The following is a 72089-nucleotide window of genomic DNA, read 5'->3' on the forward strand; positions in this document are numbered from 1 at the left end:
AGCCAACACCTGAATGAATCCCTATGAGTTACCCCACTGAGCAGGGACAACCTAACTAAGCTCTATCAACTGCCAGTACTACTGGTAAGTGTTGGCATAATATATCATCCAGAAGATAATAGCAAGGACAAAAGACCAGGGAGATTTGTGAAAAGCTGTAGATGGTTAAAACATTCCTGTGCATCTTCACAAGTCAAGTAGAAAAAAGGGCATTTGTCAGGCATGATGGTACAAAGCCTGTAATCTCAGTACTTGGGAGGCTGAGACAGGAGGAACACAGGTTCAAGGCCAGTCTCAGCCTCCCAAGTACTGAGATTACAGGCTTTGTACCATCATGCCTGACAAATGCCCTTTTTTCTACACTTAGTGAGACACTGTTTATAAATAAAAATAAAATGGGTCTGGGGATGTAACTCAGAGGTATAGCACCCTTGGGTACAATTCCCAAAGAGGGAAAAAGGAATTTGAGTTATGGAGAGGCAAAATCTAAAGGGTAAGCAGAGGCCAGGTTATGGGGACTTTTATATGTCATGCTATGGGGTTTTATCCTGAAACCAATAGATTTAGGGTAGTGAACCTTTGTACTGATAAACTTGTGACTACACACACATTATACTAGTGATTTGACAAATAAAATGCTAAGTGTTCTCATTTTATTTATATGCATCATTTTTAGTCTCTTGAAGTTCTGAAGAACTTATTGCTTAGATTAGCACACTTCACTTTACTGAAATCCAAACGACTCATCTTGGATAACCAGCCATATAACTACAGTCAGGGGTTATTTTCTAGTAAGTAGCTTTAATGACACTGGCTTTATTCAGAAAGAATTCAGAAGGAATTGTTAAAATGATTCATTTAAGTAATATGTGCATGGTTAACTTTTGTGATTATTAAAATTACTTTTGAGTCCTTAATTATAGGAACCCTGACTGGATTGTTAATATATTGCCAAGTTCAAACAGCTATGTAGCACTAAGGCCAAACATAAGACCCACCCTCTTTTTTCAATTAGTTGTTATTTACCGAATGCTTTCAACTAGTCAACAGTAGCCACATTGAAAAGAAATAAAGTGGCAAAGTTTTTAATGCTTACTTTATCTATGAATATACATCCATTTTGGACTTCTAAAGTAATGGAGGTTACATGAAAAATATGAGCAGACCTCCCCCCCGAGATGAAATTTTAAAAGCAGTATATTATAGGAAAAAGTCTATAAACACTTGAAATAAGAGCGTGTTAAATGGAACTCATACTATTGTCTCTAAATTTTAGCAGAAACTTCAAGACTAAGAAAAAATAGATGATTACACTCTATAGTCTAAAGAAAAATGCCAGACAAATACTTGTAGAACAAACTTAAGTCAACAAAAGTATTCTAGAAACTGTCCCCATATAACTTAATTATATAAAAGTAAGAATGTTCCATCAAGTTGGAGTATCAGTCTTTCTGATGTGTACCCTTCTCCCACTTCAAGACAATCTGGAAGACTTCCAGTAGAACTGGCATACATTATGAGTGTCTAAAAGAGGATACTAGCATCTAACTCCTCAGGTGACTATTTGGGAGAAACTGCCATGTGTTTTTAGGGCACTGACAAATACAGAAGCTGGTCCCTGTCTTTCCCCTGGAGAACACAGAAGACAAGAGGGTGGTTAAACTTACTGTAAAGGGCAAAACAAGTGGTGAGGAACGGTGTACTAAAGTCTTAGATTTTTCAAATTATTTTGTTTCTTTGCTGTGTGTGTGTTTGTGTGTATGTGTATGTATGTACAAGTATGCACATGAGTGTGTGGTGCTGGGGATTGAACTGAGAGCCATTCTACTTCCAAACTATACTTCCATTTCTACTTTATTTTTTATTTGAAAATAAGTTCTCATAAAGTTGCTGAGGCTAGATTTGAACATACCATCCTTTTGTATCAACCTCCCAAGTACAGGTTACCTCCTGATGAGGTTGGCTTTGAAACTGAGTTCTTCTGTCTCAACTCAGCCTCCCAAGATTGCAGGTGTGGCCATCATGCCTGGCTGTTTACTTCTCTAAACAAATTTGTATTGTCAAAAGCAGGCTGAGTTAAATTAATAGTGACATATAAATGACTATAAATTATTTAACATTCTCAGAATTTTTGAGGAAAAAACCAATTACATTTGAAAAATAAAGTACATCTGTTTACATAAACTATAATTTGTTGAGAGAATAAAAAAGTGATATTTGCAAGATTTAGGCATTGGTATTAATACAGTTTCCCTTCTTGAGGGAAACTATGTATTTTCAGCTATAAGCAATAATAAAAACAAACACCTTAATTTTCATAAAAGAAGTCTGTACAGATTAATACTTATTCCCAAATCACTGACAAAAGGAGAAAAAATTTTTAACAATCACTTTCATATTTTAATATTTTAATAAATGTTTGAAATAAAATTAAAATATTTAAAATTTTAATAACAAAATTAAATAAAAAATAAAAAATAAAAGAACGCTACCTCCTGCCCCCAATTGTCTATTCTCTTAAGCATTTGTATTGTATCTGTACACTAAGTTTCTATGCAGAGAGGAACAGCAGTAACATTGGTTTGTATGTGAAACAAGCATTTCTAATTCAGATTGTGATTTCAATATCTTGTTCAAAATGTATGTTTCATCTATGTTATTTTTAATTAAATTATATAATTTACAGCCATTTAAATGTTTCTAAGTTACTGGTATCAAAATAAATGAGAAAGAAAAATTTGAGAATAATCCTAGTGAATAAAATATCTACTTAATGTCCTGAGTTGGAGTAAGGTTGCCTGATATGATGGCCTACAAGACAGCAATTTGAATTCTAAAACTAGGTCTGTAGGTAAACCCTTGTCTCCGTTTAGTGAATTTACTTAATCAAAATAAATCTTTTCCTTTATGTGTATAATATGAAAGTTTATGCTCTACTCTGTGGTCCCACTTGTGCCAGTATTGAGAAGAGGCTTCAAAATGCATTAATGTACCAGTACTGGAAAAGATTTTTAATTTTTCAGATATATCTTCTGGAATAAAGAAGCCAGGAGCTTCAGAAAAAGAAGCTGCAGGATTTCAGGGACCAAGGGAGAATATCAAGACAACAGGGATAGTTTCAGGATCTTTTCCATTATAAAGATAAGATTTCCCAAGGAAGTGGAAGGATGCCATAAACCTTCAGGAGATTCCAGACTTCAATAATCATGGGAGGATGCCTGAAGCCTTCAAGAAAGACCAGAATCCGATGACCAGACAACACAGTTGGGGGGGGTCAGTGCTGAAAACAGGAAAGACTGGCAGGAAGGAATGCCCGCCACATCAAAAGGGTGGGATCTAGAGGGGACAGGTCTGGTTAAGGACTGACTATAAAATACTCTGTATCCAGGAATTATCGAAGCACCTCTCATGTTATCCCTGGGTAACATGAGGCTGTAACTATCTTCAATATTTCTCTCTTTTTAATAAACGCCTTTAAATCTTCAGCAAGAGTCTGGGCTATTGCATATCTATACTTAGCTCAGGACAAGAACCTGTGGTTTTATGGGAATAGTCTTGGAGAGCCTAAAAAAGGTCCCCAGGGACAGTTTTCCAAACCATAACAGTCCAGAATCTGTAACACCATTCATGCCTCCCCAGCCATCTCTTTAAGCTTCACTGAATACCCAACATTCTGAAGCTACCTACAAAACCTATTTTTGACAGTCTTTTCTGAATTTGTTTTCAACATCCCAGTTTAAAATTCTTAGTGAATTAGCAACAAAGTCCTGAAACTTTTTGCCTTCATATCTTATCTACCTGCTCATCTCATCTTGCCCCTTTGAGATGTGGCAATAACATATTTTATGAGTTATTTAGCAATACTGGTGTTTGCTATTATTTGCTAGTTCCTCCTCCTATTCCCCATACCATATATTCACAACAAGAAAATTCCAAAATATAGCCTTTTCCTGGTATTTAGTACAAGACACCTGGAATCTGTAAGGCAAGAGCCTCCTGATCTATCCAAGAAAGAACAGAGTGCGTTTTTTTAGCTCTAACAAGCTATATGAGTATTTTACCTTAATTTAAGCAACTCCAATATCCTTCATGTAATGGTGTGAAATAAAGTTACAAGTTCTTGTTCATAGCTAATTAAAAAAAAATAGCCAGAACTATTCTGCTGTTTCTTAGCTAATTAAAAAAAAATAGCCAGAACTATTTTGCTGTAAGCTTAAGCAATTTTTATTATTACAAAGGTAGAAAGAAGGGCCAGATAATTACAAAACACTACATCAGAGAAATGTAGTGGAGTGCTTTGAAAATAAGACACTAAGGTTTTTGGATATATAACAGTTTTTAGGAAGATTCATCATCTTTCATCTTGTTTAACCAATAGTTTTTCTAAACCTACTAGATGTGCGCCCACCCATTATCTCCAGTACAAGTCTTTTGATACGGTTATGAGGATTTACTATCTACCATCCTGTTTAATCTTTGCATTTGCTCCTGACCTAATGCAGGTGTGGGCCCACCCTCATCTCTGGTGCAAGCCCAAGCCTTTGTTACAACCAAGATGTGTTACTTGATTAACAAAATCCGGGGTCACATGGTATCTGCCTTCTTTGGTGAAGACCTGTACCATCATCTCATGGTTTGGGGAAGTTTTAGCTTATGTGCCAGAAGTTATGATGTAAACTTGTCTTTAAGATATGAAGGCCCTGTACTACCACTCTTTTTGTACTAAACTTTGCATGTAACAGCTGCTTCCCCTCTCTGTCTGAGTGGCTGCATAGCACCCAGACTCTGACTACTTTTTACACTTGAAATACCAAAGCTGTTTTCCAATACATTTTGAAATTAGTACCAAAGCCATTTTCCAATACTGGCATACTTCATTCTCTGAATTCAGCGCCTTGGGATAATTTTTTCTTTAATTCCAATATCTTTCATCCACTAAATTCAACACCTTGAAATAATGTTTTATAAAATAGCTAGAGTCAATAAATGTACTTTGTAATCAAGCATATTGAATTTTATTTTATAATCTGTTTGACATTATTTTCTCACTTTTATTACCCAAAGTGTCCATTTTTTAAAAGCAATCCAACTTTTTTCTGTCAGATTCATTTAGATTTCAGAGTCATAAGCCCAGTAAGTGGGGCTGCATCCCTGGTAATGGATGACATCACTCAGTGCAACAACATCTGAGAAGGCTAAAGACAACAAAAGCAATATTTTAGTCAGGCAATAGAGAAAGCATTGAAGAAATATATCAAAATGTGTTAACATTAATAAAACTTAGAACAAAAAATAGGATGCTATCTATGAAGCCAAGAAAGAGGCAACATCTCATGTGGGAAGGGTAAATAAATTGCATGTACACAAAACATAGTTCATTCCAGAAGACAATTTAAAGAAACCAGATATTATGATTTTAACAAATATTCAAAAACAGTTGCAAATGTCAGGTTGCAAAGGACTGCAGCACAAATGTTAGATATGTTGGTTTTCGCTATGTTTATGGGTAAATGGAAGGAGAGTTTACATTGCACTAGAAAGAAAAGACAAAGAGATTCAAAATGGCGACTGTGGGACACAGCACTTCTCAGTAGTTGAAATAAATAACATTCAACTACTGAGAAAGCAGTCTTAACCAACAAAATAAATACATTTCAGAAACCAGAACTGATCCAGGAGCCTTGGTGGAAGATATCCAGAAACCCTGAACTGCGGAAGAAAGAAAGAAAAAAAAAAAAGTTCGAGTATCAGACCAGCTGCAACCATAGCATGGCCACCAGCACTGGCACGGGCTGGGGTCCCAAACCTGAGTCTGGGGACCTGACTTATACCAAGAGGAAAATTCCCTCAGGGACCCAGGCTGCCAGCAGCCAAGCCACCTCTGTGCCGGACCTTCCTCCACCAGTAAGCCACCTCCGCACCAGACCGCCAGCCGCTGTTAAGTTGCCCCCGGGACCCATGAGGAGGCTTGGGCTCCGCTCACCCCGCGCACTTTCAGGCACCAGCCCCAAGCAAGCACTTTCTCAGCTTCTGCAGCTGAAATCCAGCACAGGCTACATCACAGACCCAGACAAAGTCCTAATCTGTCCAGGCCCATCGGGAGGATCCAAGGCCCAGCCACGAGAGGGTGCGGCCTAACCCAATTTACCTCCCAAAACGACTCAGACTACTGCAGAAGAGACCGAGGAATTCTGACCTGCAAGAGTCTCTGCAACATCCACAAAAGGTGCCATATCAAGCCGCTGACCCTAAAAGGGTTTTGGGGAACGGCAACACTGGCAGCCCTGTGAACTAAGAGTCTGAAAGTGTTCATAGAACTTTAACATCCCAATCTGCAAGAGTAGCTGAACCCCTGAGCGGCACAGTTGGTGCAACAGAAGAGGCACCCACAGAGACATTGGGAGACCTACAGGGTCCACGGACTTGTCATCCCCCCAGACAACCAGATATGGATGTACTGCCTGCCCGTCAGAGCTTCTGATTGGATGGCCAGGTAACAGCACACTCAGATGAGATACGGGATCCAGTGGGCATGCAGTGAGTGTCTCTAGACATGGCGACAACTGAGGGTGCCAGTGTCCACACTGGGTAACACGTTCAAACCCACTGACAGAGCAAGAGCACTTAAGGCAGTGATACTTGCACAGAGCCACACGGCATGTTAGTAAAATAGTAGGACTGTTTCCTTCTCTCTCTCTTTTTTTCTCTCTTATTTTAGTTTTTTCTTTTTTATATATTTTCTTCCTTTTGGTTGCCAATTTTTGTTTTATTGTTCTTGATTTTTTTTTCCTTCTTTGTTTGGAGTCTTTTTTTTTCCTTTTCTGGGGTTTATTTGGGGGGTTCCCATTTTTTTCCCTCTTTTTTTTTCTTTTTTTTTTCTTTCTTTTTTTATGATTATTTGGCTCAAGATGGCGCCTAGGCATGTTGCCAAGTCACAAGGCTCACAAGGCTGGCGGTGCCCTGAGCCTGCGCAGTGTGCCCTATCAGGTGCCCTATGGATGATCAGTGACGCAGCACCTCGTGCTACCACCAGCCCACCTATGAGAGGGTTAGAAATGTGCATGCCCTAGCTGTGGGAAGCTTGGAGTTGGTGGAGTGATGAGGGAGTGGTTATGATAATGATATATATTTGCTTGCTGTGCGCATTAAAGGAAGGAAGCATCATCAACAGACTCGGTGTTTTTGTGTTCTTTCTCAGGGCTCTGCAGGACGGAGCCCTAGGGACTCGACAAGTGGAGCCGAAACCAGGGAACGCCATGGGGTAAGTTCGCAGGTAAGCGATGAAGGGAGAGCGCTGTGTAGGTTCGCAGGATTTAGCGATGAAGTAGAAAGCTCGCGGATTGTGATGAAGCAAGACTTATCATGGGGTCTAAGGTTCCTACTATGAAAGTCAAAGAGGCTCTCTGTAAGATTCTTTTTAAGGGAGGAGTGAAAGTGAAAGCAGCCACCATCGAAAATTTTCTTAACACTGTTAAAACTGTAGCTCCATGGTTTCTAGAGGAAAGATATGTTAACATTCCTCAGTGGGAGCATCTAGGCCATGATCTCCATAAGGCTGATGCCGAAGAGCCTCTGCCCCCAAGGACGCTGGCCATCTGGAATTTAGTTAAATCCTGCCTGACCGATAAAACAGAGAGGTATCACCAAGTGCTGACCGAAGGCTCTAATGCATTAGAGCAAGTAAAAGAAGAGATTTCAGTGCATGGCCAACAGGCAGGCCCTCGAAGGGATGAGGAGTCCTCCGAAAGCGAGTTCTTTGAAAAGGAATGAGGGATATGGCCCGTCCCACCAGAAAGAGACGAGGAGGAAGAAGCCCTGATAGAACAGTGGCACAGGTTCCAAGTGTCACATAACAGAAAAGAGGAACCCCCTGGGCCTTCTGCTCCTACCCCTCCCTTGCCAGTTCAACCGCCATATCATGCTGAAAAGGGGAAGTGTGGTAGACAGAAGAGTCCCGAGACCAGCCTGTGGGCGAAAATCTTACCCACCCCAGGGGCATTTCCTGTGTTCCTTGACCAGAATCAGCAAAGGTATCATGAACCATTAGATTGGAAGATTATAGAAAGATTAAAAGAAGCTGTATCCACATATGGAATGCAGGCCTCGTTTACCTTGTCACTGGTAGAATCCTTTGAAAGGTACTTCATGACTCCAAATGATTGGATGAATTTGTGCAGGGCTGTACTGTCTGGTGGAGCCTATCTTAATTGGAAGTCAGCCTATATAGAATATTGCTCTGATCAAGCCTGTGTTAATGCTAAGACAGGGCAACCAGCTTGGAATTTAGATATGCTAATGGGACAGGGACCATTTGCAAATAATCAAAATGGGTACCCACAGCAAGTGTATGGGCAGATTAATCAAGCAGCATTAAGGGCATGGAAGATATTATCAGGGACAGGTAATTTAGGGGCCAGTTTGTCAAAAGTTACTCAAGGACCCAATGAGCCTTTTGCTGATTTTTTATCCCAGCTTGTGGAAACAGCTTCTCGGGTTTTCCCTGATGTGGACGCTGCCATGCCATTGATTAAACAGCTAGCTTATGAGCAAGCCAATAAGCCCTGTCAGGATGCAATACGTCCCTATAAAAATAAGGGCCTAGAAATATGGCTCAAGGTATTCAGAGACATTACTGACACTGTTATTCAGGGACAAGCTATTGCTGCTGCGATAGTAGCTGGACTCCAAGGGAGATCTTATGGGCAAAAAGTGAAAGGAATATCAGGGGCATGTTTTAAGTGCGGACAACAGGGTTACTTTAAAAGAGACTGCCCACAGAACACCCCTAATGCCTCTTCCCAGCCGCTGGCGAGGGCTTCAAAATTATGTCCGCGCTGTAGAAAGGGCAATCACTGGTCTGGGGAGTGCCGTTCCCGATGGGATGTAGATGGCAATCCCCTTCCCCCTATACAACCAGGTGCTAGGCCAAAAAATGGGCAGAGGGGCCCCATGCCTCAGGGACCTCAAATGTATGGGGCAGTGCAACAGGTCAGTCCGCCTCTAGGACCACAAATCAGACAAATTCCCAGGTTTCAACAGCCTCTGCTGCCATTCAGAAAGCCACCCCGGGAAGTGCAGGATTGGACGTCTGTTCCACCACTAGACTCATATTAATGCCTGAAATGGGAGTCCAGAAATTAGATTCAGATTTTCATGGACCCCTTCCTTCTGATACTATAGGACTGCTGCTAGGTCGAAGTTCCACCACCTTATCAGGACTAGTGGTACATCCAGGAGTTATTGACCAGGACTATACAGGCAATGTGAAAATATTAGTTTCTTCCCCTAGTGGGATTTCTATTATAAATGATGGGGATCGCATTGCTCAGATAATTCTGTTGCCTAGCAAGCATTCTCTTTTTCCTAGCCAAGGAAAGGCAAGAAAAGATAAGGGCTTTGGTTCTACAGGTCCTCCCGGAGCATGGCTTACTATGGATTTGGGGTCCCATCCCATGTGTCAACTTACTATACAGGGAGTCTACTTTTGGGGTCTCTTGGACTCAGGAGCAGACTGTAGTATCATTAAATTATCTGACTGGCCAAAGGACTGGGGATTACAACAGAATGATCAATTACTTAAGGAGCTAGGATATGCAAAAAGTCCAAGCTGTAGCACCATTCACCTTAATTGGGAAGATCAGGAAGGTCATTCAGGGACATTCCAACCTTTTGTTCGGAGCTTCCTATATCCTTGTGGGGGCGGGATGTGCTGCAGCAAATGGGAGTAAAATTGACCACTGAATCTGTATATAGCCCTCAAAGTCAACAACTAATGCATAATGCAGGCTATTCAGGGACAGGTGGGCTTGGCCGGTATGAACAAGGCCAGAAGTCCCCTATTCCCATGACAAGAAGAAACAATCCCAGATATAAAAGAGGATTGGGTTTTTCCATGGGGCCACTGAACAATTGAAGATTAAATGGAAAACAGATGTGCCAGTGTGGGTCTCTCAGTGGCCCCTTCCTAAATAAAAAGTTACAGCAGCCCACGAGCTGGTACAGGAGCAGTTATCGTCAGGACATTTACAGTCCTCCACATCTCCATGGAATACCCCTATTTTTGTCATTAAAAAGAAATCAGGTAAATGGATATTGTTACATGATCTCCGAGCAGTAAATAATAGTATGGAGATCATGGGACCAGTGCAATTGGGGCTACCAGTCATATCAGCCCTCCCTGCCAATTGGCCCACTATTGTGTTGGACATCAAAGACTGTTTCTTCTTTATCCCAGTGCATCCTGCAGATACCCCTCGATTTGGTTTTACAGTACCGTCCATTAACCATCAGCAGGTGGATCAAAGATATGAATGGACAGTGCTACCACAGGGTATGGCCAATACTCCCACGTTGTGCCAAATATATGTAGATAAAGCCCTACAATCTATTAGAAGAAAATTTGCCTCTTCCATGATTTGTCATTATATGGATGATATTTTATTATGTGCTAAGACCCCAGAAGTTTTGGAAGACATTTTTATAAAAACCGTAAAATATCTCAAATAATGGAACTTAATTATAGCTCCAGAAAAAATACAAAAGGAGAATGTTAAACAATACCTTGGCACCAAATTAGGAGATACCATTATTCGTCCTCTCAAGGTTAGCTTGTGGGTGGACAATTTACAAACTTTAAATGATTTCCAAAACTCTTAGGGGATATAAATTGGATTCAGCCATATTGCAGGCTTAGTAATGCTGACCTAAAACCTTTGTTTGATTTGCTATTTACTTTCTTCACGATCATTAACACCTGAGGCGCGAACATGTATTCAACTCATAGAGAAAAGATTATCTGAAGCACAAGTGGGTCATATAGATTATCAGAAAAAATTGCTATTATGTTTTTTTTTTACCACAGATCTTACACCAACTGGGGTATTATAGCAAGATGGGCCCATTATGTGGATACACCTCTCTCATTCTCCCAATAAAGTATTGCCATGGTATCCAGCCTATGTTGTGCAAATAATTATCAAGGCACTAAAGGCGGCTCTGACTGCATTTGGGGTGCAGCCTGATCTTATTATCACTCCATATACAAAGGAACAGCTTGCAACTCTAGCTGCCACCAATTCCGACTGGGCTATTGTCCATGTAATGGCTACAGGACAATTCGATAATCATTATTTGCAACATTCATGGCTCAGATTTGTTCTGGCTCATCCTATTATTTTTCCTAAAATCACTCGATCTGCACCGATTACTGGAGCGCCAAATATTTTTTACAGATGGATCCAAAGGAGGTATGGGGGTGATATTCAAAGAAGGCTCAGATCCACAAACTTTCCTTTTTCCCTATTCATCAGCACAGGCAGTAGAGATTTTGGTAGTGATTCAAGTATTTATGCTCTATGATTCCACTCCATTCAATTTAATTTCAGATAGCCTATATGTGGTACAGGCAATTAATAGCCTTGAATGTGTAGGACATATTACGGGACAATCTACTATTCTTCTATTATTGGCTAAATTACAACAATATATTTGGAAACGAAATTGTCCCTTCTATGCAACCCACATATGAGCTCATTCAGAACTTCCCGGACCACTTGTTGAAGGCAATGCTATTGCAGATTTTCATACCCGAACTGTGTTTGTTTTTTCAATTGAAGACAAGGTGTTGCAGGCTCAAAAATTTCATAATAAATTTCATGTAAATTCCCAAACATTGAGACTAAAATTCAAAATCACTAAAGAACAAGCTCGACGTATTGCATTGCAATGCAAAAATTGTTTGACATTTTTTTTTTTTTTTTTGTTGGTACTGGGGTTCCTGGAAGCCCTTCTTCCTCCGGGCTACACTCCCAGACCTATTTTATATTTTTGAAACAGGGTCTCTTACGCCAGCGCAGCTGGCTTCAAACCTGTGCGATCCTCCTGTCTCCACCTCCCAAGCGCGGGGATTACAAGCATGCGCCACCACGCCCGGCTTGTTTGACATTTTTGCCGCAGCCCACTAAAGGGGTAAATCCTCAGGATTTGCGACCTCTTCACCTATGGAAAATGAATGTCATGCATGTTCTTGTATTTGGCTCTCTTAAATATGTACATGTCTCTGTGGATACATGTTCCGGAGTTATCTTTGCCTCTCCTCATGCTGGGGAAAAGGCCCAACATGTAATTTCACATTGCCTGCAGGCTTTTGTGGCCTGGGACATCCCTCACCAAATTAAAACTGATAATGGTCCTGCTTATATTTCTCAAAGATTTTCTCATTTTTGCACCCAAATGGCTGTACAGTTAAGTCATGGCTTGCCGTATAATCTACGGGGCCAGGGCATAGTAGAACGAGCCCATGCCACTATAAAGTCTGCTTTAATAAAACAAAAGGGGGGAATAGGGGCCCAATGGAGAACACCAAAAGATAAACTAAACCTTATATTATTTATTCTAAATTTTTTAACGCTGGATGCCGATGGACGAACGGTGGCGGAAAGACATTATAGACCTCATGAGCGCTATGTAGGTCAAGCAATGTGGAAAAATATCCTTACAGGAGCATGGAATGGTCCGGATCCAGTGCTAATGTGGGCTCAAGGGTCGGTGTGTGTTTTCCCACAGGACAAAGACTCGCCGATTTGGATCCCTGAAAGATTGGTACGCCATGTAAAGGAGCCAGTGGAAGATGCCAAGCAGCAAATGGATACTGCTGAATCTACTGATAATGTTTCACATAGGGGTGGGTGAGAAGGATTTATGGGGAATTATTCCTGTATTCCCACTCCCCTTACCTGTGTCCACCTCTGCTACCATATATCCACAATTTTTTGAGGGGCAGTCTATGTTTGTATGCTGTTTCTTTCCAAGAAAATGCAAATGCTAGCCTTAGCACTGTGCCCTACATTCAATTATACAATCAGACCATGGGGAAATTTCAACCTTACAATAACTCTAGCCCTATAGGAAATGTAACCATTCTAGAGGGGCGAGCTCTTTTAGCCTTTTCAAAATATGGACACCCTGAAAATAAAACAGCTCCTCCTCAACCATGGTGGGCTCCAAAATGTTATAATCCACGCAGTTGGCCTTTGAAATGGACCGATTATCAGGATACAAGAGTAGTTTTGGGCATCTCCGAATTATGACATGAGCTTCTCTCCAGGCATCTCTACTATGCGAAATGACACCCGGGTAGGGTATAATTTCACCTATCAAAATCCCACCCAGTATAGACCACCTAATCCCTTTAATGTGTGGCTTTTCTATGGAGTAGAAGGTGGTTGTACAGACATTGTAGCAATGTCCATGATTTTAAGAGGAGCTGTAGAAAATTGTAGTTGTTACCAAAATTTGTCAGGCACATTTGAGTACAGCGTGAAAGTTAATTGTTCTAGAGGGCCTCAAATTTCCTTTAGCCCTACCCCTGTTTGCCTGGCTGCTCCATTCTTTTGGCTTGTTTCTAATGGCACGTTAATTAATGATACCTTACTTTGCTCTAATGATAACTGTTTTTTAACATTTTGCTGGAATGCTACTATTTTTCCTTAGGCAATAGTATTGCAGATGCCTATTGCTGTGCCTTGGCCTGTTAGGGTGGATGAGAATTCCCTCCCGGTCCTTTTGAAATGAGAAAAGAGGGACTTTGGGGTGAGTGCTCTTATTGCAATAATTATGGCCTCCATGGCTGCAGCAGCAACTGCTGCTGCGGCCTTAGCAACATCAATTAATACGGCTACTGCTATAAATACAATATCCTCAAGTACAGCTACTGCCATAGCATAACAAGCTCAAATAAATGGGCACCTTAAAACAGGCATAATGATGGTAAATCAAAGAGTGGACCTATTACAAGAACAGGTTGACATCTTGGGACAGATGGCCATGGTACCATGTATTCAAAAATTGTCTGGATTATGCATAACCTCTGTGCAGTATCAGATTTTTTCCCGTGCAGGCAATCTATCCCGACAGATAGGCAGAATGCTTCTGGGAAATTGGAGCCATAAATTTGAACAGACTATGACAGAACTTCAAGCGTCCATTGTCGCGATCAAATCTACCCGCGTCGAGATTGCCTCAGTACAACAATGGATGGACCTGATACAGGGGACAGTGGGCTTCTTAAGAGATTGGGGTGGCGTGGCATTCTGGGCATTTTTTGCTGGTTGTAGTATGCTGTGTCCTGGTTGGATATACCAGGTATATTCGACAACAAACTGTGCAACAACAGCACATGCTGGTGCAAGCTCTGGCTGCCCTTGAAGCTGGATCATCTCCTCACGTATGGCTCAATATGCTGGATTGGTAGTCAAAGACAGGTACAATCATCCCTGGGATCATATCAACCTAAGACAGCTGAGTAATCATTCCATTCCTTTCCCAATGACAGGTAAGAATGATCCTTGAGGTTCAACAACCTAAGACAGGCATGGTCCTGAACCTTAATTTTAATAAAAGAAAAAGGGGGAGATGTCGGGGCCCACTCGGCTAGACTGGGATGGGGCAGTGGCTCAAGATGGTGCCTAGGCATGTTGCCAAGTCACAAGGCTCACAAGGCTGGTGGTGCCTTGAGCTGGTGCAGTGTGCCCTATCAGGAGCCCTACGGATGATCAGTGATGCAGTGCCTCATGCTACCACTAGCCCGCCTATGAGAGGGTTAGAAATGTGCATGCCCTAGCTGTGGGAAGCTTGGTGTTGGTGGGGTGATGAGGGAGGGGTTATGATACTGATATATATTTGCTTTCTGTGTGCATTAAAGGAAGGAAGCATCATCAACAGACTTGGGATTTGTGTGTTCGTTCCCAGGGCTCTGCAGGACGGAGCCTTAGGGATGTGACACACTTGTCCCCTTACTGAACCTCTCTCTTTAACACATAGAGTTCCTCACATCTCCATACTTAAATATTTTAATAAATACAAGGGTCCTACTATCTAACCTTCTCACATTCTCAACCTGATTCAACCCCATTATTCTTAAAATCAATCCACAACCTACTTATATTCTCTACCTTACCCAACTCCTGCACCCATCACCCTAGCTACTCCACCATCACCCAGCCCTCAACACTCGAAAAAGTACTGCTTACCTGTTGACTCTTCTAAATTTCTGCTACTAAGACTAGACTATAAACAACAACCACAATCAATGGGAAGACAACAGAACAGTCCTGAGAACTCTGAAAATATGAGAACCAGGAATAGTGGAGAAACAACAGAAGTCACAAATACTGACCTACAAGAAATGCAAGAAGGGGAGTTCTGAATCTTGATTCAAAATATGACGAAAGGATTTAAAACAAGTCTAGAGGAGATAAAAGCTGTGTTAGAAACACTAAGAAAGAATCAGAAAGAGGTCTGGAAAGAAATGAAAGAGTCAATAAGTGAAATGAAGATGGCAATAGAAAGAAATTTTGGAAGATTTGATGAAATGGAAAACAGAATATCACTGTTGGAATACAGTACATCCAAGACCAAAAACACAGCAACATACAGAAATCTTTACAGCAACAAAACCTAAATATCCAGGATTTATGGGATAATATGAAGCATCCTAACTTATGGATAATAGGCACTGAAGAAGAGATAGAGGTACAGACCAAAGGCATTCATAATCTCTTCAAAGAAATAATTTCAGAGAATTTTCCAAACATGGAAAGAGACTTCCACCTTCATGTCCAGGAGGCATACAGAAGACCATTGAGACAGGACCAAGGAAGGATCTCCCCACGCCATATAATAGCCAAAATGACCAACATAGAAGCCAAGGAAGGAATCTTAAAAGCAGAGAGAACAAAAGGATGGGTGACAGATAGAGGCAAAACAATAAGAATCACCCCAGACTATACTACCCAGGTCATGAATGCTAGGAGAGACTGGTATGATTCAGACCCTGGAAGAAAATAACCTTGAACAAAAGCTTATTTATCCAGCAAAACTACTATTCAAGGTCAATGGAGAAACCAAAGTCTTTCCAGCATAACAGAATCTTAAAAATTTCATGAATTCAAAGCCAACACTAGAGAAAATTCTTAAGGAAATAAACCATAAGGAAGAAAAAAGAAACAGACTCCAGAACCAGAGAAGAGATGAAGTTAATAAGTATGCCATCTAAATAAAGAAGAAAGACCGAACCACCCAATAGTAGACAGAACACAAAATGGCAGAAAACAAAAATCATATTTCAATAATAACACTTAATATCAAAGGACTTAACTCACCAATCAAAAGACATAGACTGGCAATGTGGATTAAAAAACATAATCCAAATATATGCTGTCTGCAAGAAACTCACCTTACAGCCAAAGACATTCACAGACTAAAAGTGAAAGGATGGAAAAAGATATACCATGCTATTGGAGACCAAAAAAGAGCAGAGGTAGCAACCCTGATATCCAACAAAACAGACTTTAAACTAAAACATCATAAGAGACAAATCAGGGCACCTCCTTTTTATTAAAATGAACAATACACCAAGAAGATATAATGATACTAAATATTTATGCCCCAAACGCGGGTGCAACCACATTTGTAAAACAAACCCTTCTGGACATCAGATCCCAAATAGACCAAAACACAATAATTCTGGGAGACTTTAATACGCCTCTCATGCTACTGGATCAATCTTCAAGGCAAAAGATGAGTAAAGACTCTTTAGAACTAAGAAAACCATAAACCAAATGGACCTAATACACATTTACAGAATACTTCAGCCAAGAACTACAGAATACACATTCTTCACATCAGCCCATGGAACCTTCTCCAAAATAGACCACATCCTGGGACACAAAGAATTCAAAAAAATTCAAAAAAATTCAAAAAAATTCAAAAAAATGTAATTCCTTGCATCTTTTCAGACCATAATGGAATAAAATTAGAAATCAATAATAGGATACTGAAAAGAAATTATTCAAATACGTGGAGATTGAATGATACACTATTGAATGATGAATGGGTAAGAGCAGAAATTAGGGAAGAAATAAAGAAATTTATGGAAACAAATGAAAACAGAGACACAACCTACCAAAATCTATGGGACACTATGAAGACAGTACTAAGAGGAAAGTTTATTGCAATGAGTGACCACATAAGAAGGACAGAGAACCACCAAGTAAAAAACCTAATGGCACAACTCAAGGACTTAGAAAGACTACAACAGTCTATTCCCAAAGCCAGCAAAAGGCAAGGAATCATTAAAATTAGAGCATAAATAAATGAAATAGAGAACAAAAAATCAGTTCAAAGAATCAATAAAGCAAAAAGTTGGTTCTTTGAAAAGATTAATAGAATTGGTAAATCCCTAGCCAACCTAACCAAAAAAAAAAAGAGAATCGACTCAAATTTTCAAAATTAGAAATGAAAAAGAAGATATCACGACAGATAGTGAAGAAATTCAAAAGATTATCAGAAACCAGTTTAAAAATTTATACTCCAATAGGCTTGAAAACATGGAAGAAATTGAGAGATTTCTAAGCACAGTAACCTACCTAAACTCAACCAAGAGGACATAGCAACCAATAGCAACAAAATCAATAGCAGCCAAAGAAATAGAAATGGCAATGAAAATTCTTCCACCAAAAAAAAGCCCAAGCCCAGATGGGTTTCCAGCTGAATTCTACAAAACCTTCAGTGAACAACTAATACCAATACTTCATAACCTGTTCCAAGAAATTGAAAGAGATAGAACTCTCCCTAATTCCTTATACAAGGCCAGTATCACATTAATCCCCAAACCAAATGAAGATATCTCAAGAAAGGAAAACTACAGACCAATATCCTTAATGAACATAAAAGCAAAAATTCTAAACAAAATACTAGCCATACGTATTCAAAATTAAATCAAGAGAATAATACATCACCACCAAGTTGTTTTAATCCCAGAAAAACAAGACCAGTTCAACATATACAACCAATACATGTTATTCACCACATAAATAGAACCAAGAACAAAAACCACATTGTCATAGCAATAGATGTTGAAAAAGCATTCAACAAAATCCAACACTCATTTATGTTAAAAACACTGCAGAAAATTGGAACAGAAGGAACATACTTCAACATCATTAAGGCAATATATTGTAAACCAAAAGACAACATTATATTGAATGGGGAAAAAGTGCAAGAATTTCCTTTAAATCAGGAACAAGACAAGGATGCCCACTATCACCACTCCTTTTTAATATAGTCCTTGAGACTATTGCCACAGCAACAAGACAAGAGAAGGAAATAAAAGAAATTAACATAGGAAGAGAGGAATTAAAATTATCCTTATTTTCAGATGACATGATCCTTTATCTGGAAGACCCAGAGAACTCAACCAAAAAATTTCTGGAGCTGATTGACAAATTCAGTAAAGTCGCAGGATACAAAATCAATCTAAAGAAATCAGTGGCTTTTCTATATGCCAACAACGAATCCACAATGAAAGAAACAAAGAAAACAATTCCAAAATCTTGAGTCTATATTCCATATTAGGATATATTTTTTCTGAAAAATAAATAAATAAATGTATGATAATTTCACTTAAAAAAGAAAAAAATATTTTCTGGTAAGAAAGAAAGCAAAAAGAAACAAAAACTATAAAACATTAAAGAAGACCTTAGAAGATGGAAAGATCTCCCATGTTCATGGATAGGCAGAATAAATATCATCAAAATGGCCATCCTGCCAAAACTGATCTATAGATTCAATGCATTTCCCATTAAAATACCAGCCACATTCTTCAGAGACCTAGAAAAATCAATCATAAACTTTATATGGAGAAAGAAAAGACCCAGAATAGCCAAAGCAATTCTCAGCAATAAGAAACATGCAGGAGGCATTATAATCCCAGACTTCAAACTATACTATAGAGCAATAGTAGTAAAAACAGCATGATACTGGCACAATAACAGATATACTGACCAGTGGATTAGAATAGAAGATACAGAAACAAATCCACACATCTTCAGTCAATAAATCTTTGACAAAGGGGTCAAACTCATACGCTGAAGAAAAGACAGCCTTTTCAATAAATGGTGCTGGGGGAACTGGCTATCCATTTTTAGAAAGATGGAACTCAACCCCTACATCTCACAATGCACAGGAATCAACTTGAGATGGATCAAAGACATAGAAATTAGACTGGAGACTGTGAAGTTAGTAGAGGAGAGCATAGGTTCAGCACTACAACATATTGGCACATGCAGTAACTTTCTCAACAAAACTTCCAAAGCTCAGAAAATTAAAGCAAGAATTAACAAGTAGGATAGCATCAAACTAAAAAGTTTCCTCTCATCAAAGGAAACCATCAAAATCCTAAAGAGGAAGTCTACAGACTGGAAGAAAATTTTTACCACCCACACTCTGATAGGGGGCTAATATCCAGAATATACAAAGAGCTCAAAAGAATCTACACTAGCAAAACAAACAACCCAATCAAGAAATGGGCAAATGTGCTGAATAGACAGTTCACAAAAGAAGAGATACAAAGGGCCAATAGATACATGAAAAGATGTTCTACACCATTGGCTATCAGAGAGATGCAAATCAAAACTACACTGAGATTCCATCTAACACCAGTCAGAGTGGCAAACATAAAGAAATCAAACAACAACAAATGCTGGCGAGGATGTGGGGGAAAGAGGAACTCTTTTACACTGTTGGTGGGAGTGCAAACTAGTTCAACCACTATGGAGATCTGTGTGGAGATTCCTAAGAAAAATGGGAATAGACCCACCACATGACCCAGCTCTACCACTCCTGGGTATTTTTCCAAAGGGGTTGAATACAGAGAACTACAGCAGCACATAATAGCTAAAATATGGAAGCAAACCAGGCCTCCATCAACTGATGAATGGATTGCAAATCTTTGAGAAATACACACAATGGAATTCTTTGCAGCCATAAAGAAGAACAAAATCATATCATTTGCAAGAAGATGGAAAGTATTGGAGAGCATTATGTTAAGTGAGATTACCCAAGCACAGAAAGAAAAGATACATATGTAATATGCCCAAACTCGGGAACATAGAGGATACCAGTGGGACTCCAGATAATGGAGGGGAAATGCCAGCAAAGTTTGAATGGAAGGATAGGAGAGGAGGAATGCTGAACTTGTTTAATGAGGGTCTACATCCAAATATATGTAAAATTATGAATGTGGCATGGTTACCCTGGAAAATCATTGGTGGGAGGGGTGAAGGGAAAATGGGGGTGGGGGGAGAGGGCACCAAATATAGTTTAAATGTAAACCAAGGCTGGGCGTGGTGGCGCACGCTTGTAATCCCTGTGCTTGGGAGGCAGAGACAGGAGGATTGTGCAGGTTCGAAGCCAGCCACTCACGCTGGCTTAGGAGACCCTGTTTCCAAATAAAACTGTAAAAAAAGGTCTGGGAGCGTAGCCCAGAGGTAGAAGGGCTTCCAGGAACCCCAGTACCACCAAATAAATAAATAAATAAATAAATAAATAAATAAATAAATAAATAAATGTAAATCAAATATGTTCAATAAAAATTTGTAAAAAAAAGAAAATTAAAAAATGAAAATAAAAAACACTAAAAAGAAGTTATTTTTGAACTATAATGACTAATACTAATGCAAGAAGAAGCTAGAAGAGAGGAAAAGAAGATATAAGAAAGAGGACAATGAAAGCAACCTGCTAAACATGGCAGGTTGAATAAAATTTTAGATTTATTAAGTTTGGTTAAATTTAGTTCCTTAATAGAGCCTCTTTTTCCCAATAAAAGTTATAGTATTTTTCTTCTACCTTTCTATTGTTATGTTTATCATTGATCATTAATAAAATATAAAAAGACTCTGATTGGGGTTGGATGGAAACTCAGTGTAGTTTTGATTTGCATCTCCTTGATGGCTAGTGATGTTGAACATCTTTTCATTTATCTATTGGCCATTTGTATCTTTTCTTTTGTTAAATGTCTATTAATTTCAGTTGCCCATTTCTTGATTGGGTTGTTTGTTTTGCTAGTGTAGAGTATTTTGAGCTCTTTGTATATTCTAGATATTAGACTTCTATCAGAGTGGTGGCTGGTGAAGATCTTTTCCCATTCTGTGGGCTTCCTCTTTAGGTTATTGGTGGTTTCCTTTGATGAGAAGAAACTTTTTAGTTTGAAGAGATACCACTTATTATTCTTTCTTTAATTTCCTGTGCTTTGGAAGTTTTATTGAGAAAGTTATTCCCTCTGCCTATATGTTGGAGTTTAGATCCTATGCTTTTCCCTAAAATTTTCAGTCTCTGTTCTAATTTCTAAGTCTTTGATCCATCTCGAGTTGATTCCTGTGCATTGTGAAAAGTAAGGATTCCGACCCATCTTTCTACAAATGTATAACCAGTTCTCCTAGCACCATTTTTGAAAAGGCTGTCTTTTCTCCAGCATATGAGTTTGGCCCCTTTGTCAAAGATCAATGAGAGTGCCAAACATAAAGAAATTAAAAAAAAAAAAACAATTACTGGCCAGGATGTGGGGAAAGAGGAACTCTTTTACACTATTTGTGGGAGAGCAGAGTAGTTCAGCCACTATGGAGATCAGTATGAAGTTTCCTTAGAAAACTTGGGAATAGATCCACCATTTGATCCAGCTATACCACTCCAGGGTATCTTTCAAAAGGGGTTAAAATCAGAGAACTACATTAACATATGCATACTCATGTTCCTAGCAACAATTTGTAATAGCCAAAATATGGAACCAACCTAGATCTCCATCAACAGATGGATGGATTACAAAACTATTTGAAATACACACAATGAAATTCTATTCAGCTATAAAGAAGAATAAAATAATATCATTTGCAAGAAGATGGAAGGAACTGGAGAACATTATGTTAAGTGAGATTAGTCAAGCACAGAAATAGAAGGGACATATGTTTTCTCTAATATGCTCAAGCTAGGGAGTAGTGGTAATACCAGAGGGACTACAGATGAGGGAGGGGAAATTCCAGCAAAGCTTGAATGGAAAGATAGGAGAGGAAGAAAGCTGAGGTTTTTCAATAGAGGAGCCACATATGAATATGTGTAATAGTATAAATATAACATGGTTAACCTGGACACACTCTATTGGGAGGGGGAAAGGGAAATGGAGGGGGAAGGGCATTAAACACAACCTAAATGTACACCACTTTCAATATGTTTCACTTATAAAAAAATAAAAATAAAAATAAAAAGGGAAAATATAAAAAGACCTTCTATAAATGCTTAGAACCTCTATAAATTGGTAGACCTATTTAAACATTTTTTTCAGAACTGGGGATGGAACCCAGCATCATTCTACCTCTAAGCTATACCACAGCCATATTTTTATTCTTTATTTTGAAACAGGGCCTCAGTTGCAGAGGGCTTCACTAAATAGCTAAGGCTAGCCACAAACCTGTGATTCTCTTGTCTCAGCCTCCCAAATGCTGGCATCACAGGCATGCACCACCATAGCTGTCTTTATAAATGTTTGAATAGAAGTTAGATGAAGGAAAGGACATACTTTGAAATTTTTATTTCTCAGGGAAAGTGTCTGCTGAAGCTTTGAAAGCAAATTACTAAAGCTTTCTTGGTTAAATAATACCCTACTGACAAATGGCAAGAGGATAATATTCAGTGTTACTGAAGTTTACTTTATACCTAAAATATGCTTGAATCTAAGACAAATGTGTATAGGTACTGATCTTTTAACACAAAAATAGATTCTTTAAAACAGTTTTAAAGTTATTATATAAAAGTCAGAATTGAAAAAATAAAACTTGAAGTTATATTAGAATTTTAATTTTTGCCATTTTTTCTATCACTTATAATTTCAAGAACCATGGAGAATCAAAAGAAAACTTTAATAAGCAAAATGATAGAAATATAGAAAATATGTCAACATATAACAGAGCCAGTTTTCTCAACTTATATTTATAAACCTTTTCATTTTAATCTTAATTTTCCCACATTATAAAAATTACCTGCAAATATAGCTTCATGGCTGTATTTTATTTTACATAATGTATATCATAAATCATAGTTCAGATTTTGCAGAATAGAAAACTTAATATAGATTGCCATTTTCTTTTCTTTATCTCTGCCATAAGTAGAGGGGAAATTCCTCCAGATACTGCCATATAAAGTAAAGAATCTTTCAATTTCCATTTAACTGGCTATCCTATTTACCAAAAAATCTTCATTTGCTTTGTAAAACTTACTAAGCATATGAACACTCTGAACATATGAGAAATATAATTGTATGAACTAGAAAAATGTGTGTTTTGTATTGAAACTGAAGAAATTATGAGCATGCAGGAATGAAGTTTCTTTCAGAGTAGAGGACTCAGCTTCCCTAAGAGGGAGAAGAGCTCCACCCATCCATTACTTTTATTGGGTGAATTAAACAAAGAGTTTCAGGGTTTGAGAAGAGTAACGATCAACTCAGGCTGGGCCTAAAGAAATACAAGGTTAAACAGTTACTATATATAAACCCTAATGGAGACTAGTGGACCCACATGTTCAAATTCTTCTTGTATGCAAGGGGCATCTGGACTTGGTCTTTGCTTGTCCTCCATATTCTTAGAAGACTTCTTCCTTCCCCTCACCCACCATTTTTTTTTAAACAAGTACATGGAATCATGAGGCTAAACAGCCCCTCAGTGATTCTTAGTTGTTTGGCTGAGGTGTTTTTTTGTTTTGTTTTGTTTTGTTTTTTTTAGGCTGCACAAAGAATAAAAAGTAGTATTACAGCCAAATAACTAAATTAAGCAGCCTCACATATGAGCAGAAAAAAACTTAAAAGTTAAAAGCAAAGTACCATTAACCAGGCTTTCTCAGAATTTAGTGCCAGTGAAGGTTGGAGTTTAGAATTAACTTGGCTAGACTGAAATTTTAGTATATCTAATGAAACATTATAAAATAATCTAGTAAATTAACATGTAATATTTAGCAATACTATAATGACATTTATAAACATTGTGACCATTTTGAGTCCTGGAATTATCTTTCAGTCTAAATCACAGTCTTTTAACTGTTCAATTGCTTTTAAGGATTTTCTGGTTGATGTGAATGTAAATCTATTCAAGTTTTTGTATAGTTCTTTTAAGAGTCCTATAAATATTTGGCATTTGGAATTGAGTGATAGCAGTAGCACAGGAGGAGGGAGAGATTTTATTCTGGCCAGGGTCAAAATGTCTAGTCACAATGCCTCCATTCAGCCACCAGAGAAATCTCCTTTTTCTTCTTATATGTGATAACAGATTCCGCTGGATGGCTGCTAAGAACATCTCCTAACAGAGTTCTTTAAGTGTAACTGTTATTTATGCTGTAACAAATCTTATTGAAATCATAAATCATAGCATCAATAATATTATACCAAATGGTATTTAGGGGGAATTCTCACCCAGTTTTTCCCTATACAATAGGCTGTGAGCCTATTGTATATTGCCTTTTATGATGTTGAGGTATGTTTCTTCAATTTTGATTCTCTGCAGTGTTTTTAGCATAAATGGATGTTAGGTTTTGTCAAATGATTTTTTAGTATCTATTGAAATGGTCATGGTATTTTTGTCTTTGGTTTTGTTTATGTGATAAATTGCATGGATTGATATTTGTATGTGGAATCAGCCTTGCATCCCTGGGATGAAACCTAATTGGTCAAGGTGTATAATATTTTGAAATGGTTTTGAATGAGTGTTGCTAGTATTTTGTTTAGCAGTTTTGCATCTAAGTTCATCAACCATATATGCCTGAAGTTCTCTTGCCTTGAGCTGACTTTATTTGGTTTTGGTATTAATGTGATATTGGCTTCATAAAACACATATATGAGAGTTCTGTTTCTTTCTATTTCAGAAAATAAACTAAGGAGTATCAGGATTAGCTCTTCTATAAAGGTTTTATAAAATTAACTTGGGAAACCATCTGATTGTCAGCTTTTGTTTGATAGTAAGCTCTTTATTGCTGCTTCAATCCCTTTGATTGGTATTAGTTAATTTAAATTATTTATATCTTCTTTACTCAGTTTACGAAGGTTGTATTTATTTAGGAAGTTGTCAGATATCTTCCAGATTTTCTATTTTGTTGGAATATAGCTTTTCAAAATAGTTTGTGTTAATCCTTTGTATTTCTACACTGTCTGAGGTAATATCTCATTTTTCTTCTTTTATTTTAGTTTGGATTGATTCTCTGTTTCTTTTGGTTAGGTTGGATAGTGGTTTGTCTTTTTTTTTTAGAAACCAGCTTTTGGTTTTGTTGATTTTCTATATTATTTTTTCATTCTCTACTTCACTCATTTCTGCTATGATTTTAATAATTTCTTGTCTTCTACTGGCTTTGGGGTTGGACTTTATCTGTTTTACATTGGTTTTGAGGTGTGTCATTAGGTTATTTATTTGGTGATTTTTCTGTTCTTTTTATGTGGACACTCAACTCAGTGCTATGAATTTTTCTGTTAATGCTGCATTGATGATGTCCCAAAGGTTTTGATATGTTGTATCTCTATTTTTGTTTGCTTCTAGGAATTTCTTGATTTCACCCCTTACTTCTTCTATGACTCACTCTTCATTCAGAATTTTGGTGTTCAGTCTCCACATATTTATATATTTAATTCTTCTTATAGCTGATTTCTAGTTTCATTCCATTGTGGTCTGAAAAGACACAGGGTAGTATGACACATTTTTTTAATTTGTTAGTGTTCACTTTGTGGCCCAGGATGTGATCTATTTGGAGAAGGTTTCATAAGCATCTGAGAAATATGTGAACTCTGCTGTAGCTGGGTGGAACACTATCAATGTGTCTAGTAGGTCCGTTTGGTGTATGGTGTTCTTTAGGTCTAAGGTTGAAGAATTTGCTTTTGTCTAGAAGATCAGTCCAGCAGTGTGACATGGATGATTAAGTCTCTCAGTATTATTGTATTGGGATTTATGTGTGACTTATTGTCACAAAGATAAAAGTAGCTGCACCTATGTTTGTTGACTTTCATTGTTTTATCTTACTAGATTGTTCTTTTTACCAGTAAAAAATGACATGCTTTGTCTTTTCTGATAAGCTTAGACTTGAAGTCTAACTTGTCTTATATAATAGTTGCTACTCCTGCTTGCCTTGAGTTCTTTTGGCATAGATTACCTTGCTCCATCCCTTCACCTTTAGTTTGTGACTATCTTCACTTGTAAGGTGTGTTTTTTGCAGGCAGAAAATATATGTTTGTGTGTGTGTGTGTGTGTGTGTGTGTGTGTGTGTGTGTGTGTTGTTTTGTTTTTGGTGGTACTGGGGATGTAACCCAGAGGCTTTCTACCTCTGGGTTTTATTCCTAGACCTATTTTATATTTTATGTGGAAACAGGATCTCACTAAGTTGCTGAGAGCCTCACTAAATAGCTGGGCTGGCTTTGAACCTGTGCAATCCTCTTGTCTCAGCCTCCCAAGCATAGGGATTACAAGTGTGTGCCACCACACCCGGCATGGATTCTGGTTATTAATCCATTTTGCCAACTTATGTCTTTTTATTGGGGAGTTGAGATCATTTATATTAAATGTGATTATTGAGATGATTTTTAATTCCTAATATATTGAGTTTTAACTTCTGCTTAAGGTAGCATTTGTTCTTCTTTGCTTAGTTGTTTTCTGGATGAAAATTCTTGTTTCTCTGGTTCTGGTGTATATTACTTATTTATTCATTGCAGTCAATTTCTTTGGGTATTTTTTTTTTTTTAGTGCTGATTTGGAAGACATAAATTTTCTGCTTCAGTTTGTTATGGAAGATTATTATTTCCCTGTCAAATTTGAGAATTGTTTTTGCTCAATAGAACATTTTGGCTGCGAGTTGTTTTCTTTCATAATTTGGAATATGCTATTCCAGGTTCTGTTGGCTTTCATTACTTGATTTTGGAAGTTTGAAGTGATTTGAAATGGCATTGCCTCTGATTGTCACTTGATCTTTTGATTTTATTACCTTTAAGATTATCTCCTTGGCTTCTACATTGGCTTTTATTAGATTTGAATTTTTTTCTGATATTACATCTTTAAAAAGATTGTTGATCCCTTTGCTTTCACCTTCTATTCCCTCTTCTATGCCTATTATTTTTAGGCTAGCGCCTTTAAGAAGAGCCTTTGATATTCAATTCATGCTCTCAAATTGAGTTTTCTAAATTATATACCATTTGTTCTTTTTTGGAGTGATCATCTTCTAAGAGTGCAATTATATTCTCTCTGTGGTCTAATTTATTCTTATAGTTTATATTGATGCCTTCACTTTAATTATTACATCCTTTATTTCAGGCTGTCTCTAAATTCTTTTAAGAAATCTTGCTTCTTTCTATTTCTTTTTATTCTTTTTTTCCCCTGCAGTACTGGGCATTGAACCCCCAGGTGCCTTTTACCTCCAAGCCCAATTTTTTATTCTTTATTTTGAAACTGGTGAAGGGCCTCATTAAATAACTGAAACTGTCCTCGAACCTACAATCCTCCTGTCTCAGCCTCCCAAATGCTGGGATTACAAGTAGGTGACATCACTCCCAACTTCTGTTTTATTTCTACTGTTAAACTTCAGATTTGTCCTTTTGGATATCTCTGCAATTCTATGTTGTCAGGTTCTGTTATTATGGGGTTCTGAGAGCTCATTGCTTTCTTGTTAATCATCCTCATAATTTCAGAAGTTTGTATCTTTGTGGCTTTTGATATATTTCTCTTAGTCTATAGGGGTCTGCTGGTATATACAGGTTAATTTGTGCTGTATTCAGTGGTGAAGGTTGAGTGAAGAGGGAAGTGAAGTTGTAAATGCAAGAATAGGGTAAAGCCACAGATAAGACGAATAGAATGAAAGTTTGGTAAGTAGAGATTAGAGATAGTGAATGTATAGTGAGATTCTAATAACCAATGTAGAGTATTTAGTATAGTGATATGCAGTGTATTTAATAAAAGATAAAGAAGAGGAAAAAAGAAAAAAGAGGATGGAGAGAAGAGAGTAAACATGCACAAGGGAAGAGGCTTGTGAATTAGGTGGGGAAGAGAGAAAACAAAAAAGCATACACACATACACATACACACATATACACACAGACACACACACACACACACACACACACACACACACACACACAAATACTGCAACTCTACAAATATAAGAATACTTAGAATACTCATCAGAAGACTTGGCTTTGTAGTCTCTCTCTATGTAAATGCTGAGTACTACTGGCACCTTTTCTGCAAGACCGGTTCTCTGAGTCTCTCAGTCTATGTAGATGGTAAGAATCAATGAGGCTGGATTTAATGTTAAGCATAGGTTTTCCTCTATACTTTCAACCAATGATGAGCACGAGTCTCTCCCTACCTGTATGGGAGACAGGTGCCATTGGGACCAGATTAATTGTATAAATAGAAGTTTTTATTCTCCACAGCTAGAGCTAGGTTGGTCTAACTGCTCCACTTTCACCGTGATTGGGTGGTTTGTGATGATCTCAGAGTTCCTACTAGGGCTCTGAGCTCTGGGGTCTGTAGGCTTCTTTGCCTGATTGCCCCTGCGGGCTCTCTGCTAATCTGAGCCTTTTCTATGTCCAACAGCAGACTCTCTCCCCACCTCACAGAGTTGAACCTTAAAGTCTCAGGCCCTGCAAGTTTTTTAGGGCTGTGAAAGTCCCTGCAGCTGTGCTGGGCAGTCTCCATTGGGTTCACTTATAGTGTTGTTGATCACTGCTCTGGATTTCTGAAGGGCCTGGTCAGCTTGGTTGCCACTGCTGCAACTCCTAGCCAGTGTTTGCACAGGAGGAACTGACAGCTTACAATTCCAATGAGCTGCAGCTGCTTACTTCATTTCAAATTGTTGGCTTTTTCCTCTGGGCCTCTGACAGTTCCAGTTTGGTGAGGCAAAATGGCACTCCTGTGACCCCTGATCTGTTAGCTGTTCTCTGGTCTACCTTCTAGTTTTTTTCTCCCATTTTTCACTTGTGGTCTTTTCAAGTTTATGTTGCTTTCTTTCTTTTTGTTAGAATGCTATTTTTATGGCAATAAATACTGAGTGTTAGCAGGACTGATAAGTGACACTTTTCTTGAAATATAGCTCTGTGTGTGTGTGTGTGTGTGTGTGTGTGTGTGTGTGTGTGTGTGTTTACATACATATACACATTGACTTTCTGGGGAGAAGTTACTATGTGTGAAGATGTGTTGAGGCAAGAAAGGGTTAGAGATGGGAGATTTTGATTAAAACCTTAAGCTTTCATCTGGGCTACAAATGATGGAAGAGAAATGGTCAACCTTGTTTCCACCACCTACAAGCCAAGCTAGAGTAAATTCCTTCTCTTTTATGTAATCACATCTTTCTTTCTCAAAAGATAGTTTTATCAAGAGATACTCTCTCAATAAATCTACAAAAAGGTCCCAGGACCTTCTCTTTATTTCCACTTACTTTATTTTTGTTGTACTAAAAGAAAAGTGTAAAAAAATGTAGAAAAAGTGACTATCTGTTGTTACCAGTCTTTAGTAGTCAAGTTGCTGATGATAGCATGACAGTGTTATTAGGTGAATTTATAGTGATTTAAAAGAGACTATATTCTTTGAAGAGACAAAGAATAGTGCAATAATGTATTCTGGGAATACAGAAGGGGATAGAGGCTTACTATGCCATTGTAAAGAAAATGGGAGCATTGAAGACATTCCAGAAGGATTCAGACACATTAAGATTTGCAATTTATGATGCATATGATTTATCATATTTCATAGTGTCTCATTTAGAATTCAGTCTTGTCCCAAAGTTTTAGGAAGGCCCAAACCAGATAGGTGTATCTTTGGGAAGCTGCTGGCCTACTACATCATAGGGTTTGACCAGACACACTGGCTAACTATTAGAGAGGCAATTAGCTTTATCAGAAAGGGTAATGTTGTGTTGCATATCATCACATTTGTACCAGGAGAGATATGAATCCTGAGTCTATGGGAAGACCACTGGAAGCTCACTTTCGGAATGCTCCTGAACTCTGCCCTATGTATCTCTCCCTTTGGCTGATTTTAGTCTGTATCCATTGCCTGTAATAAATTATAAGCATGAGTACAATATGTTTAAGAGAGTTTTATAGCTCTTTTAGTGAATTACTGAAACTAAATGTAGTTTTGGAAAGCCTACCCTTCAAATTTGAAGTTGGTCTTAAAATTGAGTGCAGTCTTGGGGCTATGTTCTCTGTTTTCAGTTGGCTTTAAAAGTACAGACTTTCAAGTCAGACAAGCTTGGAAGTAAATAATAGTTTGGTTACTTTGAAATTTGTTTTGCCTCTTAAAGTTTGACTTTGTATAGCAGATGTTTTTGTTGCTTTGAGTTACCTATATATGACTTACATTAGTTTTAGATATAGCTGTGGTGAACAGTTCCATGTCATATTAGACTTACCTTATTCTGGCCATGGTCCAACTCAAGTGTGGCTATGTGTTTTTTTCTCCTTTTTTCCTGGGCAGTGGCAGCCTCTTAAACAATGAAGAAATGACCCAGGGCCAGTTAAGTTATTTCACAGAGGCATAATGTTGAATTCTCAGGTATTCCAGGCTGCACCAATGGCAGGCAATATATATATAATATTGGTATTGTCTTTCTCTCCCAATTGTTTTACTTTTCTTCAAAGTCCTAGCACATACATTTGAATTGAATTTCCATAACAGATGTCTCTTGGTCTAATTTTTGCTCTATTCCCACAAAATAGATGATCAGTAAATATGTTTGGATGAATAATTGGAGAAATTTGTTTTAATAGTAACCACCTTTTGATTATTTATAACAATATGTATGAGGCACTCATATATAAAACTCTCTTTTTCTTACTCTTGCCCTCTCTCTCTCTTATATGCTGAGTCCAAAGATTTATAGTATAAACAAATCCCCTGACTTTATTATCCTCACAATGAGTATTGCCCCAGTTAGCTCTAAAATGATAATTTTAGAATATGTAACATATAGAAGCCATGAAAGTGCCTCACTTGGATCACTACCTATTGAGAACATAATTATCATGTGGTCTCAGATTCTGCATTCTGGAATCCAACACCACACTAATGATAATGCAGTATTTTCCAGGGCAACTTTCTGACTAATAGGAACATCATGGCAGGCTCATTTCTGGGGGACATGGGACTCATTTTATGGAAAATTTTGGCTGGAGGACTCTAGCATCATTGAACTCTTTATATTCTATTTCCTGATCCTCTACACTATTAATATTTCCTTATCTCTCAATGTAGTTCTTCCTGATGTCAAAGAAAGCAAAAACCTACAAAATGGTTGTAAAATATGAACATTGGCCTAAATGCTTCCTCATTTGATGGTCAAAAACAAAATCTACAGGGGATGGTGAACTATACACATAAGACCCAAACATGTGTGTGTGTGTGTGTGTGTGTGTGTGTGTGTGTGTGTGTGGAGAGAGAGAGAGAGAGAGAGAGAGAGAGAGAGAGAGAGAGAGAGAGAGTCTTCCATTTGAGTTACTTTCACTTTTCCTCTTCAGAGGTGTCACTTTAAAATTGTTTTCTCTTGGGAGGCTGGGACAGGAGGATTGCAGGTTTGTGGCCAGCCTCAGCTACTTAGGCTCTTGCAACTTAGTGACACCCTGTTTCAAAATAAAGAATGAAAAAAAAGGGTTGGAGGTGTAGTTCAGTGGTAGAATGTCTGTGGTTCAATCCCCAGTACTACAAAAAAATTGTTCTTTCTTTCTCACATATTGCATCTGTTGCTTCTCAAGTGAATTTTTTCCTGAAACATCCACTCATCCTCTGTTTAAACAAACAACCAAACAAAACTAAAATAAAAACATATTTTCTCTGTCTTGTGGGAATGCTCATAGGCATGAAGCTTGTTCTATGCCTGGTGCCGAAGTCATGATATATTTTCTGTCATGTTATATTTATATATTTTATATTTGTTTATATATGAATTAATTAATAAATTATTTAGTGGATGGGTGAAATGAGATAAAACATATGTTTTTGAAAGATAATATATATGGATTTAACAATAATCATAATTAAATTAACTTCTACTGAAAATAAAATACAAGAAAAATACTCACACCACAGCACTGTTCCATGACATTTTACATGGCTAGAACTGGGAGCAAGGAATAGAATATCACTGGCATCCAGCACCCCAAAGTTTCTCCTCTTATTCCCTTCTAGTCACTATAAATCACAGTACACCAAGCTCTCTTTACACAGCTTTTTTATTTCACACTACATTTTATTTGATAGTTTCATTAATATTACTTCTTTTTTTTTTTTTTTTTTGGTGGTTCTAGGGGTGGAACCCAAGAGGCTTTCTACCTCTGGGCTATACTCCCAGACCTACTTTTTAAATTTTATTTGGAAACAAGGTCTCACTAACTTGCTGAGAGCCTCACTAAGTAGCTGAGTCTGGCTTCGAACCTGTGTCATCCTCCTGTCTCAGCCTCCCAAGCACAAGGATTACAAGCGTGAGCCACCACACCCGGCAATATTACATTAATTCATTCTTATGCCTACGTAATTTCCATTGCTGTGTACAATTGCTAGGTTGTATAGGTTTTTTTTTCTTTGTTTGATGGGGTTTGTTTGCTTGTTCTCATAATATTTACTGAATAATAGAAATTCACTCAAATTCACTCGGGCAAAAACTTTATTGAAAGGTGCACAAAATCCAAGGAATTCCAAACAGTTAGAAAATGCCAAGCAAATATATAATCTCAGAAAGTATGGCACCTATTGTTTATTAAAATATAATTTGAATTTCAATGAAAAGATTATTTAGTAATGTGAGTAAAATCTATTCCATTCTGCTTTTCTAAGAATTATAAATATCTATTATTTTGTTAAGAAGAAAAAACATTTTTATAATGATGAAAATACAATGGGAAAAACAAATTTATTGTTAGTATAGTTCAATTTTACATTTCATATATATATATTTTGGGGGGGGGGTTCCTGGAAGTTCTTCTACCTCTGGGCTAAACTCCCAGACCTATTTTTATATTTTTATTTGGAAACAGGGTCTCTTAAGCCACCATGGCTGGCTTCAAACCTGCACGATCCTCCTGTCTCCACCGCCGAAGTGCATGGATTACAAGCATGTGCCACCACGTCCGGCTACATTTATTTTAAATCTATATTTTCTAAGGATGTATATACAACCAAACACTTCCATATGTTTATGAATTATATTCTTATACTGCATGTACCATGCATATAATAAAGTACAGGTAGAAGAACTTTCATTAAAATGTGTTGGTTGAATATTAAACTCATATAATATATTTATGTAAATTTTATATCCAACCACCTACATTATTAAAAGCCCTTGATTGGGCACGTTTCCTGTGATGAACCACGACGAATTTTTGCTTCAATCTTTATTCTTTTTTTTTTTTTTTTTGGTGGTACTGGGGTTCTTGGAAGCCCTTCTACCTCCGGGCTACACTCCCAGACCTATTTTTACATTTTTTTTTAATTTGGAAACAGGGTCTCCTAAGCCAGCGCGCACGGCTGGCTTCGAACCTGCGCGATCCTCCTGTCTCTGCCTCCCAAGCGCGGGGATTACAAGCGTGCGCCACCACGCCCGGCCTTCAATCTTTATTCTAATGTCCACAATAATATCAGACCTCCATCATTAGGGAAGTAATTCCTGTTTTCTCTAGGTGCTTATGTAGGTGAACTGGTACTTTGTTATTCAACTTTCACTGAAATGTGTAATAAAGGACAAGAGATAACATGACTATTATATTAGTTAAGTAGTGTCCCCTAGCTAGTTAAAAAGGACTTTGTAAGACTTAAATACCTTAAAATATTGGAAAAATTCAAGCTATGTAAATGGTTATAATTTTAAGGTGATCATCAAAGATATACTTTGGGAGTTTGATTACATTCTATTAAAAGTTATTGTCAATAAATTATCTTTATAATGTCATTTGTTAAATTTGAATTAAGTTAACCTTTGAATTAAATTCAAAGGATAGAGTCTTGAATTAATCTGACACTTGTGAGAGAGAACTTTTTTTTCTTTTTAACAAGGTAGTTGCAATTCTTAACTCTTCAGGAGAATTTATTGGCTCAGGAATTGAAAAGGATAGAGTGGTTTAACTGCAGGTGTGGCTGGATGTAAGGTCTCAAAGGATATAATATAGAAATGGTCACTTTCTCTTCCCAGTTCTTTTTTTGTTGCCTGGATTATTGTCATCTCAGTAAAGGTCTCTCATGGAAGGGCAAATTTAGTAACTACCAACTTCAGGGCATTTTTTTCAATCCATGGAGAAAAGGTCAGTGGGAAAAGAGAGCTTATTTTTCCCAACCATCCTATGGACATTTCCAGATTACAACTGGCCAAATATTGGAGATAGAGCCTAGAAGTGTTTCTGAAGCTACTATAAATTACCTCTTGGGCTTAGCAAAAATAACTGTAAAATTCTGCATTTTTTTGTTTGTTTTTGTTTTTGTTTTGTTTTGATTTTGGTGGTACTGGGGTTCCTGGAAACCCTTCTACCTCCTGGCGACATTCCCAGACCTATTTTTATACTTTTTATTTGGAAACGGGGTCTCTTAAGCCAGCACGGCTGGCTTCGAACCTGCGCGATCCTCCTGTCTCCGCCTCCCAAGCGCGGGGATTACAAGCATGGGCCACCACACCTGGCTAAAATTCTGCATTTTGGTCGGGCATGGGGCACACGCTTTTAATCCGGGCACTTCGGAGGCAGAGCCAGGAGGATTGCGCAGGTTCGAAGCCAGCCCTTCTGGCTTAAGATACCCTGTTTCCAAATAAAATATAAAATAAGTCTAGGAGTGTAGCCTGGAGGTAGAAGGATTCCATCCCCAGTATGACCAAAAAAAAAAAAAAAATTGCATTTTGGAGGGTCACTACCATGTTTTTTCCTAGAAAGGGCACAACTGTTGACTTGTTCATCCAGGTATTTGGGACCTGTATACTTAATGCATATCTAAAGTATAACAATACAACTTGAACACATTAAGATTCTCTGAGGTTTTGGAGAATAAGTGAAATGTCAGCTACAACATCTAGGAAAAAGTAGACTGATCCACCCAGTTTCATTTGTAGAAGAGATTCTCCACAAATAAATAATTTAAAAGGAATTCAGAGCCTCAAGGGAAAAATTAAAGATCTTATTGAATGGTAGGAAAAAGTAACAAGGACAAAGAAAGTCAATTTACAAAAGATGTACTTTTTGGTGGGTTATTTGAGTTTTACAAGCAAGGGTAAGCCCAGCAGGAGGTTTTCTCTACATCATCTACCAGAGGCCACAGCAGATTAAAATAAAGAATTCTAATCACTGTATTAGAATTTCAAAATCATTAAAAGAGGCATGTACATTTGGGAACTATTTAAAGAAATATTCAGTGAGATGTTGTGTGAACACAAATAGTGGAAAATAGATGCTGCTTGTGGGAAAAAATGGCAAATGATTTATTTTGGACAAATTATTTAGGATTCTCTTTGGTGGGGAAAACAATTGTTCTGAAAATAAAGTTGGCAGCTTTAGAGCACAATCCTGGACTGTCACCTCTAATGAAGTCCCCATATAGTACAGTTCCTTAAAATTATTTTGGGTAGAGAATTTTAAACTAGATAACTCTGCTATTTCTGTTAATGATTTCTTAATGAATTTTTAATCTGGCTTCAACAGACCTTATAACTCTGTGAATCCAATTCTGATATATAAAACCTGCTGTTTTGTAACACCATGAGCTTCTAATCTCATTCATGTGCATGATTCCAGAAGTTTAAGGTGTACATAGAAGCAACAGTGTTCAGATAGTACTGATCAGCACAGACCAGAGTTGTTTTTGTGCACATTTGGTATGCATTAGTTTTCTATTGCTCTATAATAGTACTGTAGATCAGAAGCACATAGCTAACCAGCTAACAGCTTAGATCCCTGTGAAGCTAAAATCAGTCTGTTGCCACCTGCATTTTAATTTTGGTGTTCTGGAAAAGAATATGATTCCACACTGATTAAAAATGGTTGGCAAAAATCAGTGTCATGGGGTTATAGGACTACTGTTTACCCTTTGTCTTTGTTGACTGCCAGTGGGGGCTACTCTCTTCCCCTTAGCACTGTCTATATACCACCCCAGGGAGAGCAAAAGAATGTGCATTTTAGCAGCGGTTCTGATGTATTCAATCAGCAGAGCACTGTTTAAAAATATCATTGCTTTACCAGACGTGGTGGTGCACGCTTGTAATCCCCGCGCTTAGGAGGTGGAGACAGGAGGATCGCGCAGGTTTGAAGCCAGCCGCACTGGTTTAAGACACCCTGTTTCCAAATAAAAAAGTATAAAAAATAGGTCTGGGAGTGTAGCCTGGAGGTATAAGGGTTTCCAGGAACCACAGTACCACCAAAAAAAAAAAAAAAAATATATATATATATATATATATATATATATATATATAATCATTGCTTTAGAATCTATATAGTAATTCTGGCAGTCTGTGTGGCCAAATAATCTCTTAGAGCCTTTTATACATGGTGTTATTGTTCAAATAATATCCAGCCCTTGAAAATGGCAAATTATTTTAATATAAACATTAAATATTACATTATCTTAATGTAAATTTTGGCTATGAAATATAACACAAAAAATTACACTATAGAAAAATCACTTTCCTGAGTGCTTCTTTGTTCTACATTTTGTTATATTTGTACGAGGTATTCTTCATTAGAGAAGTGTTATGAATATTTACTACATTTGTTCGTGTTCATTCATCATGAGAAAGTGCTATGGACTCTGTACTTGTGCTGAAATACACAGTGCATTTTTCCATCATCAGTTTCAAGAATAAACAGAGAACTAAAAACTTGATTTACAAAGATAAGTGAGAAATAAAAAAAAATGCTGTTATAATAAATGACATAATCACAATGAATGTTTTTTTTCAGGCATTTTAAAGATTATTCTGAATGCAAAGTTGTATCATATTTTCAAACTTCTGGTAATTTTGGTTTATTCCTATTTTATTTTACAGGCCTTTTATTCCATCTCTAAATTAAAATTGATTTTTCTTTGATAAATGTTAAGCACACTAAAGAAGAAATTTATGTGTTTTGACAAATTCATTTTCAATCAGGCTTGTGGTGAATTTCCCTCATAATCATGTCACTATTTTAGAAACAATAGTAAATACAAATTCAGATTTTTTCAGCGGAGGCGGAGAGTCATGGAGGATTTCATGCTGCACTCTCTGGGGTATCACAGTGTACTCCAGTGCCCATCTGCCTGGTATCTTCGCCTCCTGGGCTACAGCCTGTCCAAGGCTATGCCTTCAAGCTGCCACTTTGACCTGACTTTAGGGTCCTTGGGGAGATCAGGCCAATTTCTTCAAAAGTCACCCCCAAAATCGACATCTACCACTATGATTTGGATATCAAGCCAGAGAAATGCCCAAGAAGAGTTAACAGGGAAATCGTCGAACAGTACTTTAAAAAGTAGATCTTCCAGGATTGGGAACTGGTGTTTGATGGAAGAAACAATCTTTACACAGCTCTGCCCCTAACAATCGGGAGGGATAAGTAGAGCTGGAGGTCACGAGTGCCAGGAGAAGGCAGAAACCATATTTTCAAGGTGACCATCAAGTGGATGTCCTGCGTGAGCCTACTGGCCTTACACGATGCACTTTCGGGGCGGCTGCCCAGTGTCCCTTTTGAGATGACCCAGGCACTGGACGTGGCCATGAGTCACCTGCAGTACATGAGGTGCATGCCTGGCTGCTCCTTCATCATTTTTTAGGGCTGCTCCAATCCTCCGAACTGGGGCCGGCCAGTGTGGCGTGGCTTCCACCATTCCCTTAGGCCCTCTCTCTCTGAAAGATGTTGCTGAATATTGATGTACTGGTGACCACATTCTGCAAGGCACAGCCTGTGTTTGAGTTTGTTTGGATTTTAAAAGAATTGAAGAACAACAAAAACCTCTGAAAGATTCACAAAGAGTCAAGTTTACCAAAGAAATTTAAGGTCTAAAGGTAGAGGTCATGCACTGTGAGTAGATAAAGAAGAAGTGCGGCGTTCCCAGGCGGCCTTCAAGCCACCAAAAGTTTCCACTGCAGCAGGAGAGCAGGCAGAGGAGGAGAGACCGGTGCCTCTGTGCACAAGCTGGTTCTGTACCACCCTTGTGTTTACAAGTTGGACAGGAGCAGAAACACACCTACCTTCCCTTGGAGGTCTGTAATATAGTAGCAGGACAGAGATGTATAAAGAAATTAACAATCAGAGCTCAACTATGATCAGAGTGACTGCCAGGTTGGCATCTGATCAACAAGGGATATTCAGAAAATTGATGTGAAATGCAAGTTTCAATACAGATTCATATGTTCGTGAATTTGGAATCATGGTGACCCAACAGGTTGGTCCTGCAGCCGACCTTCATTCTCTGCTAGAACAGGAACAAAGTAATTGACATGCTCATGCAGTCAGTGTGTCTATGATGTGCGAAACCAGCAGTTCCACACCAGCATTGAGATCAAGGTTTGGGCTATCACCTGCTTTGCCCCCGAGAGCCAGGAGGCCAAGTTCATCTCAAATTCTCTCAAATTTATAACCTAGCTTTTGTTTCTGTCAGTTGGTACCATGTCTGTGGGACTGGAGAATCATTCTAGCCTTCTCCCCCATTTTATCAAGTGCCATTCACTTTTTCCTTTTTATATCTTTTGCTCATATATATGTATGTATGTATGTATATATATATATATATATATATATATATATATATATATATATCTGTGTGTGTGTGTGTGTGTGTGTACATACACATTTTTATAATTTTTATATCTTTTGCTCATTTCTAATGTGGGCCAAGTTCATCTCAAGTCATCTCGAAAGATGCTGGAATGTCAATCCAGGTCCAGCCATGCTTCTGTAAATACGCACAGGTGGCAAACAGTATTGGGGCCCATGTTTTGGCACCTGAAGAACACATGCGTTAGCCTGCAGCTGGTGTTGGTCATCCTGCCTGGCAAGGCCCCTGTCTATTTGGAAGTCAACCATGTGGGGGACACGGTGCCTCGAAGTGTGTGCAGATGAAAAATGTGCAGAGAACCACACTTCAGACCCTGTCCAACCTCTGCCTGAAGATCAACATCAACAATATCCTGCTCCCTCAGGGCAGGCCTCCTGTGTTCCAACAGCTGTCATCTTCCTGGGAACTAATGTCACTCACCCACCTCAGGGGATGGGAAGAAGCCTTTGACTGCCACCACTGTTGGCAGCATAAACTCACACCCTAACTGTAACTGTGCCACTATATGCATGTAGCAGCACTGGCAGAAGGTCATCTAATAACTGGCCCCTATGGTGCCCGAGCTCCTCATCCAGTTCTACAAGTCCACGCACTTCAAGCCCACATGGATCATTTTCAACTGTAACCAAGTCTTCAAAAGTCAGTTCCAGCAGGTCCTCCATCACAAGCTACTAGCCATCCATGAGGTCTGTAAAAGACAAGCTGGAAAAGGACCACCAGCCAGGGGACACATTCATTGAAGTACAGTATGCAGCTCTTTTGCAGTGACAAGAACAAGTGGGTTAAGAAGAGCTGGAACATTCCAGCAGGCATGACTGCGAACACAAAAATCACCCACCCAGTTTCTATCTGTTTAGCCATGCTGGCATCCAGGAGACAATCAGGGCTTCACACTACCATACTCTTTGCGATGACAATTGTTGCTCCTCTGATGGGCTGCAGATCATAATGTACCAGCTGTATACACCTAGTGTGTTGCACATGCTCCATGTCCATCCCAGACCCATCATACTATGCTCACCTAATGGCCCTCCAAGCCAGGGATTACCTAGAGGATAAGGAACACGAGAGTGCTGAAGGAAGCCATACCTCTAGGAAGAGCAATGGGTGAGACCACCAGGTGCTGGCCAAGGTGGTCAGGGTCCATTAGGACAAGCTTTGCACCATGTATATTGCTTGAGATGTTCATGTGTTTAGCGATTGTGTACCAAAGTGGATTCCCATGAGACCAGCCATACTCAGACCAACAGATGCCCGGCCCTTCTTCTGTGAAGCCAGCATCAGATTTGAGATGTCATTTGTTTTGCCAGATTCTCCATATTCCAGATGCCTTTGATCCCAGAATTCACACTTGGATTTGAACTGCAGATTTATGGGACCCCACTGTTGTAGGAAATGTGGTTTTTCAAAATCTCTAAACTGCTTATCAAAATAAGAGTCCCATGTTTTCTAAACTACTTCTAATACCAGTCTTATTCTATTTACGTTTTAATTTTTTAATTGGTGCATTGTAGTCATACATAATGTATTACAAGATGGCAGAGGCACACATGCGCACATCACTCACTTAGCCCTTATCAATTCCCATCCAATTCACTCCCTCTTTCTCCTTCTTATGTTTGGCTTGGTGATTGATTTATTTATTAATGTACATCATGAACATTAGAGAGTTTCCCTCTTTCCCCCTCTCATCCCCTCAGTTAGTTCACCTTATTTGCTCATCTATAATATCTCCTTCATCTGGAATTTCTCCTATGACCCATTTTCTCTCAATATTTCACATAATAGAGAGAAAATCCAATTTCTTATTTTTTGTTAATGATAATCCCACTTAACATAATGTTCTTCAGTTCCATCTATTTCCCTGTAAATGATGTAATTGTGTTTTTCTTTAAGGCTAAGTAAAATTCCATTCTGTAAATATCCCATAGTTTTGTAATCCATTCATCTGTTGATGGACATCTTGGCTGGTTCCATAGTTTGGCAATTGTGAATTGTGCAGCTATGGACATACATAGGAATGCATTAGTTTGGTAATTTGGTTTCCCTTCTTTTGGGTAGATACCCAGAAGTGGTATTGTTGGATCATGTGGTAAGTTCATTCCCATTTTTCTGAGGATCCTCCAGACTTTTTCCCAAAATGTTTGAAATAATTTGCAAACCTACAAACAATCTATTAGAGTTCCTACTTCTTCACATCCTCAACAGCATTTGTTTGTGTTTGTGTTTTGAATGATTGCCATTCTAATTGGGGTTAGGTGAGATTTCAGGGTAGTTTGATTTACATTTTGATTGCTAATGATGTTGAGAATTTTTTCAAATATTTATTAGCCATTTAAATTTCCTCTTTTGTGAAGTGTCTATTTAGTTCACTTTCCCATTTTCATTGTATTATTTGTTTTCTTAGTGCTAAGTTTCTTGAGTTCTCTGTATATTCTAGATATTAGCCCTGTACCAGAGGAATATTTGGCAAAATTTTCTTCCATTCTGTCAGTTCTCTGTTGAGGTTTTTGATAGTTTCTTTTGCTTTACAGAAGCTCTTCAGTTTAATGCAATCCTATGTATTGATCCATCTTTTAGTTTCTTGTGCCTTTGGGATATTGTTTAGAAAGTTTTTTTCCTGTGCCTTTGTGTTGTGGTGTTGGACCTATGTCCTCTTCAAGGAGCCACAAGATCCCTGAGTCATCTTGAATTGACTATTGTGCAGGGTTAGTAAGTGGGGTTTATTTTCATTTTTCTTCATTTGATTAACTAGTTTTGCCAACACCATTTGTTGAACAAGGTACATTTTATCCAGTGTATGTTTTTGGCCCCATTGCAAAAAAATCAATATGAATATTCAGTTTCACTTTTATTTATCCATTGATATAAAGCAGTATATGTTTGTTGCATTTTAATGCCTAATTCTCCTGTTGAATAAAAATCTTGTTTTCTTTGTACAAAAGCATAGTTCTATCTTATATGTAGCAATTTTATATCCTATAATAATATTATTTCCACAATAAATATAACATATATGTGTTCTACTTTAAACATGTGCCCCTTTCATTCCCAGAATCCCTTGTCTTTTCCTATTTGGTTTAACTTCTCCAGGATCTTTAATTTTACTAAGCTACTGGATGAAAGTATAGTAATTTAAAATATTTTTACAATTTTGTTTGGTCTGTTTCTGAAAATTCATGTTGTTTTCTAAAATTCATTATAGTAGTATTGAGCAGTGGGCCTTGTGGATGTGATTAAATCATGGGTATGCCAGCACAGAATGTATTTGTACCTTATAAAGGGATTGGGAAGAACTAACTTAGATTACTTTTGCTTTGGGCTTCTCCCATCCTGTACAAGTTACGTCCCTTTTTTCCTTTTCTTTTTCTCCTATCACGTGAGAACACCTGCATAACACATCTATGGGGATTAGGCCTTTGCCAGATCTGCTGCTTTCATGATTTTGTCTTCCCAAACTACTTCAGAACATATTAAAGAAGGACACTCATGTGACCACCATGTGTTTGCCAAAGAGTAGTCCAAAAGAGCTAAGGCCATGTCTAATTTTGACACATAGTTCCCTTGCATTTTAGTGCTTCTTCCCATTTATTCCTCTTTCCTTCTGAAATAGCCCTCTTTTTTAGTCTTTTCCCTCTTGTTCTAATCTCTGCTTTTGTTGCTAGTAATAACTTGATTCCTTGGGAAATTTTCTTTTGTATACACTTTGATGGTTTTCCAGTATTTTTGGATATTTTATATTCTTCCCTATCACTATTTTAACTTTGCCTTCTGTGTTTAATCGGTTATTTCAATAGGCTTCTAACTGGACTCCCTGCATTTAATCATTCTTCTTATGCTTCCTGGGTGCCATTACCACTTACAAATTACTACTGTTTTGCCTTGGTAAAATTTTCTCACTCAAGAACATGCCACTCTTTTTTGTGCTTTATGGCTGCCATGTCTAACTCCTGGTTATTTTTCAAAAGACATTTAAACTTTGGGTACAAATTTTTCAAACACCATGACCACTTCATTATCTATATGCATTGTCGTGCTATATCAAATATTCACTGTATTTCAAGTTGCTGAAAGTTCACAATTTAGGCTTTTGATGAAATATTTCTGTATGTTTTACTTTTGCATTGTAATTTTAAGATTCAACTAACATATCTAGGGAGGAAGGAAAGAAGCTGGGTGGGATGTAGAGGTAAATATACCTTGATGTGTGCCTGTATGAGCTATGTAGCTTAACAAGTTTTGCCTCTACTACATGGGAAATAAGATAGATCAAAAAGCTAATTTTTAATCAAATTATAAAATGTTATTCAACATATTCAGGAGATAAGTTAATTCAATATATTCAGGAGATAGCATTTCGTAAATAATTCTACCAAACATTATACAGGGTGTTCTTATGAAATAGTCTCCTGGAAAAGATATTTTTTAATCTAGGTTGTCAATCAATTTATACTATATTATATCCAAATAGTAAGGTTTCTTTATTTAATCTTTGAATTGTACCTACATATAGTATTATATTCACTATCAACTGTATTATGATGTAAGACTATAATATACCAATAAAATATAAAAATAAAAAGTAAGACATTACCTTTTGATTATCTTTATAACTTGGATGCATGTTGATATTGTTTTATGGTCTAGAGTTCTGAAAATATTACATCTATTAAATGGACATTGTGATGTAAAGCCTTATTTGCACCTACTTTTATTCCATTTAATTCTTCTGGAATAGAATTCCTTTGCTAATAATTATAGTATGTTTCTTAAGCTCTTCAACAATTTTTAATTATAATGTTCACAGTCTTTTGAATCACATATGTTGCAAAACAATTCAGAGAATATTCCTTTCTTATACTGAGTTCTCATTAATTATTGTAACAATACTTTGAGCTGTCACCTGTAAATGTGACAGGATTTGTCTTTAGCTGAGAACTTGGATTAAAATGTTACTGATAAATAATTTTGCAAATCCCACTTATCTGGCATTATTAGCCAGGTCTTATGTTAAAGTGGATGCAGCAGTTTGAATGCTGCACATGAAGAACAAAAAGCTGAATAACCTAATTCTGGTTAAGAATAAATGTTAACAAAATCTAAATTAAAAAATAAAACTTGAAAGTTTAACAAAATTTAGTAAAATGGATGGTTTTTGGAAATGTGCACACATGCCTCCTCAGATGACTTGGCCAGAGAAAAGAATAGATGGAGAACTCACTAGTTTTTTTTTCTTTTTTTCTTTTTTCTCAGTCCAGAAGTAATTAGTGTCAATTTTTTTCTTTTTAGTACTGGGGATTGAAACCAGGGAAATTCTAGGTCTGGACTGTAGCAGGAATGTCTCATGCTCAGGCTTTTTGCAGTACATCTTACAATTCAGAGTTACTGGATTCCTCCCACCATAGTCCCTGGATCTGTTTTGGGTCATAAGCTATATTTATTTTGTTTATTAAAATGCTGTCTTTTGAGCTAGGCATGGTGGTGCATTATTGTAATTCCTGCGCTTGGGAGGATGAGACAGGAGGATTGTACAGGTTCAAAGCCAGCCTCTGCTACTTAGTGAGGCTATCAGCAACTTAATGAGACAATATTTTTAAACAAAATACAAAATAGGTCTGGGAGTATAGCCCAGAGGTAAAAAGCCTCTGGGTTCCATCCCCAGTACCACCACCAAAAAAAAAAAAAAAAAAAAAATGCTACCTTCTCAGTAGTTGGACTTAATTTGTTTTAGCTACTGATATATGCTGCATCCCTCCATTGCCATTTTGAATCTCTTCCTGGGATCCTCCTTTCTCAGCCTCAATATCAGGAGAGAGGGAAAAAAGGAGGGAAAAAAGAGGGAAAAAATACTATGTTAATATATGCCATTTTGTCAACATGATCAATGATGTTGAGACTATAGTGCACCAATAAAAAAAAAGTAGTTAACTAGAAACTGTCCTTATGACCCTTTAGAACATCAACTGGGATATTATTAATCTTATCTAGTACAAAGATCAAAATCAGTTTTTCTTGTGTATCCTCTGACTCCAATCAGGCTATATACATAGTCACATTGGGTAACTCCACCACCAAAATACCAGAAAAAATTTTCAATTATTCCTAGCTTTAGAAATCTGTGACCTGTTAAGTGCTATCAATGAATTAATTTGGAATGTAAATGCCAAACAAACTTAATAATTATTTTTGGTTTATCCATAACTCCATGTTTATAGATAAGACATATAAGACGACAACATTATCTGGGATAATTCCAGATAACTTTGATACAGTTCTATGAAATTCTTTTTTTCTATTCAATTAAAAATTTCTCTCAGTGAGTAACAATAATTCTTACATTCTTGCCCTTGGTCTCTCCTCTCATGTAGTGGCAATTCACTAATTCTTTGAAACCAACAGGAGAATCTAATTTTGAATGACTCATCTGATTATGCCAGGCCAGCTGAAGATAATCTCCAATTTTAATTTTTGTTATTGCATAGGAATCTTAAAGATGGGAGTGATATCTCATAATTTACTGGTTCTTCTCACAGACAAAGGAGATTTTAAACTCTTAGGATGGCTGGGCATGGTGGCGGCACATACTTGTAATCCCAGCATTCTGGAGGCGGAGACTAGAAGATCTTGGTTTGCAGACAGCTTCAGCTACTTAGTGAAGCCCTCCACAACTTAGTGAGACCTTGTTTCAAAATAAAGAATAAAAATAGGGCAGGGGGTGTAGCTCGGAGATTGAATGCCCCTGGGTTCCAACCCTAGGAAAATATTTTAGTTTTTTAAAAATGTTCATTACATGATATGTTGATATTATGTTTTCAAATTTATTATATTAAATAAAATATATTGCTAAAATTAATCTCATTTATCTAATTTGTATTGAGAAATACTTGACATATAAAAATTGTATATATTTGAGGTCTACATTTTGAGAATTTGGTATAGATATACATTGTGAAACAAACAATCACTGCTATCTTAAGATCCATCCATATAGTTAACTTAAGGACACAATAAGATATTATCAATTATAATCATATTATTGCACTTTACATCTACAGAACTTACTCATCTTGTCTAATAAACTTTGCACCCATTGATTAACATTTCTGCATTTCCTCTACTCATCTTCTCCATTCTATTCTCTGATTCTATATGATCAGTATTTATCTGACAGCATCTGGAATATTCACCTCCAGGTTCATCCATGTTGTTTCAAATGGTAGAATTTCTTCTTTTTTAAGGCTGGATAATTTTCCTATGTCTTGAGAATTTTTTATCCATTTATTCATATTTCTGATGGCTTTTGCACTTGGTTTTGAGTTTCATTGTGGATTTTTTCCATTTTTCTGATAAGTTCTTTATTGAGTAGTTTTTCATATACCTTTTGACCATTTGTATGTCTTTATTTTTTTAGTAATATCCATTAAGGTCATCTCAAGGCAGAAAAATAAAGTTCAACAAAAATATTTGATTAAAAATTAATTAAAATATTGAGAACTCAGTGACAAACTCAGTAAAACTGAAATCTCAGTGCTCATTAAACAATAACACACCATCCCTGTTTCCCTCATTTCCTCCTCTGTATAAATGTAGATCTTAGTAATTTTAGTGCTCTAAAAAAGCTGCATAATTGAGCAAAGCCTCTGTTCTTCTTCTTTTTTTTTGTGGTGGTACTGGGGATGGAACCTTTCTACCTCTGGGCTATACTCTCAGACCTATTTTATATTTTATTTGGAAACAGGGTCTCTGTATGATACTTTGAACCTGTGTGATACTCCTGTCTCTGCCTCAAAATGTGGGAATTAGAAGTGTGTGCCACCATGCCCAGCTAAAGCCTCTGTTCTAATAAAACATGTGGCTGAGCCTTAAATTCCTAGTCTATTTATTCCCTGGAAATTAAAAGACTAGAACAATAAAAGTTTAGGGGTAAACAGAGAACAAAAGGAAAAACAAAAAGAAGGCTATGGAATTCATATGATGCTCACCATATATGTTGCTCACCATACACTACTTACCCTTCAATAATCAATGCAGAAGTAATAAAGCCTATTTGCAATATATTTTATTTGCTTAAAATGTTTGCCAAAGATAACTTTCTTTAATATTTTTAGGTTTTTGCATATTTAAATTCATCCAATACAACTATGTTAAAGCCTTAGAAAATTCATTAATATGAATTTTTATTAGTTCACTAAATAAATATAACCAAAAAGTATATATAGATTTATTAGGTATAATTATGAGTACTTATTTTTAAGGAATTGGTTCTATTCATTATGAGGACTAAGATGTGTCAAAAACTACTACAGGCCCAAGAAAGTCAGGGGTATAGTTCAGTCTGAGTCAATAGACCTGAGACAAAGAAGCCAATGTTGTATGTTCAGAGGCAGGAGAAAAACAATCTGAGCTCAGGCATTCAGTCAAAAGGTTGGATTCTTCCTCCCTCTGCCTTTGTTCTTATCAGACACTCAACTAATTAGATGATACTTACCCACATTGGAGAGAGCAACTCTAATAAGTTTATTGACTCAGTTACTGATCTCATCTGGAGACGCCATCACAGATACATCCAGAAATAATGTATAGTCAAATACCTGGACATTCCATGGTCCGGGTAAATTGACATGCAAAATTAACAATCACAGTTACAAGAAAAGGCTTTTATTGCCAGGTGTTCACTCTTTGCCTTGCGTGTAAGTTTCATATGCCTAAGTTGGCAAGCCTTTATTCCTACAAAGCATAAATATTGATTTCCAGTAATTTTTAAAGGATTTAAATTTGTTTTATTTGGATATAATATACATAATGTTTATTCATTCTTGCATCTTTGTATTTCCTCTTTATTAAAACATTTACCCTTACAGTTTAAGAAATGTTTTTACACATTTTTTTGCTTATTAGGGCTTTAATTCCATATTGTTATTCTCAGGAATCAGTTTCAGAGAAGTTAAGGAACTTCATCAACATCACTCAGTTTAGATTGTTGCAACATGCCTGTTGATGTATGGTCATCTTAAAGCACATTTTACAGATTACTTGTTAGCAATTATTTGTTCAGTATGTGTTTCATTCAGCCTCAAGAAGGAAAGCAAAAGTACCTTGCTTCCTTAGTCAATTAAAAAATTTCTAACAACAAAAAACAAATATATCCTAGCATAGCTTAAACTTTATTACCAGCACTGAGATAGTACTTTAGATTTTTCAAATCCATATGACTTGCAACTTAATTTATCCAATATTTTTGGACTGGGACTATGCAGAGTCTACTTTGATCTTTGTATAGGATTAATATTTTTTTGAAATTATTTATCAAAATACATCTAGTACATATATGCTAGATTCCATATCTATATCTATCTATCATCTATCTAGCATCTATTTTTATTCTCAAATGCAGTCTCTCTTATGGCACTTTCATAATTTGTCCCTTCATTAATGCTTCAGACAAATACAAACTTTAAAAAAATAGTTCACTATGGCTTTGTCTTGGAGAAATATAACTTTATGGATTTTTCAAAACTAAAAATTATTATAGGTATTTCTGTGCCTACCTTTTGAGTGTCTAGATTTTAATAATTTTAGGCTTTTTCTCATAAATGAATGGCTTTGTGGCCACTCCACAGAATGAATGATGCACCAGCAGAACAGAATGATATCATGAACTTTCTCTAAGAATAACACTTCCTCTAAAATATTCACACTCACCATTTATTTCAGTGAATTAAGTCTAGCATCCAGAAGGGGCTTATGTTTTTAGTCCAGAAGTAGATCTGAGTGAGAAGACACTAAACAAAGTTAGGTGTTATGGGACAATACAGTCCTGGCCTAGAAAACATTTATTTTTTTCTACTTTGACTTTTTTTGTATTTCTTAGTTGGTGTGATATTGATGGGACACAATTCTTCTAATTTATAGCTTAGGCTCATATTTTAGAATGTTAAGAATTCTAATAGCTGTATTGAACTATTTGTGGATGATTATTAGCAAAAGTTAAGCAATTTAGTTAATTTTATGGATATTCCAATAGAATTTATCATTTTAAATACTACTCATATCCTAAGCACCTGCCATGGTGGCACATGCTTATAATCCCAATACTCAGGAAGCTGAGACAGGGGGACCACAGGTTCCAGGACAGTGCCCTTTTGAGTGTAGCTCAGTGGTAGAACATCCCTAAGTTTAATATTCAGTGCCAAGACAAAAAAAAGGGGGGTATTAGGGGCACCCTTGAAACCCCATATTTTTTTCCAGTTACAACTGCACCTCCCTCTTACAAAATCCAGCTTCTATGAGAATTACACCTTTGTTTTGCTTTGTAAATTAACAACAAAGAATGCATTTTTAAATACTATAATTTAGGATATTTTTTCTCTTAATTCCTCATTTGTCTCCCATGCCCTTTCAAAATGCCACTGGAAGTAAGTGTTCAAACACAGTATCATAAAATAATGCATTTTCCTGTTAAAGTCTTGGACTATTTTTCTATAAAACTATGGCTGCAGATTGTCCCAACTATGGGTTTGATTAAACTAATCACTACCATCTGTCTACACAGCAATATGATTGGCAGAAGCTGGGATGTATTGATCAGTTCAATCTTGCTGATGTGTATAAAGACACATAAGCTGTTTGAAAGAAAGTTGTTACTTTGAGCAGCTATTAAAACATTCTACCATCTTCTTTGTGGACCAGTCTATTGATCTCATAAACCTTATGGATGTACTTGAAATTGTTTTACTTGTACAAACCAATCTATGAAGAGTTTAGCCCTTTAAAAAGCAGCTGCCTGGCATAGCAAGGCTAAGAGTTCAATGCTTGAGTGTATTTGGGGTTAGAAGAAAATAATACAATTAATTTTCTTCAGATCAAAAAAGACTAAAGGGACAAAGACTCCAACACTTTAATAAATGAGACATGACCCTTTCCACTGATCCCAGATATTAAAGTTTTTGAAGTAAGAGTTTTGTTTTTCAAAAAGACAGGGTCATGTGAGGAAAAAAGAGCAGAAAATATGGGGTGATATTACATCAGAGTAGTTATAATTAATAACTGCTATTGGAAACACAAAAATGTCAAGAAGGCAAAAAAAAACCCTACATAATCTTAAGTGACTATTGTAACTAGAATGAAAAATACATTCAAATTCAAATTTTCATGTGTTTAAGGACATGTTAGCATGGGAGATTAAACATTTAGAATAATCTGTTCTCATCACTCAATTTTAAAACTGGTCATTTTAGGACTACTGGTGCCATAATAGATATCATGATTAAATAGCATTTTAGAATGTATCTCCTAATAAAGAGACATTTACAGACATTTTTAAAATTGTCATTGATATTTTATGATTAGAAATTTTTTTAAATAATTCAAATTTTTCTTTCCCTTCACACTATCTTCACAGAATGTATGTAAAAACTTTCAGGAAAATAACTGGAATAGGATGAAAGACAAAATATAGATCTGAAATATACTGTAAAACAACATATTGTGTTACAATGGAATAAAGCTATGTTTCATAAGAGAATGTATAATCTAATACATAAAATACAATATTACAGCTATAGATCATAATTGTTAACCTTATATACCTTATTAAGATTTTTTTAGAAATAATGTTTTTATTTTATTTTTTATTGGTACATTGAATTCATACATCTTAATGGGATAAAAAAACTTGTATAGATAAACATACACATATCACCCACCTTATTAAAATTTAAATTGAAATATATTGTAGAACATAAGTAACATACAACAGAATAAAATTTCTGTGAGAACATACAAACACATAGCATAGTTACAGCTATAGATTATAACTAACCACATTATACATATATAAATAATTCAACTGAAATATATTGTAGAATATGAGTAATATAACAGTAGGATGGACTGAAGTTTTTCTGGGAAAAAACTTATAATCTAACACATAACATACAATGTTATAGCCATATTTCATTAGAGCTAAACACACAACATTTATATAAAAAATGAACAAAATGTAGTTATAATGTGAAAATATAAAATATAAATGTGATTATTTTGTGAGGCAATGTATAAATGAATACATAGAATAACATTTCTTCTATAGATCATAATAGTAAACCTTACAATTCTTCTACAAAAAAAGGAAATATATTATAGAATATAACTAATATACAACAGAATGGAGCGATATGTGTATGAGAGAAACCTATATTCTAATACATAATATACCTTGTTACTTCTTTAGATCATAGTAGATAACCATGCAAAACTGATAAAAACAGAATTGAAATATATAAAGTAATATAACATAAGACAGAATGGAGCTATATTTTTGTGAGAATGTATATTTCTACAGGTAACATGCAATGTTACAACTATAGATCACAAGAGTTACCTTACAACATATATACACAACATAAAAGTGAACTATATCAAAGAATATGAGTTTTATAAAATGTAAAAGAATGGAGTTATGTTTTTGTGAGAGAGAATGTATAATCTAACCCATAATGCTGAATGTTTCAGTTATAGATTATGATATCTAACCAAAAACATACAAAAAATTGAACTGAAATATATTGTAATAACATGAAAAATATAAAATACAAAAGAATGGAGGAATATGTGTGTAGATAACCATAAAATACTTATAAAAACATATAATTGTATTATATAAAGAACATAAGCAATGTAACATACAAGAGACTAGAGCAATGATTTTTGGAGAACTTGTAATGTAATACATAATGTACAGTGTTACAACTAATTTCATTATCACTCCATGGTGTTGTATGTTGTATGCTATATTACTTATATTCTACAACATACATACTCAATACTTATATTCTACAACTTGTATATTGTAGAACCTAGTAACACTACATTATAAAATGTACAATGTTATAGCTATGCTTCATTACAGCCAAGGCCACAATATGTATACAAATTATTAAATGAAACACTTATAAAAATTACACCTATTTAAAAAATTCAACTGAACTTTACTGTTGAACATAAGAAATACAAGTGACAAAATGAAGCTACATTTCTCTCAGAAAGAAATTAAAACCTAGATATTGTAAAATGTAAGAACTCAACATTGTAGCATGCACAATGTTACATCTATACTTCATTATACTGAAGCACACAACACATATACACAAAATTATACCAAACACATACATAAAATTAACTTTTTAAAAATTGAGCTGAAATATACAGTAGAACAGGAGCAATGTTACATACAAGAGAATGGGGCAATATTTTTCTAAGAACATAGAATTGAACACATAACAAAATGTGACTGCTTGAGATTCTGATAGATGATTATTCAACATGTATTTTCCTCAACTTACATGTTATATACTTATATCCTGCAATATATATTATATATAAAAATGATTATATATATATATATATATATATATAACAACTTAAGTAACAAAACACTGTAATATGTACAATGTCACAGCTATAATTCATTACAGCTAAGAACACAATACATATACCCAAACTTAAAAAAAACATTTGTACCAAAGTTAGTCTTCCTCAAAAAACTCAGCCTCACTGGCTTAAGAGGCCCTGTTTCCAAATTAAAAAAATATATATATAAAAATAGGTGTCTGGGAGTGTAGCATGGAGGTAGAAGGGTTTCCAGAAACCCCTGTACCACCAAAAAAAAAATCAACCCAAATTACAAAGATAATAGATGAAAAAGAAGATACTACCACTGACAGTGTAGAATTCAAAACCATTTTCAGAAGCTATTTTGAAAAAGTATCTTTCAACAAAATAAAAAATCTGGAAGAAATTGACAACTATCTATATAAATACAAACTTCCTAACCTAAGTCAAGAAGATAAAGAAATTTTAAACCAACCAATAGCAATCAAAGAGGTTGAAGTAGTAATAAAAAGGCTACCATCAAAGAAAAGTCCAGGACCAGATGGTTTTCTAAGTCAATTTTATAAAATCTTTATAGAAGAGCTAATTCCAATACTCCTCAATCTATTTCAAGAAATAGAAAGATATGGGACTCTCCCAAATACATTCTATGAATCCAACATCACATTAATAACAAAGGAAAGAAAACCATCAGCCTATATATTTTATGAACTTGATTGCAAAAATGATAAAATACTAGCAACACACATTCAAAACCACATAAATAAAATCATATACCATGACCAAGTAGGGTTCATACCAGGTGCAAGGCTAGTTCAACATATGAAAATTATTTCATGTAATTCATCACATAAACAGCATGAAAGACAAAAATCATATGATTATTTTATTAGATGCTAAAAAGCATTTGACAAAATTCAACATCCATTTATACTAAAACACTGCAGAAAATTGCAATAGAAAGAACATATATCAATATCATAAAGAAAACCTACAATAACTCCACAGCCAACATCATATTAAATGGGAAAAAACTGACATTTTTGTATAAAAACAGGAACAAGACAAGGATGACCATTATCACCACTTCATTTATTTATTTATTTATTTATTTATTTATTTATTTATTTATTTATTTATTTTGTGCTGGGGACTGAACCAAGGAACATTTTATTTCTGAGATACATCTCAGCCCTATTCTTTATTCTTTATTTTGAAACAGGGTCTCACTGAGTTGCAAAGCGTCTCACTAAAAAGCTGAGATTGTCCTCAAAGTGCAATTCTCCTGTGTCAGCCTTCCAAATTCCGGGATTAAAAGCATGTGCCACCATGTCTGGCACCACTTCTTTTCAATGTAGTACTTGAGAGTCTAACCAGGGCAATAAGGCAGAAAAAGAAAGCCAAAGGAGTATAAATAGGAAAATATAAACTTTATTACAGGTCCAGTCTTTTGTGTTATAGTACTTACATTCTACAAATTATGTTATATACTTGTATTATACTATATATGTGTATATATAATTATATATAATGTATATAAATAAATAAATATATATATATAGCAGAATCTAATTAACATAGCATTGTAACAATGAATTGACCAAAGTTTTTATGAGAAATAATTTATAATTTAAAACATAATATACAATGTTAGACTTTCATTTCATTATTGCTCCATACTGTTGTATGTTATATAACTGATATTCTACAAATTACATGTTGTATACTTATATGCTCCAAATTCCATAGTGTAGAACCTAAGAAACATAATATTGTAACATGTCAAGTGTAACAGGTATGTTTTATTATCCCTGCATACTGTTGTATGTTATATGACTTATATTCACAAATTACATTTTCTATATTATATGCTACAACTTCTATAATGTAGAAAGTAACACAACATTGTAGCATGTACCGTGTTACAGGGAAAGTACATTATCTCTCCATAGTGTTATATGCATATATTCTAAAATATTACATGTTCTCTATACCACTTATATTTTATAGATACTAAATATCACAATAGTGGATCATATACATTGTTACAGCTGTATTTGAGTATATCTAGGTCTACAACACTTACACAAAAACTATGCTTATTGAGAAAATCAATGGGAATATACTATAAAATATATGTAATGTAACATTCAACAGAATAATGTTGTGTGTAATATAATGCATAATTCAACACTTACACACAATGTTACTGCTTTAGATTACAATAGTCATTCAATTATTATTTTCTAAAACTCACATATTCTTTTCTTATATTCTGCAACATGTGTTATAGAATTTAACACAATATTGCAACATGTACAATATTGCAGGTATACTTAATTATAGGTAAGTGCACAACTTTTAAAAAGAACATTATATAAAATATATTTTTTAAATTACACTAACTGAAAAAATTAGCATGAAATAGTCCATAGATCATAAATAATACAACAAACAGAAGAGTGGAGCCATGAAAGGACTTGTAATCTTACACAAAACATTTAACGTTACAGGTTTACTTATTATTGCTCTATTCTGTTGTATGTTATTTTACATATTTTCTACAACTTTTGTATTTTATATTTATATTAGACAAATTAATATTTATATTAGAATTTGAATAAAACATAATTGTAACATATACAATGTTACAGCTCTTGTAGAGCCAAAGTAACACAACACTGCAACATGTCCAAGGGTCCAGTTGTACTACATTACTGCTAAACCCCCAGTACTTATACCTTAAATGAAATGGCTCTGAAAAATTACAGCAGAACATAAGTCATGTCACATATAGCAGAAGAGAGTCAAGTTTCTCTGAGCTTTAACTTAGAATGTAATCCACAAGATACAATGTTACAGATTTACTTCATTAATGCTCTATTCTGTTGTAGGCTATTTGATTTATATTCTACAATTTGCATATTCTATGCTTAATTATAGAGCCTATGTGATGCAACATTGTAACACATATGCTATTAGGGCTATACTTCATTATAGCTTCAGTCTGATGTGTTTTAGTACTTTAGTTCCACAAATTGCATATTATATACTTTTGTTATACAACCCATATATGGTAGCACCTAATTAACACAGTATGTAAGATATATGATACTAAAGCTATATTTTATGATGGGCAAGCACACAACACATATACATGAGATTATGCAAAACACATACAAAAATGACATTTGAAATATTCAATTAAAATATTATAGTAAAGTAACATACAACAGAATCATCCAAAGTTTTCTTGAGAAAGAATTTATAATACAACACATAACATACAATATCACAAATTCATTTTTTTATTGATGCATACTGTTGTATGCTATATGACTTATTTTCTTCAAATTACATATTCTATACTTAACTTCTACAACTTCCGTAGTATAGTACTATGTAAAATAACATCGTAACATGTACACTGTAACAGCTACAATTCATTGTCCTTCCATACTTTTTTTTTTTTCTTTTTTAGTGGTACTGGGGATGGAACTCATCTCTGGGCTACACTCCCAGACCTATTTTATGATGGAGGACATGGACAAAGCCTGAGGAATGAAAGATTCTGAAGGAGTTACAAGGGGGGGCTGGAGAAAGGTCAGACTCCCCCAAGACTCTAGGTGGAACTCCAGTCCCCTCTGGGATTCATGCCCCAAGGCCCCCCAGTGAGGGCATGAACTTAATCACATTTTTAATAATCCTTTACTAGGTTGCACTGTCCTCCCTCATGTTTGCTAGTTTTCTTTGTTCATTGTATCTTAGTGATTTATGACACCTTCCCTATCCCTAACATTCCCCGTGGTATTATGGTTTGCTTTTTCCCATGAGAATGTGATACTTAGTTTAGCTGAAAAAGGGGTATAAAAAACCTAGTGTTAGAGAATAAAATTGTCACTTGCATGAGAGGCAATTGTCCATGTCCATCATTTCAGGTCTCTCCTTCCAAAGTCCCAGAGAGGAATCTCCAACAGTGGCGCCCTTAAACAGGAACTTGAAAGAGTTAATTTGAGAAGAAGGAGAGGTCGCTACAGAAAGAAGTGAGCAGCCATGGGACATCAAGTAAGTAAAAATCCTTTTGTAAAAATAGTACATCATTTTTTAAAGCAATATAAAATAAAGATATTACAAGAGAAACTGCAGGTTTGTCGGGATATAGAAGTAGAAAATAATCTTTCATTTCCTGATAAAGGATCTTTAGATGAAGAAGTATGGGATAAAGTTTGAAAAAATATTATAAAGGCCTATTGGCGAGGGGAGAAAATTCCTCCTCATGGCGAGTCACTTAGTCTTTAATTAGAATGATTATCCAACACATTGATGGCATGGTTTTTTTATATAGAAAGCAAAACTGAAAAGTTGCTCCATGTCACAGGAAGATCTAGATCTTGCTAAGAAAACAGAGGGAGAGAATGTTTGCCTCAGAAAGCCCAGAAAAAGAAGTCGGAATGAGCGTCCTGGTACCAGTGCTCACTTACCCTTCGGCCCCTGTAGCAAAAAAACTATATACCCTTTAGAACAAAGAGTGGATCCAGTTCTGCCAAGACTTATGTCTTTTAAACGTTGGGACTATCCTGTGCACCTAACTTTCACCTTTCCTGTCATTTTTAATTCTGGTCTGCTGCAGTAAACTGATTGGAGGGGGCCTGGCTTTGATACTGTTTTTTTCTTTCAATAAAGCATGCAAACTATATAGGCCTGTTTTTAATTACTGCATTGAATTATTTCACTCTTGGGCTGAGAACTGGATCCCTTATGATTTCTGTGCAGTAGCAAAGATGGTCCTTACAGGACAACAATATTTGCGATGGCAGATGTGGCTTAGTGAGGAGGCGAAACAAATTATGCATGATTCAATGGCTCGGGGAAATCCAGCCCAGTTGTCTTATGGATTACTTACTGGGACTGGGGTTTGGTCAGACCTAACAACTCAGGTCCAAAATATACAACTGCAGCATCTATACTGGATTTGAGAAGTTGCTGTCATGGCTTGGCAAAAAACTGAGACAGGAGTTGCAGAGCCGTTTACAAAAATTTTACAAGGACCCACTGAGGAATATAATTATTTTATCAGAAAACTGCAGGATTCTATTTTTAAAAATTCAGAATTGTCAGAAATGTTGATTAGACAACTAGTTTTCAATAACGTTAATGAAGATTCTCAAGTGGCTATTCAACCCATTAAGGAAAGCAGGAATATTTTAGATTATATGAAAGCATGTCAAAACATAGAAACAGTAAGACATAATGCCCAGATAGAGGCAATTAAAGCAGAAAAGAATAAAGAATATGAGTAAACAAAAAGTCTTTTAATTATGGGAAGCCAAGACATATGAAAAAAGAATGTACAGCTCCCCTACAAGTAAAAGAAGATGGACAGAAGGGAGAAAACAGCCACTCCCTAGAATATGCCCTAGGTGTAAGAAAGGGGAAATTAAAATAAATAAATAAATAAATAAATTTGATAAGAATAAAAGCGAATTACAAAAAAATCAGGAAAACTAATAAAGAGGTGTTCTCTTAGCCTCAAACAAAATGAGAGATAATTTTCTCGACAGGAGCTTAAAAAATTAAAAAATATTTTAAAAGATATGGTCATCAAAAATAAGACCTTTCCTGTGACTTTGTCACATATAATGCCATTTACTCAACCATGCAAGGGAGTGCTGCTATAAACTAACCAGCTCCTCATTCTCAACAATTATTAGTTATTACTAATCCTCATAAAATAGATCTTAAATTAGTGGAGCAGATTCCAAAAAATACTGTAGGGTTCATTCTTAGTTGCAGCGGCAATACCATTAAGGGCCTCCTTTTGCATACTGGTGTAATTGATGAGGATTATACAGAGGTGATTTCTGTCATGATACATGTTTCCTATAATATAGAGATAAAGAAAGTAGAATATATTGCTCAATTGGAAATTATCCTCCATATTAAATCTAATACAAAAAACAAAAAAATAGAAAATAGAAAAACAAATTAACGTTTTATAAACCCTGGGAAAAAGAATTTTCAACAAAGTACAAAAATTTAAAGCATTCCTTTCTTTGTGTGATTTTTTACTATGGAATAGCTCAGAATCTCAGTTCTGTTCTAAGTAACAGAATTAATAACTGAGCAAGGAAATGTAATTTGGATTATAAAATTCTTGCTTTAATAAAAATTCTTAAACATTGAAAATAAATAAATAAATTATAAACAAACAAAAAATAGAGAATGTTAATTGATCTAAGAAATGTTAATAAGACTCTTCAACTCAGGGGTGCATTACAGCCAGGGATATCTGCCCCACGCATGATACCCCAAGATTGGGAGATTACTATAATTGATTTAAAAGATTGTGTCTTCTCAAAGATGGTCAGAGATTTGCTTTTACTCTTCCCTCTCTTGATAATATTTAGCCTGTAAAACTATTTCAATGAAAAGTACTGTGTCAGAGAATGTCTAACTCTCCAACTTTGTGTCAATATTATGTTGACACAGCATTACAGCCTATCAGAGAATTGTGCCCAAAGGCATTATAGTCCATTATATGGGTGATATTTTATTTGCTCACCCCAAAAAAGAAATCTTACTTAACCCTCTTAAAGAAACAGTTCAAGCCCTACAAGATCAGGGTTTACAATCCCCCCCCCAAAAAAAAACAAACTTCTAACTATGCCTCCTTATGATTATCTAGGTTATATAGTACAGAGACAGACAGTAAAACCAAAAATTGTCCAAATAAACATCCCAGCCAACTGTACTTTAAATGACATGCAAAAACTGTTAACAGATATTAACTGGATTTGACCCACTCTATGAATTCTAAATTATGCCCTACAACTTGATTTTGCTACTTTAGAAAGAGACTCTTCCTTGGATAGCCTGTGAGTGCTTACCGCACAAGCAAAACAAGAGTTAAAATTGGTAGAACAAAGAATCCCCGAGACATTTTTCAATGATATCAACCTGAAAAATAAATAGAATTATTGATTATGGGTACTTCTAATATGCCTACAGAAAGTATAGTTCATGAGGATAAGCCATTAATATGAGTGTATACCCATCATAAGGGGTCAAAAACAATCATCACTTACATTGGCCATTTGTCTACAATAATTTTCTTAGGTAGAAAATGGATACTTTTTCTCTCTATGATAACAAATTTATTACTATACCATTTAATAAGGAAACTTTCCATAATCTTCTTAACCTTTATTTTTCATTACAAATTGCTTTAGTTGATTTTGTTGGTAATATTACTTTTCATTATCTTTAGGGAAAATTATAAAATTTCCTCACTAAATGTGGCTAGATTATTAATTCTATTGTTGTTTCACAACCTATTCCTAAAGCTCCTACTTTTTATATTGATGCTACTAAACAAGAGAAAGCTGCTATTTATGGTCCTGATTTAAAATTATACCTCCCAACCTCTGATCAATCTATGCAGAAAAATAAATTGTTTGCCTTAATTGCCTTGTTAAAAGATGTTCTTGTGCTTTAAATGTAGTATTTGATTCAACTTATGCAGTTAATTTGTTCCCTGGTATAGAAACCACATATATTCCTGATGGTCCTGCACCTATCACACAACTTCTTCTTAGGATTCAGTGTTTAATCAGATCACATTCCAATCTTTCTAGCCCATTAACACAAAGAAATGCAAATGCCAATGCCCTCTTGGAAGCTGTCTTTTCTTCACCTCAGAAGGAATATATGTTTTTTCATTTTAATGCCAATAGGTTACATGTTACATATAAAATCCTCTTTTCTCAGACCAAACAAATCACATGAAATTGCCCGGTATGACAGCCATTTCATTTAACCAAACAATCTGTGGGTATTAACCCTAGGGGCCTAAAACCTAATAATCTTTGTCAGGTAGACGTTACTCGTATTTCTTTACCCCTTTACTCTCTAGCTCTGGTAATTATAGATACTTATTTTTCTTTCATATGGGCAGTACCTACTAAAAGTAAAACTTAAAAGGCAGCAAAATTAGCATTAATACATACTTTTGCAGTTATGGGAGTGCCTCTCCAAATAAAAACAGACAATGGACCTGCTTTCACATCCAAAGTATTTAAACAATTTTTTATTAAGTAAAATATTTCTCATGTTACTGGGATCCCATACAACCACCAAGGTCAAACTTTAGTTAAATATGCTAATGCTACTATTAAGATACTTCTTTCTAAACAAAAGAGGGGGAGTATGGACCCTAGAAAAGCCTTATATACAACTCTTTATACTTTAAATTATCTAAATTTTAAAAATTTCTCTGATATCATCAGAGTAGAAAAACATTTCCATACAAAAAGGTAGCATTATAACATCAAGCTATTTGGGTTAAAGATTATAAACTACATTTCCTAGGCAGAGGTGATGCTCTTGTTTCTGTACATAATGGCAAGCAATTCTGGATGCTCGAAAAAAACTCCAGTGGAGAAGAAAAGATGAAAAACATATGGTTTCAGCTTCACTGGATGCAGATATCAGAAAAGAAACCCTACCCGACATGGGCACAAATAAAGAATCTAAGTAGGAAAGCGGAGACAATAGTAAAAGAAGCTGGAGGACCAGTACCAGACAAGATGATTTTAGCAATGATTGCCATATTGTCCTGTACCTCAGGGGTGAGTGGTGACAACTACACATATTGGACTTAGAATTTGTTGGCTGGACAGATAACACACCACTAGTGTTCACCAACCGTTCAGAAATGATGCCACCTCCCTGGAAGAAGACACCATGAGCCATCCTGATGAAGAAGAAAAATTGATAGCCTTCATATTGGGATATACGACATTACTTATTTGATTCAAGGGAACTAACATATGTCTTCTGATATTTCCCCAATGGTGGGGGTACAATGCTAATAATGGGACTAGATTACATATTGGAAATTTTTTGCTGTTTTTTTCTTTCTTGCTAGATGCTACTGATCTGATGGCTTCTCATCGTATGAGTAATTATACCACTAATTTTTTAGTCACCTCAGATTTGCAACATAAAGCAGTCTCCTGGAGGAAGAGAGATTATGCTCCATTACAATGGAGTACATGTAGAGCAAAACTGGCCTGGGGTTGCTACTCAGAAAAATTTCACTTTTGTAGATTGGGGCCCATATAGGTAATTTACTAATTGTGATGAAGAACAACGTGATGCTAATGTTTATTGTAATAGTAGTATTGTACAATGGAATATTATTGGTTCCAAACACCAAGGGAATATTTCTCTTTGGCAGCAAGCAGAAGGTATAGTTTCCTGGCACAATGGAGGTTTGGCTTCACCTAGGCCTCGCATTGTGGCTGCTGGCCTTTTAGGACCAGAACAGTGGCATATATGGAAACTTGTGGCTGCCTCACATTCATTAAAATTGGCTGGGACATATGCTTCTGTGGTAGCTCCACAAAAGTACTCTATAAATTATACTACAGAATTCTAGATACAAGCATGTGTTAAATCTCCTTATCTGCTAGCCATAGGCACTTTGAGAGATCAACAAAATAATATGGCATGCTATGATTGTAGATTATATACCTGTGTTAAAACATCTGTCAACTTTAGTAGGTCTAAATAAAGTCTTATGATTCTCAAACAGAGATCACATATTTGGATACCTGTCACTTTAAACTACTTCTGAGAGGAATCATCTTTTGTTCATGCTTTTCATCAATATATCCTCTGTAAGGGAAAACATTTTATAGAATGGATCACTTTAAAAATAGTAGGACTTACACCTGTTGCCTCTGGGGGGCTTTTGCAGACATGTTGTTGCATAGTTATATCCAAAATGAAAATTTTGTAACTAATTGACATAATCAATCTCATACCTTATGGGAATGACAAGCTAGAGTAGATTAACAATTGTTAGAGGAAATAAATGAGTTTGGAAAAGTTCTCCAATAGATAGGAAATCAATTGATAGAAACAGTATCAATTATCTATGAGATGTCATTAGAACATTATTCAATTGTGTGTTACTAATCTAGAATACAATCAAACAAAATATAAATGGTATTTTATTCATCAACATTTAGCCAGAATTTCTGGTAATAATTCCTTGTATATCACTGCCTTAAAAGGAGATATCAAAGAAACATTTGCTCATGTACTCTCCTCAAAATATAATGATACATTTTTCAAGGTCTTAAAGAATATTATGATCAATAACCCTTTGTCAAATTTAGTGAAAACACCAGTGGGAATATTACAATTGTTACTCACTGGACTATGCTTTGTACTTAAACTTTCAGGATTTGGGTGAATGCAGAGAGGCTTATTCAGTTCGAAATCCTCTAGTCTCACTCTCACTGTGGCCACTGTTCAACTTAACAAAAAAGGGGGAGGTGACAGAGGACATAGACGAAGCCTGAGGAATGAAAGATTCCAAAGGTGATACAAGGGGGGCTGGTGAAAAGTCAGTCTCCCCCAAGACTCCAGGTGGAACTCCAGTCCCCTCTGGGATTTGTGATCCAAGGACCCCCAGTGAAAGCGGGAACTTATCTTAATCACATTTTTAGTAATCTTTTACTAGGTTGCTCTGCCCTCCTTCATGTTTGCTAGTTTTCTTTGTTGATTGTATCTTAGTGATTTATGACACCTTCCCTATCCCTAACATTCCCCATGGTATTTCGGTTGTTTGCTTTTTCCCATGAGGATGTGATGCTTAATTTAGCTGAAAAAAAAGTGTGAAAAATCTAGTTTTAGAGAATAAAATTTTCAGTTGCATGAGAGGCAATTGTCCATGTTCATCATTTTAGGTTTCTCCCTCCAAAGTCCCGGAGAGGAATCTTCAAACCTGCGCGATCCCCCTGTCTCCTCCTCCCAAGCGCAGGGATTACAAGCATGTGCCAACACGCCCAGTTATCCTTCCATACTTTTGTATGGTATGTGATTTATATTCTACAAATTACATGTTCCATACTTATATTTTTCAACTTATATTTTGTAGAAATTATGTACCACAACTTTGGGAACATATACATTGTTACAGCTATACTTAAGCATAGCTAAGCCTACAATACTCATACAAAATGCTATACTCATTCAAAAAAGCAACTGAAATATACCAGAAAATGTATATAATGTATTATTGAACAAAATGGAATGATGATTTTTTAGAAAAATATATAATTCAGCAAAAACATACAATATTATGACTTTAGATCAAGCTAGCCATTCAAATATTATTATTACATATTCTATTCTTATATTCTGCAACATGTATTGTAGAACCTAAAATACATTATAACATGTACAATATTATACCAGTACTTTGTTATTGATAAGAAGACCAACGTAAACAGAACATTGTATGAAAAGATTTTATAAATATTACACTAAAAATTTAACCATATTAACCATAGAACATAGGTAATACTACACACAGCCAAAAAATATCTTGTAATACTTTACCATTACTCTGTTGTATGTTATTCTATAACTTATGCACTTTTATATTTATATTCCACAATTAATACATTGTATAACCTTGGAAAAAAACATTGTAACATGTACAACTGTTGTAGAACCAAGGTAACACAACAGTGCACCATGTACAATGGTGAAGCTGTCCTTCATTATCACTAAGCCCAAGCACTTATTCAAAACACAGAGCTGAACATGGTGGTGCACACTTGTAATTCCAGCACTTAGGAAGCTTGAGACAGGAGTATCCTGGTTCACAATGAGCCTCAGCTACTTAATGAGGCACTTTGCAACTTAGTGACACTTTGTTTCAAAGTAAAGGATAAAAATAGGGCTGAGGGTGTAGCTCAGAGGTAGAATGCCCCTGGGTTCCATTTCCAGTATTGCAAAATATATATACAGAAAAGCTATGAAAAATTGCAGTACACATCAGATATGTCACATACAAAAGGGAGTCAAGATTTCTGATCTTAAACTTTTACCTGTAATGTTCAATGTTTTCACCTATACTTTATTATTGCTGCATTCTGTGGTATGTTTTAAGACCTGTATTCTACAACTTACATATTTTATGCTAATATTTGACAATAAATATATTGCCAGACCTAGGTAATGCAATGTTGTTACATGTATTATATTAGAGCCATATCTCATCATAGCTCCAGTCTGCTGTGTTATAGTACTTAAATTTTGCAAATTATGTATTTTGCATCTATTATACAGTGTATATAGTAGAATCAAATTAACAAGACTTTGTAACATGGATAATATTACACCAATATTTTAGGTTAGCTAAGCACACAACATGTATACACAAAATTACACCAAGCACACAATAATTGCACTTGAAAAATTTACCCAAAATATTACACAGAACCGAGCAGTGGAATACAGAATCGAATTATATTTTCCTGAGGAAAAACTTGTCATTCAACACCTAATGGACAATAGTACAGCTTCACTTGATTATCTCTGCATACTGCTGTATGTTATGTGACTTATATCCTACAAATTGTATGTTGTAAACTTGTAAGTTATGGCTTCTATAGTATAGATCCTACAGAACACAACATTGTAACATGTAAAGTATAATAGCTACATTTTATTATCCCTTCATGCTCTTCTGTTATAACTTGTATGCAACAAATTACATGTTCTATGATACAACCTCTGTATTGTAGCATGTAAGTAACAGCATTGTAACACAGCATTGTACATTGTAACCTCTTTTATAGAACCAAGGTTAACAGGTACTTGTAACAGCCACACTTAATTATCCCTTCATATTGTTCTATGTTATATGACTTATATTCTACAACTTTCTATGCTACAACTTCTATAGTATAGCACCTACATAACGCAACATTGTCACATCTTACAGTTTAACCACTATACTTATTATTCATCTGAGGTGTTGTATATTATATGACTTATACAAGTCACATGTTCTATACTTTAGGCTACAACTTCTCTAGTGTAGAAAATACCATGAAACACAACCTTGTAACCACTACAATTCATTATGCTATCATACTGTTTATTTTTTTGGGGGGGTTGGTGGTACTGGGGATGGAACCCTTCTGACTTCGGACTACACTTCCAGACCTATTTTATATTTTATTTGGAAACAGGGTCTTTTAAGCCAGGGAGGCTGGCTTCAAACTGCATGATCCTCCTGTCTCTGCTTCCCAAGCATGGAGATTACAAGCATTCACCACCATGCCAGACATCACCATACTGTTTTATGTTATAACTTATATTCAGTCAATTACATCTCCTATGCTTACAACCTACAACTTCTATATACATAAGAACCTATGTAACACAACACTGTCATATATACAATGTAACAGCTATACTTTATTATCCCTTTATACTGTGGTATGTTCCATGATGTATATTTGACAAGTTCACATGTCTATACTTATATTTTACAACTTTTATTTTGTTTAACCAAATATATTTTGTTTAGCCACATTAGAACAGAGACATTTTGCCAGCTCTTCTTCTTTATAACTAAACCTTTTAAAAAAACTATGCTCCTTCTTGTATTCTACAACACGCAGTGTAGAACCTCACCAAACATTGCCACATGTACATTATTATAGCTATATTTTATTATAGTTAAGCACACCACATTTAAACCAAACATTATGTAAATTACTTTTACAAAAGTTTACTTATTCTAAAATTTAACCTAAAATAAACTACAGCACATTCAATGTTACATCTTTACTTTATCATCCCTCCATTCTGTTGTATATTATTTTACACATTTTCTACACTTGTGTATTTATGTATTTATATTCCACAACATGTATATTGTGGAACCTAACTAAACCTTGTAACATCTACAATGTTACAGCTATACTTTATTTTAGCTCCAGTTTCTTACTTATTGTATATTACAAATTACATGTTCTATACTTATATGATACAACTTATATAGTGTAGAACCAAAGTAATACAGCAGTGCAACATGTAAAATGGTCCAGGTGTACTTTTTTTATTAAGTCCATATCACTTATACAAATCTTATACTAAACAAGTATGAAAAATTATGGTAGAACATAAGTTATGTTTCATAGAACAGAATGGAGTCAAGTTTTTCTGAGAGTAAGCTTATTATTTAGCCCCTAACATACAATGTTACAGCTTTACTTCATTATTGTTCCATTCTGTTATATGTTATATGACTTATATTCTACAACTTACATATTCTATATTTATATTCTACAACTTATATATGGTAGATCCTGGGTAATGTATTATTGTAACATATATAATATTACAGCTATACTTCATAAGTAACACAACATTGTAACATGTACAAAATTAGAAATATACTTCTTTATATCTAAGCATTCAATATATATATATATATATATATATATATATATATATATATATATATATTTCTATGCCACACTTAGGAAATAAATTATATTTACTCAAATTATTCTACTGAAATATAGAGTAGAAAATAAAAAATAAAACAAACAAAAAAATGCCAAGTTTTTCTAAGAAGAAATTTAAAATCAAGCCTATAACATAGTGTTGTTTTACTTCATTTTTGCTCCAATCTGTTGTATTCTAAATTGCTGATAGTCTACAACTACAAACTCTATACTTATATGCTAAAACTTATATATTTTAGAGCTGAAGGGTAACAACATTGTGACATGTACAATGTAACAGCTACACTTAAGTAATGTAGCATACAACATAATGGAGGCAATTTTTTGAGAGAGAACGTATAATCTTACATATAGAGTGTCACAACTTACTTCATTATTGCTTTATTCTGTTGAATGTTATATTACTGATATTTTACAATTTACATATTCTATTCTTATATTCTACAACTTGTATATTTTAGAAGCTAAATTACACAATATTGTAACATGTACAATGTTATATATCTTTATAAGTAAGCCCACAACACTTATAGAAATAATTAAATGAAACACTTATTTTAAAAAATTACACCCATTTGAAAAAATTCAATTGAAACATACTGTAGAACTTAAAGTAAAATACAGAAGAATGGAGTGATGTTTTTCTGAGAGAGGATAAATAATTTAATACAAAACATACAACATTACAGGTTTAGAAAATAACTGATCACCATTCAATACTTGTTTTCTACATCTTACATATTTTATACTTATATTCTACAACTTATGTATCATAAAATCTAAGGAACAGAACATTGCAACATGTACAATGATACTGCTATACTTCATTATATAGCTAAACACACAACACATACAAAAAATCAAATGAAACACATAAAATAGGATGCATGTGCTTAAAAATTTAACTGAAAGATACTGTAGAATATAAGTACCAATCCAAAACGTAATGGAAAACAATTTTTCTAAGATATCTTGTAGTCTACAGGTATATTTCATTATTGTTTCATTCTTTTGTATGTTACATCAATTGTAGTCTACAACTAATGTATTCTATATTATTCTATATTATCTATAATGTACACTTATATTTTACAACTTATATATCATAGTAATATGTAATGTTATAGCTATACTTCGTATAGCTCATTCCATAAAACATATACAAAAACTATATAAAACACAAACAAAAAATTACCCAAACTGAAAAAAATAAGCTGAAAAATAATGTGGAGCATAAGTAATGTAACATACAGCAAAATGGAGCAATGTTTTTCTGAGAGAGAATATATACTTTAAAACCTAGCATACAATGGTACTGTTTTAGATTATACTAGGTCTAAACACTTATACAAAGCATAGATTTAAAGTGTATTGAAGAATATAAGGCATATAACATACAAAAAATAAAGCTATGTTTTCCTGAGAGATATTATATGATGATACTGTAAAATGTGACAGCTATAGATCCTAATATATAACCACACTAAAACATATTTTAAAAATTATACATACAAAAATTTCTGCTTAATACCTAGTAACATAGCTATACAACAAATAACAATGAAGAAAGATTTTCTGAGAATCTAAAAGTAATATACAATCTTACAGCTATCCTTCTCTATGCAATGTTTAAATTGTAGAACCTAAGTAACACAATTTTGTAACATGTAAAATATTACATCTATTCTTCATTATAGCTCCATGCTGTTGTATTTTACATTACTTATATTTTACAAATTGCATTTTCTATACTTATATTTTATGTTAAATATTGTAGAACATAAGAACCTAAGTAACCAATGCAAAATGCACATATACAATATATATATTTTTTGCAGTGCTGGGGATTGAATGTAGGGGCATTCTACCTTCAAGCTACACCCCCAGCTATATTTTTTATTCTTTATTTTGAAACAGCACCTCACTGAGATGTAAAGGGCCTCCCTAAGTTGTTGAGGCTGTCTTTGAACCATGATCCTCCCATCTCAGCCTTCCAAATCCTGGGATTACAAGCATGCACCACCACACTCAGCTACATATACAATATTAAAGTTTTACTTTTTAGACAAAATTATACAAAACACTTATACCAAAAAATACACTTATTTTAAAAATTCACCATCAATATACTGTAGATCATAAGTAATGAAATATACAACAGAAGGGAGCCAAGTGTTTTTGAGAGAGAATTTATAATCTAACACATAATATACAATGTTACTCTTTTACTTCATTTCCACTACATTTGGTTGTATGTTACTGCTATACATTATAATAGCTAACCACACAACACTTATACAAAAATACATTAAAATGCATTGTTAAAATATAAAAAGCATAATATACAACAAAACAGTAATATTTTGTGAGAGAAAACAATACAATCTAATACAAAATTTACAATATTATAGCTATACATCATAATTGCTAACCTAATAATACTTATATAAAAAATTAAACCAAAATATATTGTAGAAAAAAAGAAATATACAACAGAATAGAATACAGTTTTGTGTGAGAGAACATATTTTCAAACACATACATTACAGCTAAAAGACAATACAAAATATAAAATGTTACAGTTTTAGACCACAAAAGTTAGCCTTACCGTCTTATAGAAAAAAAAAATGAACTGAAATTTATTCTAGAACATAAGTAATATACAACAAAGTGGAACAAAGTTTTTGTAAAAGAGAATGTATAATCTAAAATATACCATACAATATTAGTCATAGATCATAATAGCTATGCATACACTTATACAAAATGAAGTATATCAAAGAAAATAAGTAATATACAAAAGAATAGAGTGATGTTTTTGTGAGAGAGACGATATAACCTAACACATAATGTACAATGTTACAGCTAAGCTCATTAGTAACATGGTGAAACAGTCCTCAGGCCCACACAGTTCAGTTCATTTTACATGATGTATACCTCCCCATGTGTTGCAGACTAAAAGCAATCACTAGATGCTTTGACTCAGTCATCACATCTCAAAGGTTATTGTCCACTCAGCTTTTTATTTCTACATTGTAGAAATCTAGAAACCTAGTTTTCTAACTTCAGATTCTGGATCAAGCTGATGGAGATAAGATATCTGAAGAAGAGATCATTGTAGCTAAGGCAATAAAATGTTGCAGGCAGCAGCCTTCACATTCTACAATTGTAATAGAAAAGCTCATTGTTATGATATAGTCATTTTATTTAAGTGGTATTTGTTAAACAAAAACAGGCCCTTTGAGGAAGTATCCTTTGGTAATTCCATTCTGTGTTTTAAAATGTATTTTATAATGAAATACATTAAAATTATGCATAAAAATCAAGTTGTCTATTAGTAGTTATTGTTGTATCTGTATACATAATGCAACGTCTAAATTGTGTTAAACACATCTACTTATTCAAATATTTATAGTTTATCTACTGATATCCAGCCCTGGGTGAAAAGGACTGCATTATTTAGTGTTTGCTGAGATCCATCCCTACCCTTTTCCCCTCCTCTGTTGTGAATCACAAGGGTTTACCCTGCTGGTTTCTATTTGGTTCAGCCAATGGAAAAAATTGGCAGGAGCTGGATGCCAGAGAAGTAAAGAAATCAGAGTTTTCTTTCTTCTTTCTCTGTCTTGGGAAGGTATTTATGGTAGTGGCTTTGTCTTTTTCTGCAGTACCATCTTACAATTTAGTTGTTCCCACTGTGACCTTGGTTTCTGTGTCGATTTCTGTGTGGTTTCAGGTTACAGTTTTTTTTTTAACCCTTTAGCCACAGTGTCTCTGGTCACTTTCTGCTGTTATGATATTTTTTTTTATCAACCTTTGATTATGTTTTTATTTTATTGGTGCATTGTATTTATTCATCATTATGAGGTAGAAGATGATAGAGGCATAAACGCACACATCACTCATTTAGCCCTTCCTCATTTGCCCCTCAAATACTCTCCCCCTCCTTCCTTCTCATGTTCAGCTTAATGATGGACTTTGATATGTTTGTGATTGTATATCATGTGCATTAGAGTGCTTCCCTCCCCCCATATCCCTCAGTTAGTTTGCTTTCTTTACTTTTCTAAGGTTTTTTCTTTGTCTGGAATGTCTCCTGTGTCTTATTTTCTCCTTAGCTTCTGAATATTAGGGAGAACATCTGATTTTTCACTTTTTGTGAATGGCTAATTTCACTTAGCATAATGTTCTCCAGTTCCGTCCATTTTGGTAAAAATGACATAATTTTGTTCTTTATGACTGAGTAATTTTCCATTGTGTGCATATCTCATAGTTTTGTAAGCAATTTATCTGTTGATGGACGTCTTGGCTGGTTCCATAGTTTGGCAATTGTAAATTGTGCAGCTATGAATATATATACATGCATTAGTTTGGTAGTTTGGTTTCCATTCTTTTGGGTAGACACCCAGAAGTTGTATTGCTGGATCATATGGTAGGTTTGTTCCCATTTTTCTGAGGATTCTCCATACAGTTTTCCAAAATGGTTGCACTAATTTGCAATCCCATCAGCAATGTATTAGACTTCCCACTTCTCCACTTCTTTGCCAGCATTTGCTATTGTTTGTGTTTTTAGTGATCATCATTCTAACTAGGGTTAGTTGAAATTTCAGAGTAGTTTTGATTTGCATTTCTCTGGTTGATAATTATGTTGAACATTTTTTATACATTTATTGGTTATTTGTATTTCTTCTTTTGTGAAGTGTTTAGTTTGCTTGCCCATTTTTTTATTGGCTTATTTGTTTTCTGAGTTCTGAGTTTCTTAAGTTCTCTATATATTCTAGATATTAGTCCCCTATTGGGGGAGTATTGTCTCCCATTCTGTTGGCTCTCTGTTGAGGTTCTTGAGAGTTTCCTTTGCTTACAGAAAGTCTTCAGTTTAATGCTATCCTACGTATTGATACTCCTTTTAATTTTTGTGCTTTTTCAGACCTTGTTAAGAAAGGTTTTACCCGTTTCTATGTGACAAAATGTTCTTTTTTAATGTTTTCCTTGTCAGGTCTTTTACCTCTTTGTTTAGGTTTATTTCTAAGGTATTTTTTTTTTGGTGGAATTTCCTGAGTGAAAATATTTTCTGGATTTCTTTTTCAGTGGTTTTATGGTTGCCATACAGAGAAACTTCTGATTTTTTAAGATTGATTTTCTATTCAGATACTTTGCTGAATTGGTTAATCCCTTTTCAAGGAGGTGTAAGGCCTGATTTCTAAGTCTTTGATTCATTTTGAATCGACTCTTGTGCAGCATGAGAAAAGTGTTTTTTCCCATTTTTCTGTATGCGATAAACCAATTTTGCCAACAATATTTATTTGCAAATGGTTTTTTTTACAATATGCATTTTTAGCCTCTTTTTGTTCTTGAGTCTTCTATTCATTGTTCCATGTTTCTGTAGTTATACCAATACCATGCTGTTTTTATTACTATGACTTTGTAGTATAGTTAGAAGTCAAATATTGTGATGCTTCTTTCATGGTTCTTCCTGCTGAGAACTGATTTAGCTATTTTGGGTTTTTTGTTGTTCCAAATAAATTTAAGAACTGATTTTTCTATGTCTGAGAAATTACTTTGGTAATTTAATGGGTATTGCATTGAATCTGAAGACCACTTTTGAAAAAATGGCCATTTTCATATTATTCTGCCTTTCCAAGAGCATGGAAGGTCTTTCCATCTTCTAAAGTCTTATTTGAATGCCGGGCCCACGCGTTCTAATCCCTGCACTTGGAAGGCAGAGACATGAGAATCG

At 35.4% G+C, this 72089-nt stretch overlaps 1 pseudogene across 1 annotated transcript; it reads left to right on the plus strand.

The window, feature by feature from the left end:
* Positions 1-12477: 12477 nt before the first annotated feature.
* LOC308263574 (protein argonaute-2-like) lies at positions 12478-39774 on the plus strand (annotated as a pseudogene). Its single transcript has 3 exons — positions 12478-12686; positions 37184-38397; positions 38685-39774. The product of its transcript is annotated as a protein argonaute-2-like (transcript).
* Positions 39775-72089: the final 32315 nt, after the last annotated feature.

This window comes from Muscardinus avellanarius, assembly GCF_963383645.1.
Source record: "Muscardinus avellanarius genome assembly, chromosome: 5".
NCBI lineage: Eukaryota > Metazoa > Chordata > Mammalia > Rodentia > Gliridae > Muscardinus > Muscardinus avellanarius.